The sequence below is a fragment of the Neolamprologus brichardi genome, chromosome 15 (assembly GCF_056152115.1).
Source record: "Neolamprologus brichardi isolate AB-2024 chromosome 15, ASM5615211v1, whole genome shotgun sequence".
Classification (NCBI taxonomy): domain Eukaryota; kingdom Metazoa; phylum Chordata; class Actinopteri; order Cichliformes; family Cichlidae; genus Neolamprologus; species Neolamprologus brichardi.
The window spans coordinates 31,467,396-31,528,343 of NC_142118.1; the positions used below are offsets into that span (position 1 = coordinate 31,467,396).

Here is a 60,948-nt window from a genome sequence, read left to right on the forward strand (position 1 = left end):
TCTGGCGGTATTTGAACCTCATCTTGTATTTGCGCCAAGGCTTCTAAAGCGCGATTAAGCTCGAAAAACTGATCTGATGAATGAGAATTAGCCACGTTTGACTGTTTGGGCCCCAACATGCTCCACTCCAAAACTACTAGAGTTATTTTGCAGGGCACTTTCACTAGGGGCTAATCATGCAAGAGCTAAATTAAGCATTTTCAAAGGGTCGTTATTATTATTGATCACATCAGGTTGCTCATGGTTTTGTGGAGGTGTATTCTGTGAATGATGAGTATTTTCATTTAACCTAGCTAACGCTGTTTCTAAAGCAAGAAATGGGTCTGTAATATCTTGTTCCTGGATATCCATTTTTTATTGTATAACAAGAATATATTTAAAAAAAAAAAAACAGTTTGTTTGAAAAAGCAAATGAGAAAAAATTTTTTATATGATGAGCTGAACTATTTCAGCAACCAGACATACTGCACGAAGAGCATTAGAAGCGAGCTGGTTCCGTCTGCGTTTTTGCCTTGTGCTCCTTATCCTTGCGGTCCTCCTGTTCCTCCTTATGAGATGCCCTTAGTATTTGAGGGTAAGATAAAAAAAATAGTCATGTTAAATACAAAAAAGGGATAGCTTTTATAAAATAAAAAAGTGAGAACCTAGAGAGACTGACCGTGATTGGATCTCTAAAGCCGGCGCTGTGAGTTTCGGCTGTCGGGGGGAGAGACAGCGTTGGCCGGGATGCTTCTCCGGGAGCCAGGAACATGGGGACCCAGCGCTGAGCGCAAATCTTGCCTATCCCTACCGGACAGATGGATATTTTTGGTCGCGGGAGAGAACAACCGCCGGTGGGGATGGAACTGTGGCCGGAAGAAGAAGCCGGCCGACCTAGCATAGAGAGCAGGTCTTGCCTGTCGCGGGTCGAGAGACGGAAGTTCTTGCCTGTAGATCGCTGGAGCACTGGTGGAGAAGAACTCAGTGAGCTCGAAAAAAGAAAGTTGTCCAAATCAGAGATGTCTTAAAAAAAAAGTTTGATAAGTTAAAAGAGTGTTAATGTTTTGTTTTTTCCTGTACAATTAGCTTTTAATAAGGCGAATAAAATTTAAACAAACCTACCAATTCGATCGAGAGAATCAAAAAGAGAAGAGTTGAGCACGCTTATTTCAGAGTCTAAAAAAGAAATAACAAGGAGTATTTAAAAACAGGAAAAATATAAGCATTATATGAACAAGAGTAAGAAAAATGAGGTACCTGATGAGGCCATGATCGCTGCTATAGTATAATGTACTAATGCACTCTTAGCTCTGAGTGTTAAACTCAAGTTTATATACATTTTAAAAAGTGTATTCCAAGTGTTAAACAAATGGTATTTGCATGGTTTTTGAAGATTAAAAGCTTTTTTTTTTGACAGAAAATGGTTAAAAGGAAAGGATGATTAACACTTACCGATTGATATGCACATAAGCAAAGAGACGCCAGTTGTTGAAGTGGTCTGGAGACAGGGGTCTTATGCAAACTCACAAACAGTCTGAGCTGTGCTAGCTGTCCATGCTACCGAAGTCAGACGTTGTTACGTCCCCACATAAAATCTAGGCGATGAGGGTGGGGGACAGTAACAGTTGGATCCGGGTTGAAATGAAAAGAACACCCGGCAGAGGTAGTTAACACAAAATATATCTTTATTATAATCAATTACCTCAATAATCATATCAATAGTAACAACAAAAAGAGACAGCACCGCTGCTTTAATGATAAATCAGACAGGTCAACCCAAAGAGATAGTGACCACTTCAACAAAGAAAACAACTATAAGGCTTCAACAGAAAAAGACAGCAACGCTGCTATTAACAAAACCCGGCAGGCCAAACAAAATAATGGAGGCCGCCGTCACTTAAGGGAAACCACCTCTCAGTTAAGAACTACTCACAAAGAGCCACACACAGTGGGGCTGGTCACGCACAGCAGGCCTTTTCCACACCTAGACCAGACTCACACACTGACCAGCACAGCGCAAATCCACCAGAAGCCTCTCCCCCCCCTCTTCTCCAGCTTATATCACCTCTGAGGGTAATTGGTGGTAAACGAGGGCAGATGAGCAGCAGGTGTGTCCTAAAAGGAGAAGGCAGGGGCAGAGAGAGACAGGGGAGGGGCAATAAAGAAGGAGGGGGAGAGGACAACACCACGCCCACACACTCCCACATCCTCACAGGATGTAACAGACGTCTTGTGGGAGCGCGGTGCTAGTCTTAACCTCAGCGGGGGATCATAAAAATCGGACCTGGATCCGATTGGCTAACCGGGGTGCGAGGGGAGCCGCCCCTTTGTTATGTGATTGGCAGCGGGGCGAAGTTAGGCGGAGTTGGTCAGTTTTCAGTTCATGGAGTTTGTCTTTCAGTCTGCAGTGTTGGGTTTACAGACTGCTTAACAGTCTCATTTGGCTCTTTGTATACCCCACTGTATTACTAAATCATGTATTGTAGATACAACTATACATGCGTTTAAAAAGGCACATGCGTGCTTATCAGGATGGACATCAAAAGCTGAAAATTCGGAACATCTGTAATGATCTAATTCAGATGAGTTTACTGAAATTACAACTCGGTGTTGCAGTATGACTTCATGGGTTGACAGTCTGTTAATCCTACTTACTGGAAAACGGCTCTTGGGATAATTACTCTGCTGTAGAGTTAAATGACTAAGTTTCTCCCATTGAACATACTGTATTATATGCAGCACTTACGCACAACCATACCAGAAAATCAATGCGCAATTATGTGGCTCTAATATTAGAGCCACGTAATTGCGCATTGAAGTTTTGTTGTTGTTGTTGTTTTATTTATTTTTTCAAGATGTACAACAGATGCCAAACAAACTTTGAACTAAAAGACACTCACTTTGTTTGTCAGTTCTCATGGTGTCTTGTCTATTGACAAATGAAAGTTGAGGCTCACCTGTTACTGTCAAATACTGGTATTGGGTTCCATTGACAAGTTTATGGAAATAGTACTATAATACTATTTCCATTGTCAATTGAAAGTTGAGGCTCACCTGTTACTGTCAAATACTGGTATTGGGTTCCATTGACAAGGGCTATGTAGTACAGTTATGTGCTTAAGTCAAGGTAAATGGTTCAATGAATCTACCCTCATCTGTTCTCAAACCAAGAACTCAAGAATCCATCTCAACTCAGACTTAAAAGTTATGAATTCATTTTACTGGTTTCAAGAACAAACCAGTTTTAACAAACTATGACTTTAAACTTTGGCGTTAACTCTGAGATTGGCACCTGACCTTAGACTATAACCTGGTTAAAAATCAATAAATCAATTTGAGGACTGTGAACATGTGTCAGTGCTGACAGTGATATTATTTTTGTTAAACTGTTCGCGGGGGAGTTTTATGGAAACATTTAAGACCTCTGCCTAATTTTACATTTATATATGTTATGGCCCTGTCCATAATCTGTTTTGGTGGCTGTTTTTGTCTGTGTCTTTAAGTCTTTGCAGGCCCCGGATTGGATGAGCTGACGGCTGCCGACGGCAGTTTGTTTGACATTAACTTTGTAGTGATTTATGTAAATGTGGTAGAATTATGTAAGAGATGATGGCTGTAAAGCTAGTGTTTTGTTTTTTGCAAAAATAACGTCAAGATAATGAACACTGGCATTTAAATTATATTTTGTACATAACAGGCACTGACTGTAATTACCAAAGTAAAGAAAATGCTTTGTTAGACTCAGTTTGTTGGTGAACGATGCTTAAAAAGTAATACAAGTCAATACTGTGACAAGCACTGGTACTGAATAGGTATGGCGTTATTTTTGTGCCACTATTCTGAGCGCATGTAAAAAAAATTTGCAGGTGCAAGTGTTGCATTTTGAGGAGAAATTTATTTTGAGCGAAGAAAAACTGAATTTGAGTGAACAGAATTCATTGCTGCGTGCAGAAAATGTATTTCAGTGTTTGCTATTATTCACACACGCACAATAGCAGCCCCTCTCGCTCAGTTTTTGCATTTGCGCTTGCTCGCAATGTGTTGCTTGGGCTCTCAACATTTCTGCCCGTGCGCGCTCAACTCTTTCTCTACACCGTTACATTTGTGCCACAAAACCAGCCAATCACAGACTTGGATGCAAAAAAAAATCTGATTGGCTGTTTTGGTCTCCAATCAGCTCGAAATGCAATGCAATATCCCAGAATCCATTTCGTCCAAAACTCAAACGAGGCAGTTGCGGAGAAACACGGTGTGGTGCAGTTTGAAATATTACTCTTTCTGGGTCACAAAATATATTATGTTTAACCCGAGTGCCCACCCGGTCAGCTGGTGGGTAACAGGCATCTCCGAAAACATTAGAGCACTTATGCAAATATGTGATGTCTTGATAAATCGAGCAGATATTTGAAGTTTACACAGAACCATTCTGGCATGAAAATATCTTAAAAGTTTATTTTGTGACCCAGAAAGAGTAATATTTCAAACTCCGCCACACCGTTGCTGTGTCCCAATTCAGCGTCTGCACGCTTGAAGTACGCATTTTAAGTGCGATTACGTCACCGCCACGCGACGACGGCTGTCCTAATTCGAACTGTACTTCAAATGCATACTCCAAATGCGCCGTCGATTTCCCTAAGTATCAAGCGTGGTCCGGTGCACGCTTCGTGGTCCCATATATCCCACAATTCATAGCGCGGTGGTGGGTGTGGATAATTTTGCTGCAAAATACGGCAGAAGGGAGTGGCCGAAGAGTGAACTGTCAAAAGTAAGTACTGAATATGACGTCACTTATTTATGTGCGAATGTTTAATAACGAAGAACATTAAAACATTGCTGTTGGCCACATGTCGGCAAAGTTATGTGACATTAGTGATGTTTGTACTTTCAGCCTCTATATATATATATATATATATATATATATATATATATATATATATATATATATATCATAATAATCTGACAATACTATAATTGGCCATATTATATTTACCTTACCACAGTGAGATGACTTTAGTATCATGAACAACAAGAGCTAATTGTTATTTACTCACTACTCTTGTAATGTCTGTTCAGTACAGAAATAAAGCCCAACTATCATGTTTTACAGTCCTGTGGTCTCAGCCTCAGATACTCAACTAATCAAAGTGATGTCATGACAAAAATGAATGACCAACAAAACATTTTTTCTCCTTCATTTATGTCACACAATCTCGCGTTTCTCGCGGTTAGTATCATGGTTGCTAGGCAACCTGAACAGCGCGACGAAGGCTAGACCGTCCCATTTCACAAGCCTCTCACTTCCTCACTTATCGTACTTATAGTACGCACCGTACGTAGTGCGCGTACTTCAAGCGTGCAGACCCTGAATTGGGACACAGCCAATTCAATTCAATTTCTCTGCAACTGCCTCATTTGACATTTGGACGAAATGGATTCTGGGATATTGCATTTCGTCATTTCGAGCTGATTGGAGACCAAAACAGCCAATCAGATTTTTTTTTGCATCCAAGTCTGTGATTGGCTGGTTTTGTGGCACAACTATAACGGTGTAGAGAAAGAGTTGAGCGCGCACGGGCAGAAATGTTGAGAGCGCAAGCAACACATTGCGAGCGAGTGCAAATGCAAAAACTGAGCGAGAGGGGCTGTTATTGTGCGTGTGTGTGAATAATAGCAAACACTGATTTACATTTTCTGCACGCAGCAATGAATTCTGTTCACTCAAATTCAGTTTTTCTTCGCTCAAAATAAATTTCTCCTCAAAATGCAACACTTGCACCTGCAATTTTTTTTTACGTGCGCTCAGAATAGTGGCACAAAAATAACGCCATAAATAGGCAATCACTTAGCAGCAAGGTGAATCGGTGATGCATTAGTGTGGTCTGCACTTCCTCTTCTTTGATTGGGTGAAATGAGTTGAAAGTAATTGGATGAGGGAACCATGGGGAGTGCCCTGCATAATTTCAACTAAACGCCATTACAGCTGACACAGAACACCGTAAAAAACGCAGTTTTTATGTGTCTTTGAACGGCGTTTTCTGCCGAGTGACGTAAAAAGCGGCGTTCAAAGACAGACAATAACCCGGGGTATTTTTTTTGTCGGGACAAACGCCGTTTTTTTCGGCGTTTTAAATAATTAAAAGGCCATTTCTTAACCAAATGGGTTAGAAAAGGGGCGATATTTGGCACTAATGGCTTGCCATACAATGCGATCGGGAATTAAAGAGAACAGGCGCTGCCGTAAAGGTGACTGTAGAAGCGCAAGAAATTTGACCGAGGTTTGTCACCCTAGCAATTTGTAGGCTGACTGAAAGCACGAGACTTCTCACGTTATTTGCACATTTTTGTTGAATAATTTCCGTGCCAGGAACGGTTTCAGCCCAGCCTCAGAATTACCATGAGGCGCATGCGGGTGTCGGAGGAAGAGATTACTGGGTGCACTTCCACTCATGGTTAACCCAAAACGGCCTCGTTTACTGGAAGTATGCATATATGACAGCTTTGCTGCTGGAGACTGTCGCGTCTCGAACGTCTTGCTTTTATTCTCCTTTGTCATCTTAGTGAGCTTAACCTGCTCTGATATAAAAAGACCTTTATTAAAAAAATGCGATGCAGAAGTGATTTTGAAGATGGATCCAATCATTTCTAATTTAAAGATGGAATCTAATAAAACAGGTAAGGAGCTTTGGAAATACATGATAGCAAGTAAGGGGCTGTTTCCGTTTCATCTGCAGTGCTGTGTCCTTGTTAAATCCTTTAACATATCGAGTATACGGCACGGTTGGTTCCGTTGTTACCGAGCTAGAAGTCATCCGTGGCTTTTATTATTTAGCACAGACATCTGATGCCACAGCGTAGTCCATTTAGTAATATTCTTCAAATATTTGATCGTATGTTGTAAAATACATGTAAACACACTTTATAGTTTATCGTTAAATGGCCGTTATATTAAACAATTGTCATTGTAAATTTTTGAAGTAGCCTGAATAACAAGCGTTATTACTGTAAATAATTTAGTCATATTGTGAAAACAATAAAAACGAGTTCTTAAGGTATCAGATAAATATAATATACATCACATCGGGGCTCTACTCTGGGCCAAGAGTCAAACTTTTAGAAGTAGTGAAAGAAAATTAAGATTACCCACAAACTGAATATGGACAGGATTTACTACAGTAGCTGAAAAAGGCACAAATGAGACTGTTTCGCCTCTGGTTCGCTCTGTTTGTGCGCACGCTCACGCAGCACTCGGCAGAGATCCCGCCCCCCAGCTAAACACCCAATCAATGTTAGTATGAAAATAAGCCGGTGTCGGGTTACTCAGTAGGCAGGGCAGAGCAAACTGAAGCAGCATATCTCTGTCGTCCAAATCACAGCAACTCGTGAGATAAATAACAAGTAAAAAATATATCTATATTTGTACAGTCAGTGGGAGACACTTCCACTGCTGTTCTTACAGATTCACTCTGGTAGAGAAGTGTTTCTCTCTGTGAGCCTGTCTGCTGCACAGAGCCAACTGCAGGACCCCGACACAAAGCCCCGCCCAGCTTTCAACTGTGCACTCAACAGATTCATATTCTGATGTAATCACAGCGATTTTAGTAAAGCTTATTCACTTTCCACCCCAGCTTTCAGCAGCTCACAAAGGGAAAGTTAATGCTGTGTGATAGGTCCTGTCATCTCACCATGTTACAAAAAAGAAAGAGGAATTTGGTGATCTTGGCGCATGACAAGTTCATAGCAAATAACTTGATTATGGATGAATCTGAGAAAGGACAGTGGAGCTGTGCTGTGCTGTGTGCTCTGTGCACAGCTGTGGTGTGTCTGGATATTTTTGGACATCTCAGCACTGAAGTTTCCAGGTCAGCTCTGAGATCAGTCTTCATTTGGCATCTCAAAGAAGTTGACAAAGATGGAAAATGTCTTACTCTTTTAGCACACGCTCTTAAGTCTCTGCAAACCCTGGAAGATTACGGCGTAGGGTTAAAAGGAGTTTTGGGTTGTGTCGTAAGTTACAAGATAGATTTCCCAAGGAGCATATATGGTAATGATTCTTATATAGCTACTACTCTCCCGGAGCACTCAAAGCGCTCTATACAACATACCACATTCACTGTCTTCAGTGCTTTTCAGTGCTTCCTAACTAACATTCACACACATTTATACTCCGATGGATGCATCGGAGAGCAACTTGGGGTTAGTATCTTGCCCAAGGATACTTGGCGTGCAGACTGGGGGAGCCATAGATTGAATCACTAGCCTTCTGATCAGTAGATGATCTGCTCTACCTCCTGAGCTACAGCCACCCATGCATTATACACAATCTTGTCACTGCGGTCTTTTTGTAAATGCATACAGTACTTTTTTTTTTTTTTTTTTTTAAATGCTAAAACCCTTTCTTGAAGGGATTTTTTTTTTTTTACAGTTCTCAATAAATATAGGTTGGTGTTGTTTTAACAATGATTTCTATTTAGTTGTTATTTGATTCTTCCCATATTTTTTCTTTAACCTTTTATATCTTTCCCTAGATGACTCCAGTTCCAGTACCACCCATCTGTATTCCCAGCCACTCTTTCAGCAGCACTTGGGCCAGGATGATAATGGCATTCCTACTGTCCATGTAAGGCCATTTGTTTCATCCTCACATAAAACCACTTTTAAAATGCCAGCTTCAAGCCACAGCACAAATTACTCGTACTGGTCTTCTCAGCAGCATGTGCCAGCCACATCTCACCTGGACCCACAAAGTTGTCTAGACACAAAGGACCATCAGTCTATCCGGAGGTGCTCCTCGCTTTCCAACTTATCATTAGGAACTGATATGTGCAATACTAGCACAGCAGGATATCGGTACAACCCAAATGCACAAGGATCCCTAGATAGAGTTCTACAGCATAGGCATAGAAGGGTACCTCAAGTTTCAGATGTCGACTTATATTTACCGTTACTTTCTCCCACAGCCTGCAGTAGCTTACGTCAGCACTCGCCAGGTGCCAGCACAGGTTACCAGTACAACAATTGCAGGCTATCCACTGGTTTGGAGGCAGATATGTCCCTTTTCTCACCTCTGTCTTCACCAGTGAAACAATACATGGACTACAGTATTTATCAACCCATCTCATACAACCAAATGGACTCTCCACTGGGTCATCAGACTAATAGAACCTCCCCAGTTCAACTTGAAGCACGCACCCAGATGTGGCTGACTGAGCACATGGAGCACAGGCTCAAAGGAAAGTGTGGAGGTGAACTTGGTCACAACAGTGATACTGGAACAGAGGGCTGCGGTGGAGATGAGCAGTCACTATGGCAACAGCGACATCAATGTGATCCAGGGCTTAAACAGGTGAGTGGGGTTTTACAGCTATCATATAAAAGTGAAAATAAACATAGAAACGAGGAAAGTGAAAAAGTATGGAAATAAAAAGACCACGACTTGATCCTGTGTAGGTACTGTTGTGGAAGTTTTCCACTTAAATAAAGCCTGCAGATGAGCGGTGAGCGGTAGCTAACATTCTTTAATCAACGCACACAAAGAACAGACAACCAAGCTTGATGAAGTCCCTGCATGACCGCGGGACAGACGGTCAGCAGTCTCTCTCTGAGCCTAGCATGGCTCTCAGTTACATACCTTCTTCAGGAACAAAAGGCAGTACACAGCTGTTTCACACCTTAAGGTTCACACTCCCTTGCTACTTCCCAGAGTCCTGAAGAGACAAAAGACTGGTCCTCTGGAGTTCCTGTTTCCCCCAACATCCTTACTACACCCCCTACCATTTGTCTTAAGTATGAGTGTGAGACATGTTAAAATCCAGTGGCACCAAGGCATTACAATAACGTGATTAATACCTAAGTGAAAGAAATTCCTATACAGTCCATATGCTCATAGATTGAGAAAGGATAATTTAGGACACAGCAAATAATACTTGTGGTTTGATCACTGTCTTTCTATGGCTTTCAAATATGTCTTCTCTTTAATCTCACCAACCAGCTGCCATGGAGTTGGCTACCCCTCCCTGAGTCTGGTTTTGACAGAGGTCTTAGGTTGGGGGCAATGAACTTCTCCCTGTTAACATCATCACATGGAGCTCTCTATTTAAAGATAAGGTTGGGTGTTGTTTTAGATGCAATTAGCAATAGTTCACAAATTACAATGTGTTACATTTCAGATGAATCTCATACATTTTGTTATTAGGTTTTTGGTTATATAAAATGGGTTTGCTTGTTAAGTCAACCCAAACCCTGCTGCTAACCTAAAACCTAGATTGGTCACCAATGACCAAATGGAAATTTACTCCCTGTAACTGTAACCTTGGTAATACATTGTGAGACTGCTGGGGCAATCACATAGTCTCTCTAGTTTTTGTTTTACCGTACAATAAAAACTGTTTTGAAATGACTGTTGTGAACTGGCATAAAATAATACCAAATTAAATTCAGATGATTGGATATAAAATTCGCCATGTTTGACAAAAACCGAACTCAAAAACCACAGTCAGCACAAACACCTCATACCAGTAATTATTTTTGCAGGCACTGGACATCTTGCAATCATTGTATTATAGTATTCTAGAGTTACAGTGGTGTGAAAAAGTGTTTGTCCCCTTTCTGATTGTCTATTTTTTTGGAAGGTTTGTGTCCCATTACATCTGGCGTAAAAGTAACATAGTATTTCAGAAAAGTAACATCATACCAACAGTATCAATCAATCATTCAATTTATTTATAAGCACATTTAAAAACAACAGAGGTTGACCAAAGTGCTGTACATAGTAAAAAGGTAAAAACTAGAACAAACACACACAGAGCAAACTGGAGCAAAGTTAACATTATCAATAAGACGAAAAGCAGAACAGGTAAGACAGCTAGATGGCAAGCTACAAACATCGGCGCTATCTTGGGTCTAACAGTAAAATATGGTGGTGGTAGTGTGATGGTCTGGGGTTGTTTTGCTGCCTCAGGACCTGGAACACTTGCTGTGGTAAATGGAACCACAAATTCTCCAGTCTGCCAAAACATCCCGAAGCAGAATGTCCGGCCATCTGTTTGTGACCTCAAGCTGAAGCGTATTTGGGTTCTGTAGCAGGACAATGATAGAAAACACATCAGCAAGCCCACTTCTGAATGGCTTAAAAACCCCCAAAATGAAGTCAAAGTCTGACTGAGATGCTGTGGCATGAGCTTAAATAGGCGATTCGTGTTCAATAACCCTCCATTGTGAATGAATTCCTGCAAAGATGAGTGGGCAAAAATTCCTCCACAGCGCTGTAAAAGACTCATTGCTAGTTATCGAAAAAGTCTTGATTGTAGTTGTTGCTGCTAAGGGTGGCCCAACAAGTTAGGGTTAGTTTAGGGGTGATTTCACTTTTTCACACAGGGCCATGTAGGTTTAGATTTTTTTCCCCATTAATAATAAACTTCTTCATTTAGAAACTGCATTTTGTGCTTATTTGTTTTATCTTTGTCTAATATTTAAATTTGTTTGATGATCTGAAACATTTAAGTGTGACAAACATACAGAAGTTAGGAAATCAGGAAAAGTGTATTTTTTTTTTACATCACTGTAAATATAAGACCATCTGTCCAACATTGAAAAGCAAATCTACACAAGAATGCACAAAAAATAATAAAGATGTTGCAATGACCAAGTCTGGACCTTAACACAACTGAAATGCTGTCAGGACCCTGAGAGAACTACATGCTGCTGAATCATGAGGTGTACTTAGTTTTTCACTGGGCAGTCCTGTGAAAACTTTCTCTACTACATGATTATAACTGACTTCAACTAAGGCTTTTACATTATGTCATGATTTCGCTGTGTGCATAAATTAGATTTTGTCTTCTCTATGTTTGTGTGTTACCACAGAGAGGGACCTCCCTGCCTGTCAACAATCTGGTCAAGGTAAAAGAGGATCTACTGAGACAAAGAGAGCAACAGATAAATAGGTACTGCAAGCCAAACAGACAGATATTTTAGTTGCCCTATATGAATGTGTGTGTGTGTGTGTGTGTGTGTGCGCGCGTGTGTACGTTTGCATGCAGATGCATGCATATATACATTTAGCGTAGGGGTAACACTACCCACTTTTAGGTTGGGGGTCTGACTCCCGACCAGGGCGTCTGTCTCCAGTAAGGATCCCCAGACTAGATCCCCTCATGCCTACCTTGGATAGGGATATGAGCAAGAAAGAGATAATTGAAGCCATACCGGCTCCGACGTTGTCTAGATAACCAAGGTTGGCATGAGGTGTTGAGGAACCAGGACACACTGATGAGAAGTGGGCTACTAGAACAAAAAGGCATAAATTGTAAATGGCCTGTATTTGTATAGCGCTTTACTCGTCCCTAAGGACCCCAAAGCGCTTCACACATCCAGTCATCCACCCATTCACACACTAGTGATGGCAAGCTACATTGTAGCCACAGCCACCCTGGGGCGCACTGACAGAGGCATAAGTCAACAAGGGATGAAAACAGGGAGCTGTTGGAATTATACTATGCAAATAACCCCGTCGGAGGAGGTTACATGAAGAGGATGTGGAACCTATGGGATTGTTGATACCCAACATCCAGACTGACAACGAAACAACTCAGTGTTTCGTTATCAGTTTCGTCGTTTCGCTCAGTGTTCCAACATTCGGAAGAAGCAATTGTACCCTCTGAAGGTGTACTCGAAGATGTGAATGCAGCATTACTGACAATCCCTAGTGCAGCCATCACTGAATCTAATCATCTGATCTACACCACGGCAGCAGTGATGCTTGGCTGTAAGGTGAACAGCCTCAAGGAGCACTAGCCTCCATGTAGAAGGACACTAGAGGCCAAACTCAAGGCACTGAAAAGGGAAGTTAGCCAAAAATCAGAGTTGCAGCTAGGTTAAGTGCAGCAACCTGTCCATACCTGAGCCCTTAAAACTGCCAAGAAAAGACCCACAGCCTGTACTCTGTGTACTCTTTGAAACATATAAGAACAGTCCACCAAGACTAGAGAAGGACCAAAACCTATACTTATCTCAAACTAAATATGTGAAAGTTATTGTGGAACAAGCTGCGATCAGTTGCAACTGTGTATATTGTTATTCACCCAGGCTTACACTTGTTGATTTGACTTGTTTTGTTTTGTTTTCCTGCTTTCACTCCATTAGCATTGGAAATATAAAACTTGTGTTAGTTTACAGAGTTTTAAGTAAAAAATGAAGATGATGGTACCAAATAAAGAGTTGCGTATTTGATAGGAGAAGAAAAAAACCCCAACAAATAAAAACACCAGCTACAACTACCGCTTTTTGGCAGAGAATCATGGCCTTAGATGTTGATATTGTGATTCCTGTGCCTGCTGTTTTAGATTTGACTACAAACCACACCAGTGCATCCTGGAGGTTACAAAAGCAAAATTCTAACCTTTTACATGTACAACTTTGATGTTGTTTTTTATTTTTTATTGGAAAAGTCTTGTTACTTTGAAGTATAAAAAGGTTTCCGAAAAACCCTAAAAACACACAACAATACTATGGTACACTGAAGTGTTCCAAACATTGGTGCTTCTCTTTGTCACTACTTTCACTCTTCATCTGGCATGTTTGGTTATCTTTTGCAGATCCAAATTGTTCACCCTGTCAGTTCTCAAATAAACTTTATTTTATTCATTTATTTAATGCATATGAAAAAAACATTACAGATGGGAATCTTTGTAAGTAGGAACGAATTCTGTCTTTCAGACAAAAGCTACAGATCTTGCTACTACATGCGCGGATCAGAGATAACGAACAGAAAATACATCAGGTCTTAAAGAGCCAGAGAAGGTTGTTTGATGACTCTCACACCCGAAACATCCAGGTAATAAATGAACATTCATATCCAAATTTAATAACCACATAAAACATTTTTATAATTAAAGTTATAGCACAAGTTCTGGTCATCTTTAAGGACTCAACAATGAGAACTTCATGCAAGCAGCCACCTGATCAGTTGTCCTGTGATGAAGAACTTGTTAAGAAATTAGCTGTGGCTGAACTTGACACAATCCATTTCAACAAAGTCTTCAAGCAAATTACTCAGAAATATTCAGAGGATATCAGAAAACTGGAGGAAAGGGTACAGTAATAATTAATATATATAACATTTTTTACTCTTTAAAGTATACTTTACTCTTGAAAGTATAGTAACGTAAACATATGTTTGAATATGTATTTTTTTCATCCACAGATAAAAACGAGGGATCGCTACATCAGTAGTCTAAAAAAGAAGTTTCAGCGAGAGAACAACCAAAACCAAGAAAACCAGCAACGCATAGAGACACTGGAGAAATACCTTTCTGACCTGCCAACATTAGATGAAGTACAGGTCCAGGCCAACAGGGTAAACACATATATATGAGCATACATACACACTGAGGTGAGTCAGGTTGATCAGTCAGAGACATTTTTCATCCTAGAGACTTGGAAACTAAGCAAGTGGCGTTTCATATGGGACAGGGACTCCTCTGTTCTCTGAGCGTAGTGCAAATAGGTTTCTGCAGGACAGTTTTACAATATAATCCCTGAGTTTGTTTTATCCTGTTTGTTTTCACCATATACTCCTCTTTCCTTCTGCTCTCGACCCCTAGACTGGGTACAGTCTAAATATGTTCCTAAAACAAGGTAAAATTTGTTGAGGTAGGCTAAGCCTACATTTAAGCTCTGTTTTTATTCAACATTACCTTCTCTGGGCAGTAATCAATTAATGTGCTGCATCACTTTTAAAGGAACAAGCAATGTGTAAAATTGTGTACACATTGCTTGTGTAACCCAGACTACTCCTAAAGATGGTCCACCAGCAGTGGACCTTTTGAACACGATAACTCGAGAAAAATGTCACCTAGGATTTTCAAATTAAAACCCAGGTGTATCTACTAAAACTCTTGGATGAGTTTGAATATAAGTGAAGGTCAATTTCCAAAAATGTATTTTCATACAGTCTTTCCATTTCAACCTTGTTTATCATTGACTTTATTTTTTATTTGCCTGTTGATATTAGATACTTTGTTTGCTATCATTTAAATTAAACAATTTCTTGGAATTCCAATTCCACTATATTTAGAAGCCATTCCAGACTTTTCCCAAAACAATATAAGGTGATGTCATCAAGAAATAAATTATATTTTAACAAGAGATTAGATATTTGTATGTTATTTATATAGAGTATAAACAGATTAAGGTCCAGGATTTAAAATTGTGAGACCCCATTTAGTCAGTCAGAGAGAGGATTAGGTTTTGTTCATACTGCTCTACTATCTCACTGTGCATATTTCTATTTTCAGCAGGAGGAGGCACAGCAGAAATGCAAGAAACTGGAGAAAATAGTGTCTCACCTAAAAAAGAGCCTAGAGGAAGGATGTACTTTGATGAAGGACAAAGACATCGAGATGAAGATGCAGGCAAAGAGAGAGAAAGAATTGATTGCATCTGTACATAGGTATATTTATGTGTATATGATACGTTTGTGTGCAAATAAGGTATGTCGTTTCTCACAGATTTGTGAGGACTGTACTAAAATCAGAAAATATACAGTGCCTGATTTAAAATTGGTTCTTCAAGGTCATTTTCTCACTGCTGATATTTTTAGACAGCTCTCTGGATGTCGTCTTATTATTAGCTGTACTTGTAAATGTCTAAAGGATGATAGATATCTCCTGATTCATCACCATAGTGCAAAAATAATTCGTCTTTAATTTAGGAAAGACTCATATCTTAGCCAACGTCATCAACAGTTGAAATGAGTTAAACAATTATTAAATTCAATTTTCCTTGCCTCTTTAAAGCGCTTCTTCAACAGAGCAAGGCATGTCCAAAATAGCATTACTAAACGTACGAGTTTTCTTTAGAGAGCATTATTAGATCAGAAGGGTTTGAGCTTACACTTTGGTTTAGACTTGAAGAAAAGATTTGTTGAATTTTGGGGCATTGAAAATAAAACTTTGGATCAAAAGAAAAGAATCCAAAGTTGGATTCCCTGTTCTTTTTAATAGTTTAAAAAATATGTTTTCATGGGGGGGGTTAATGGTCTGTCCTTATCTGTACTTTGACACAGAAGTTGATATTTGTTGTTTTACACTAATATTTGTAATAAGGTTGCAGCATATATGCAAGCAGTCACAGTGGATAGTCTAAGGAGCATTCTAGAAGTATTCATTTGCTCAAAAGACAATGTTGTAGAAGACAGAGTCAAATCGAAATTGGGTACACATTTTTACCCCTTAGTCGTAAAGCGCTGTTAGAGTATCGCTGTCACCCTATCAAGGTCAGAAGTCAAGTTTTCTGAAAATCTTGTGAATGCCATATCTCACGAAGGAACTCACATAGGAATTTTACATTCAGCCTCTAGTGATGCATCTAGTAAAAATTTCAGAAGAGTTTAAATCCCAGTGAGCTTGAACTGAAAGTAAAGGTCAGATGGCAAATTTTCAGAAAACTGCCTGGGGCTTTCAAATTTATACCATAGGTGAATCTGCTAGAAGGTCAGGGCGGTACCACTTGGAGCCACCTGTATTTGTAATTTTTATGGGTACAGTTCCAGAAAATTATGATCACATATGGTACATGCGCACTGACAGATCTGAAGTATTTCCTGTCGTTAACTACACAGTTCACGTGCATTAACTGTAAACACACATCTTCATTCACTGTAAAGATGACACAAGTGATACTAAATGATCTATTTATGATATTCTTTTCATTTCATTCATGTCTCTGTTTTGTTCATGTCTTATTCTGGTACAGTCTACAGCAAAAGGTGCAGCAGTGTTTGGATGACGGGGTGAGGCTACCTATGCAAGACTTGAAGCGGCTTGAGGTGGAAAACCATCAGCTTATTAAGCAGCAAGATCACAGCAGCAAGGTAGCATTCTAAACACATGTATGCACATACACAAAACCCATGAAGAAGCCATTCACGTGTTGTGTCTGATCACCTCCAGCTGTTTAAGCATCAACGAGAACAGATTGAGAGACTGACCTCACAACTCATGGTAGGTTCTACACCCTCACTGTACAATTATTGTATATGCTGTATTTCTTTACATCTGATAATCAGGAGGACCACAGATGATCAGCAACACATGAGAATGAATTAAAATCACTCAGCAAAAGAGCTACTTCATTGTTTGAAAAATGTCACCTGAAGAAACTTGTAATGAAGACAATTTGTGTGTTGTTTTTTTTTTTTTTAAATCCTCAGCCGTGAAAGGCTGATGCAGTGTTGTGGTCATCCTGCAAAACAGACACTGACCTCGACCTCACCCTACCAAAGCATTATCTGTAAACTTAGAAAACTGTATTGAGAAAATATTTTTATTTTTCATTAAAGAAAACAATAATAATAATACCAGGCTAACTTCCTGCTGTTATTATTTGAGAACAGTTCCAAGCTTCAGTATAAGTGAGATTACATAACAGAAAGTTGTTTTCCTGCTCAGTCATCAGTCATAAAATTTGAGATCCTAGTCTTTACTTTTTGATTTATTGCCAAAATCAGCTATGGTACCTCTCAACCTGAAATTCACTTAATAATCGAGGGATGTGATAAATGGTTAGAGAGGCAAAGTTGAAATCATTTGGACATGTACAGTGGATGGATAGTGGATATACTGGACAGTTGTGAATGAAGGCATCAGACAGGAGAAGACCTCATAGGCTCTTGGATCTAGTGAGATGGAGCTCATCCACTGTGACATTGAAAGAAGAAGACAATCAATGACTGTACATTATTTTTCTGTAGAAAACATAAGCTCATCTGTCACATTCTTTGTTTTGTTAGTCTACCAGCACAACACTGCAGAAGAAAAGAGGCCTTTCTCGTCAGCAATATTCTTACCTTCCAGAAAAGGGAAAAAGCCTGAATATACCCAGTACAGCCTTCCTTCAGGTATCTGTGGTGGAAGTATTAGCTTAATTCTTCTGCCTGTCTAATTGATTTTTCATTAGTCATTGATAGGTGCTGAATTTCCTCTGCCCTAAACCTTTAGCCACAACTCAGATCATCACATGAGAGGAAAATTAAGCATATCATTTACTGAAATTACTTTAATTTTAGTCTTCAGATCATTTACTTATTAAACTTGATTCTCTATCAACAGCTTTATTTTTGAGAGTAAGTTCTTTCCAACTATCAATGATATATGAACAGCGGTGGTGTTGTTACTCAAAATAATAATCCATTATTATACATTTCTCATTACTGTTTTAAAAAGTGTGGCAGTGTGTTACTTAATTACTCCCTGTAAAAACACTATTCAATTCAATTCAATTTTATTTATATAGCGCCAAATCACAACAAAAGTCGCCTCAAGGCGCTTCATAGATACAGAGAAAAACCCAACAATCATATGACCCCCTATGAGCAAGCACTTTGGCGACAGTGGGAAGGAAAAACTCCCTTTTAACAGGAAGAAACCTCCGGCAGAACCAGGCTCAGGGAGGGGCGGCCATCTGCTGCGACCGGTTGGAGTGAGAGAAGGAAGACAGGATAAAAGACATGCTGTGGAAGAGAGACAGAGATTAATAACAAGTATGATTCAATGCAGAGAGGTCTATTAATACATAGTGAGTGAGAAAGGTGATTGGAAAGGAAAAACTCAATGCATTATGGGAATCCCCGGAAGCCTAGGTCTATTGCAGCACAACTAAGGGAGGATTCAGGGTCACCTGGTCCAGCCCTAACTATATGCTTTAGTAAAAAGGAAAGTTTTAAGCCTAATCTTGAAAGTAGAGATAGTGTCTGTCTCCCGAATCCAAACTGGAAGCTGGTTCCACAGAAGAGGGGCCTGAAAACTGAAGGCTCTGCCTCCCATTCTACTTTTAAATACTCTAGGAACAACAAGTAGGCCTGCAGAGCGAGAGCGAAGTGCTCTAATAGGGTAATATGGTACTACAAGGTCATTAAGATAAGATGGGGCCTGATTATTTAAGACCTTGTATGTGAGGAGCAGAATTTTGAATTGAATTGAATTTGTTTTATTACTTTTGCATTACTCCATAACATGGCCTAAAATGCATTGTAATACAATTACTACTTAAAGTGGACAAGAAGCGCTACATGTGTTAAGGCTTATTTGAACCATGGAAACCTACTAAAGAAAACTGTTGATAGGTTTGTAGCATAAACCTATTTGCTGGAACATTAAGGACAATTCAATTACACAGCAAAGCAAGACACAAGTAGGTAAAGTTCTTCATGTTTCTCGTGCACGGGAGAGAACTGGACAAACGCCGTTCCTTCGCTTGACCCCAGTTGCTCTCATCTGCTCCCCCGTAACACTGCTCTTTTATTGAGGTTACATGAATATACATAGGTTCATTAACATATGACGCCTACATACAAACAAAGAGTACCTTGCCTATGCGATGTGTAAGTATGTGTGTGTGTGTGGTCAGAGTGTGACCCCATAAAGACTTCCCTAACCCTGCTGGTCTGGAAGTCCAGCAGTTCATCTAAACAAAAGGCACTTAGACTAAAACAGATATAGCTACATTTATCCTACCATAAAACAATAAGACAGGGTACGACCTCTCCCATGCTCCCAGAGTGCTCTGGAATGCACACAAAGTTTGCAGACTATTAAGGATCAAACCTCTACCAATCTACAACTAATTATAAAACTCTAAGCATATATAAGTAGATATTTCTAAGCATAAATGACAATCAACAATACAAATCCAACAACTGTCATAGATTTAACTCTGTTGAGCTTTTTTAGTTAAATTCTTCAAATTCTGTTAAACATTCACGGAGGGGATATTCGTCTCCGCCTATGTGCCGAACGACAGTTCAGAGTACCTGGCTGCCTTTGAGTCCCTAGGTGGGGTGCTTGAGGGTGCTGCACCTGGGGACTCTCTCATTACTCGGAGACTTCAACACTCATGTGGGCAGTGACAGTGAGACCTGGACGGCCGTGGCTGGAAGAAGCGGCCTGCCAGATCTGAAATCAAGCAGTGTTTTGTTATTGGACTTCTGTGCAAACCACAGTAACAAAAACCTTGTTCAAACATAAGGGTGTCCATAAGTGCACATGGCACCAGGACACTCTAGGCCGCAGTTTATAAGATCAGTTTTGTAATTGTATCATCAGATCTGCAGAAGTATGTTCTGGATCCCACCTGTGGGATTGTCAACAGGAGACTGCAGACATTGAGTTCGAATGGACCCTGTTCAGCACCTCCATTGCTGAAGCTGCTGCACTGAGCTGCGGCCGCAAGGTGGTTGGTGCCTGTCGTGGTGGCTTGGTTAGCCTGTGGGACTTCAGAGGCAGCCTATAGGTACAGACAGGTCAAGTGGAAGACAGCTCGGGCATTAATTGAAGCAAAAATTCAGTTGTGGGAGGAGTTCGGAGAGGACGTGGAGGAAGACTTTCTTCTTCAAAGACCTCCTTAATCCCACTAGGACATCTTCTGTAGAGGAAGCAGAGTCTGGGGACGAGGGGGATGACTCATCCATCACCGGTGTAAGGTCACTGAAGTTAAACAACTCCTTGTTGCTGTAGCTCAGGTGGTTGAGCAGGTCACTTTCTAATCGGAAGGTTTGTGGTTAAATCCCCTTCTACTCTCATCTGCATGTCAAATATCCTTGGGCAAGATACTTAACCCCAAGTTGCTCTCCAGTGCATCCATCGGAGTATGAGTACGAGTGAATGTTAGATAGAAAGCTCTTGGAGCATAGAAAAAATAGCTTGTACGAATGGGTGTGAATGGGCGAATGAGGCAAGTTGTGTAAAACACTTTGAGTGCTCAGAGTAGAAAAGCGCTATATAAGAACTAGTCCATTTACCATTCCTTGGTAGCAGGGCCCCTTGGGTGTTGTAGGGCTGTCAGGGGCGGTACCTCTGGATTGGCAGACCAGGTGGTGGTTCCCATCATCAAGAAGGGGGACCAGAGGGTCTGTTCCAACTATAGGGGGATCCCACTCTTCAGCCTCCCTAGCAAAATCTATGCCAGGGTGCTGGAAAAGAGAGTCTATCCGTTAGTCGTTAGTTAGATCCCACAGCATGCAGTTAGTTTGCATGAATGTAATTTCTTTGATATGCTGCTTAAAGATTGTGGTTACTTTCAAAGTGAGCCAGTGAGAACCCAATGAGAATCGCTATTGAAATCAGAATCGCTAAATTGGCATTAATTCCCATCCATAGCTGTCAGTGTATGTTAAATAGGAAAAAAAATAGCACTCATGCTAGACTGATTATAGAAAAAGTTGCAGTGATCCCTGAGAGGTGGGTTTTTTGATACATGGGAACATGTTGTTCCAAGATATTTAAAAAATATTTTCTCTTTTCTTTTTTTTCACTGACAAGCAGCAGGTGAAGGACGAAGGGTTGCTGGTGTCTTCTTTAGCCCATGTGGAAATTCCAGAAGTGGACCAGCTGCTGAAAGAGATGTCCCTTTGTCTACTGGACCTCCAGGGTCTCTGCAGCATCTTGGCTCAGAGAGCGCAGGGGAAAGAGCCCAACCTGTCTTTGCTTCTAGGAATGACATGTATGTAGGCATACATTTTATACTTATTTATACTTATTCTTTATGTATCACTTGTAACCTCCTGTAGTTAGAGGGTGAACACAAATATAGATATTTATGATTTTTTTGATACAAATAAGATTTGTAGCATTTGTAAAAAAAAAAATATATATATATATTTTTATTTTAGTCACCTAGTAATCAATTAGCGGTTTTCTTTGTGTGCATGTCAAATTCCAGGAATAGGGCTCTCAAAATCCTTTTTGGAGCTGTTGATTTAATTTTAAATCCCATTCCAAGATTTCAGTTGTCAGCTGTCTGGAGCCAACAACAACAATAGCAGCTGATTATAAGCTAACGTTATACCCACTAATGTCCTAAAAATCACAAGAGTTTATTCGATAACTGTCAGAGTTCAATAATGTCAGCTCAAATTCAAAGAAAGCTTTGGTAATGCCGGCAAGGAAGAGGTAACAACTACAAAAACAGCGCTTAGCGATACTGAGGCGATACTGTTGGTGTCATCTGACAGAAGTGAGTTTCACTGACTCATGGATCTGAATCAGACTCAAAATTTTACAGCCTCTTCCAGAGTAAAATACATGTGGATGGTTCTTACTTAACGTATTGACAGCTGAGGTAAAGTGAGGTTGTTAAAGTGTATCACTTTAATGTTTACTAACTTAAAATAAATAAATGGTAATAAACAGCTGCAAAAACTATTTTATAATTATCTGATTAATTACACAGGTTTGCAACCAAAAATCTGCATAGGGTTTTTTGACTGTTTCTTGTAGATTTTTACTCACTGAAACCAGGAAAAATGTTTTTAAAATTCCATCACGTCAGGTTTAATTAAGCATACAATTTCCCTTTTTAAACTGAAATCTGGTATCCTATATTTCAGTTAAAAAAAAAACATATCCAATAATGATTTCTTACATGAATTTAACATTTCTAAGAGTGAAAGCGTGTTCAGAGAAGCATCAAAGAGAAGAAGAGTAATGTAGTGTTAAATATATATCATGAAGGAATATTTGTGTTCAGAGAAGCATCAAAGAGAAGAAGAGTAAACATGTAGTGTTAAATATATATCACGAAGGAATTTTTTTTCTTTGTTCTGTTATATGAAAAATTATGCATAGTTAATTGTAATAAATATTTTTTTTTCATCGTTGCTGTGCTTTTTTAATATAAACTCCTCATGTTTTGCAAAAGAAAACTCCATCACAGTTTTTTGCAAAACATGAGGAGATGGAGATCATTTTTGGATTCAACACCCTAAAAACATAAAATTTACCAAAAGTATCCCATTCTACGGAAGTACGGAAGAGGATTAAGAAGAAAGTGAGTATGTCTTTTTTTTTTCTTCTTTTCCAGAATTCTTAGAAAAAAGTCAGAATTATTTTTTCTCATGATTCTCAGAATTCTGGAAAAGAAGAAAAAAAAAGACGTGCTCACTTTTTTTTCCAGTGGCCTTAATCCTCTTCTGTACTACGCAGCTGATTTTCTTTCTGTTTTTCTTTTTTCTGGAGATCTGTGTTATCAGAATCTTTGAACTTCAACAACATATTTCAGGGCACTGAAATATCTTTTTTTTCTATCAAACACAAAATAATTATTTATAACTTGGATGAACAAAACTAGCTGTGACCCAACTTTTTTTTCTTAGTGTTCCCCACACACAGATTTTTAAGATTTACGTATATAAACAGATGCTAGCCCCAGACTACAACATCATCCTTCTGAACTTTTTAGGTTATTTACGAAAGATTGTGTTCCTCACATAACAATGGATCCGTATACATCTGACCTACCCCACAAAAAGATTATAAGTCTGTGGAAACCACTCAGAGCTGTGTTTGACTCATCATGAAATCAAACTTCTTCACCTTCTGTTTGCATAAGTGGTTTTCTTGCAGTAGACCTAAATTCACATATGATGTCCATATGTTTAATATTTTGTGCCTGATTTCCAAATCCACAGATATTCCAGCTAACAAATGTATTTGTTAACATGACTAATAGGAAAGATAGAAATGATTATGCATAAAAGTGGATAGTCATTTCTAACTTTCCTTTCCCCCAATAGAGAAGAAATGTAACAATAAACATGTTTAAACATATAAAAAAAAATCCACATGTGAAGATAACACAAGCACAGCTGTACAGTGTACTCTTAAAACAGAGACTATAGTGTAAATGTACACTACTGTCTTGAGCCACACCTAATTTTTTATCATTTAGCTGTATTATTATTGTAGGATGTACATTTTGATAATAACTTTTCATTTTTAAGTATTATGGGATTTAAATTTATCTTTTAATTTAATATTTTATGGTTAAATTAGTATTTTTCACTTGTTCTCTATCGCATTGAGACTCCACTCCATTACATATTCCATATGTACGTGGTAACTCTTTACAACTGAGGAGGCCTCCAGAACCTCCAAGCACCTGATCTCACCTTTTTTGAGAAGGTAACAAAGGAACACAATTAACCAGACAGGTCAGGCTACCCATTGCCCATGTGCAGTTTTTAGTCAGCAAGCCATCCATACTGTGCAACGCCCGCTAGGGCAGGTGGCAACACAAATCCCCTGCATGGAAAACACCATGGATTAGTTTTATCAGCCCTTTTCCTTAGTCATTGCCATAGCAATGTTTCACCGAGTCCGTGAGCTTGCATCCTATAGAGAATGACAGCCACCATTATTTCCCCCATAAGAGAGTGCCAAGCGTGTAGCATGTTCGGCTGTCTTTGCAGGCTGGAGAGAAACTCACTTGCCAGGCAACCCAGTCTGCATCATAGCAGATCCAGCATGTAAACTCATGACTTGTGAGCAATGCGTAAGTAAAGCATTGCCATCAGCTGTCTGTTGATGCCACTGGATGGGATCTCACTGTGGCAAACTTCAGAGCAACACACCAGTAAGGACCACAGGTAGCTTACAGTTGAATTCATTTCAATATCAATTTTATTTATAAAGCACCAAATCACAACAACAGTCGCCTCAAGGTGCTTTATATTGTAAGGTAGACCCTACAATAATACATACAGAGGAAAACCCAACAATCATATGATTCTTATTTGTCTGCATGCAGCAGGGACCTACCAAGCACAATAACTCGCACTGGTAATATGTTAGTAGGAGTCACAGCCAACTCACATGAAGAAAGCACCAATCGTGTAACTCATGGCTCTGTGAGCAACACGCAAGGCTGTCTGCATTGGCTGGAGAGAGACTCACTCACCATCCTCTTCCATTAGGCGCCATAGGAAGGTTGCATCAAGCATGTGACCTCATGAACCGCGAGCAAGCATCACACCCAACTTACAGCTGAGTTTAATTTTTTTTGTTTTACAAAGCACTGAGTGTTTAACCTGTGACTTTGTGAGCAACACATTGTTCTAAACTCACTCGCCAGGCAGCCAGTGCATCACAAAGTTTGGGCCATTCACTCTAGCTAGCGGTCAGCACAGCCTGGGCGGAGTCCTATTTAAAAGGGCCTTGACACAGCAAGGTCCCACCCAGCACGTAAAACCATGAGCAATACGCAGGCAAGGGGTCACAGCCAGAAAGTCAACATATGCTTCCCATTAAACAGGCAGGTGGACTAAATACTGTAACCCAACTCAGTCGTAATACTGATGCAGACTCCCAACACTCTGCACAGCTGTGGGGCGTGACCAGTCAAGCATAAGTGTCTTAAAGAAGTTTCCATGTGCCCTGATGCCCTAATCATGGATTTATACCCCGAGTGTAGCGACAGTCTCAATGCAATAGAGCACAGTTGCACTGCATGAGAGACATGTGTATGGTGCTGTCTGCCTTAATCATTTTCATTTCAAGGCACTGCTTCACATTTCTTCATGCAGTCATAATCTGGCTCACTAAATATTGTCCTTGACTTTTTCATAACATTTTCTCCTTTGTTTTCTCTGTTCAGCACTGAGCTTTTCAGCAGAGGAGAGTGACTGCAAAGTGGTGGCAGTGGAAGACAAGTTAAGGTTAAAGCTACTGGAAGTTGGCCAGCTGAGGAAAGACATCGATGCGCTGAGGAAAAGCATCTCAGACTGCTACAATCAGTTTATGGGTGACTGCATTTCTCAGTGACTTCCTTTCACATTCTGTACTTCGCAGAGAAAGAATGCAAAATGATACTTGTATGATCGCTGTGTACAAGTAACTGACATCTCCCTTTGGAGCTGAGTGGACAGCACGTTCACATATATATGGGACAACCCCAAACTTCCTGTCAAAAAGTATCCAGGTGGAGCGTGTGAATGAATAAGGACAATGTTTGTTAATGTTTTCCTGAACTGTTTAATAAGCTTTTAAAAAATCAGTTTTGAGGATCTGCCAATTTGGAAAAACAGCTGCTTGGAAAGACACTGGAATCCCAAAGGCGCATCTGTATAGTTTCTCCAGCAGTCAGCTAATCGTGTTGCTGCTGCTTGATGTAGCTCGTATTTTAATACATGGCAGGGGCTCTCTGATGTCAGGTTAATAAAGAGAGATCGTACGAAGGAACTGAATGTAATTGAGTTATTATAAACACGTGTTAAAGAGAGTATGTACAAATATAAAGCAAGCTGCACACTGAGATAAAGTAAGGGGACAATATTTCAAGTATAAAACAGTAATTCTTGTATTGCACTTAAATTATGAAAAGAATATTATTGTCCCCCTGAAAGCACTGAGTAGGTGATCGGTTCCATTTGTTTGTCTGTTTGTTAGCAGTCTAGCATCTGATGATAGACACCAACAGCTCGAGCTGATTGAAAGCAAGAACAAAAAGGTGACATCAAATGTCCAAATCAGTAAAACTTTATGTCACTCACAATTTTTAAAGATTGTTTTCAAACTTCACAACAACACACGAGGCCTTTGGGGACATGAGTACCTAAGCTGGCTAAGCATTTGACCTTGATCTTCATTTATAGTCAAAGTTGACCTTGAAGAAACAAATGAGACCGTACTGAGCAGTATATGGTATATATGAGGAGCGAACTGTACAACACACCTCTTGGTTTTTTTTTCAGTGTGATGGCCTACAACATCACGATTCCATAATAGGTCTACATCATTATAATGTAATAAAAACATCATGAAACAGATTTAGTACGTTCTCTCTGAGTGATCTTGTTGAAATATATACTGCACTTGTGAATAAGGCAGATTATGGCAGGAAAGACGCAAATGTGAAAGCTTGTTGTGTGTGTGTGTGTGTGTGTGTGATTAAACTGTCTGTTGATATTTTCGATGTGCGGTCTTTATGAATCTCCATTTTCACAGCAGACAGTGACGCCCATGTGAAAATAGAAAAGTCACTTAGTGTCTCTTTGTTTGTTTTTTAATGAAAATATTAATCTATCACCATGGCTTCACAAAGTACTTACAAACGTGTTTGTTTCCTAGCATTAGCTTTCTTCTGTGTACAGGAAACCTGTTTCAGTCCTAATCTCTGATCTGTGAGTTTCACCTTGTGCCAACGGAGCCAATGCGGGTAAGTGGACTCGCCCAGACTGACTGCTTTGGTGTTCAGGGCCTTGCCTGCCCTGATACAAAAAACCTGAGAAGCCTTGCAGGTGAAATTGTATCAGTCACACCTGTTACACCTGCAGCACTTGTTATCTGGGATGTTTTTAGAGGCCTGGAGCCTGGGCCCCAAGGCTTACTTTAAAAGGCTAGAATAACATGTACGAGCTGTTTGCATTAGAAAGAATAAAAAGTGAAAATGTTTATTAAGGCAGCAGGAGCAAAGAGTAATAATCCCAAACAAAGTAACCGCATCACAACTGGGTCAGAAGATGTACTTGTCCCTGTGTGAAAACCAGCTGGAAGTATGATCTAAATCAATATCCTTCTGAATGAACCATCCAACACTGCAAAAAAAAGCAGATGAAAAGCTAAAAACTACAAAATCTCGACTGTATTTTCCACTACAAACGTCTTAGATCCTGTCGTCTGAACTGTTGATCTCACAGGGGGGTGCGTAGATATGGGGGATAGAAACAACTAGAAAAGCACAATGTATCACCACTTGCTGCACCTGTAGGACACAAAACAACTGAAGACAACAGACACAGCACCCACAACACAAAACTTTATACACAAATACGTGTGCGTGTGTGTGAGGTAGAGAGAGAGAGAGTATGCCTGTGTCTTTGTCACAAATGTCATTGATAATGAGGGAAGCCTGAGGACACACATCCCAACAGGATGACTGGACGTTACATCTTCTCACTCCGGGAACGTCTAATTACCTGATGTTCACCCACACCATTCTCGCTCTATCCTTCTGATTTACATGATTTACCACAAAGTTCAAACTTTGAAATGCCTTCATTACATTTTCTTTGTCATTCTTAACATAGAAAATTCCATCGTGTTTACACATTCAGGACACATGAACATGCATTTGAACTAATTCAGAGGAATACTTTCTTCTACTTCACCATTTATTTAATACAACTTGTTTTTATTAAATCAAACGTCAGTCGGCCATTCAGAGATCAGTGTCTCCAGTGTGTCACCCTCATCGTGCATATCCTGAGGCTGATATTATGATTTATTCTTATCATTGTTATTCTGTTTTCTGAATCATTATACTATATATTACATAAAAAAACAATAATATATAATATATATATATTTATATTTCACGGGTTTAACAGTCACTCAAACATTAGCCGTCTGATCATTTTTAATCACATAAAAAGATCTCAGCTGTGATGACGGGGTGGGCTTCACTCGCGACCTCACGTCAACTGACACAACAAAGGAGACATCCAGTTAGCCTTGGTCCAGGTGCCAGCACTTCTATCTGCCCCTGAGCACTGGAGTGGTTAGACTGTAGGATTGCCTCAGTTAAACGTGAAGTTTGAGTTTCAAACAAGAAAAGAGAGGGGTGGAAATGAAACTTGTATCAAAGTCCACATGAAAGAAACTGCTCGACTTTCCTCCTATTAGTTGATTTCTAACAGAAAACAGTGTGTCTGTGTGTTTAGCTAACCTCTGCACACAAGTATAAATCACTGTTTCCTAAATCTGCCCACATCACGCCTCCGACTCAGGCTGTCCCACTCCCATCTCCTCACACCCACACTCCTGACACCGATGAGCCCTGATATCTGTAGGTGAGTTATTTTATGTCAAAAAACTGTAGCAGGCCGCTCTGGGAAAGGTATTTTCATTCTACACACCGTTTTGTATGCGGCTCGGGATGATCACGTACAGCATATTTATTGATGACTGTGTTATCCTGGATATTAACACAGTTGTGGGTGTCCAAGGGTTGAGTGCAGCCCTGTAACCAGCTGGGAGTTTGGTCACATCCTCACCAACACCTTCAGTGTTAAGTGGTTGTTTTCATATTGTTAGGAAGGAAGAAAGCGAGGAAGTCCAAAATACAGTTGCAGGTAGGATCAGCCAGTCAGAGCCTGACAGTCAGGTTTCCTAGTCTGACTGTATCAAAGGCAGGAGTGTAACCAGGAAGTGGATAGATTTCTGCTGCTGTCTAGATGTTGTATTTTGCAGTGGAGAGCCATTGTACAGCTCTGTTGGAGCTTTAGATGAACTGTAGAGGGTTAAAAGTCTCAGGGACCACAGAGTTTATGTGTGAGAACTTCATGGTCACCGGCTTGAAGTGATTCCCGGATGATGATAAATACTTTGATGTGCGTAGGACTACTGCATGTGTTAAAAACTGAATACTTGTCATCACATATTGCCACTACATTGTTCTGTTTATTGACGTTTGCAGATCTTGGTTTATTTTTTGCACTTCTCTGAGCTTTGAACAGTAAATTTGACACTGTATTGGTTGAGATGTCCACTCATAGGAGGGTTGGCACTTGACTGTTTTGCACTTGTGAATATGCCTTCTCGCTGCCGAACAATGAGCTTCATATTGTTTAGAAATGGGCTTGCAACTGTAGCCAGATTAATGGGCAGTAACACTTACTTTTATTAGATTAATACTGATGTTATTCATAGGGTAAAGCAGGTCATTACGTAATGGCAGGGATTGGTAATTCAATCCCTGGGTGCTACATATCGTTGTTACATACTAACCCCACGCTGCTCTATGATGCATCCACTGGATTGTGAATGTCAGATTAACAGGTTCTTGGGTGAACGAGTGAAGTATTAAGGGCTTTCCCACCATCTTTCCTCTGATTCTTTTATTTACACAACAGTTCTACAGGGGGAATGCATCCTATATATGCAAGTAGTTGAGCTGTACCTCACTAAAAACCACCAAATGAAGTGCAAACACTGCACTGCATTGTCAGTGCAACCAATTCTTCTCTACTGCTCAGTCTGTTTTAAACAGATTCCTGGAACACAGAACACACACTGACAGCGTCCATTTAATCAAGAAAATTATGTTTTTTTGTTTTAGGTCATGGAACAGTAATATTTCATGTTTACATGATTCTAACATTTGTCTCAACATTTGAAGTACAGCTGCAGCAATAAAATCATTTTTATACATTTTCTGCAACATTGATCACTCATCTTATTGGCAAGTGTTAAATTTTATTACGACTCACCATCCTCCTCATTTGATAACATCTCTATAAGAACAGGGATCATTCAGTGCTTTTGATGCGAGCCTGCACTGTAGCAGAGAGCCTTACTTACAGAGCTCAGGGAGTCTGCAGCAGCTGTTTCCTCTTTATAAATACGGATAAATATACTCATTTATGTTTTACTATTTTAAGTATGAATGATCAAACATTTTTGTGATGTCTGCGGTTTTCCCGTTTACAGTTGTTTGAATCTTTACTGCTGAAGAACACTTAATATATTGCATTATTATTTTGTGTACACTGATTGTATTTGATTTGTCTTTTGCACACATTTTGTAAGCCTGTTAACGCGAGATGGGAAAATATGTTTTGGACTTTTTTAAATGCTTTCAATTATATCACAGATAAAAACAAGACTGGAACCAAAACTGTAAAAAATGTAAAAACAAGACAATAAAAATAAAAAAAGACTGACCTGAATGCATAACATAGCATTGAGAGTGTTTAGACAGTGTTGTTCATGGGGGTGGGATTAACTTACTTCTGTTTCTTTGGGCCATAATAATAATATTAACAGTAGTAAGAAATAAGAAGAATGTATTGAACTAAATATCTCTGCACAGTGGTGAGGCCTGTTGGTCAGGGGCTGAGATAAAAACAGTTTGCGAGTTTGTTGTATTTTATTACATTGTGAGGAACACCTCATAAAGTACATGTGGCACAACAGAATCAATAATGAAATATAATGAACAGCGAACAAATCAACAGGGAACCCAAAGAATTGTATTCAATTACAAAGTGTTATTTTTGTAACATAGTCGTGTTAAAATATTTGGGTGGGATAATCATATATAAAATTATTCTTTAACATCTCATTTGGATGAGCATGAACAGATTAGATCTGAGAAGTTGGGTAACAGATTCTTTGATGAGTAACTATACAAAGTAAAGCAAAACAAGTGTCTCCACTAAACACCTCCACGATAACTTGGTGACATCCATCACCTGCATTATTATCCTGTATATCACCAAGTTTATCAGAGTCCAGCATCACTCCCTTTTGCACATACCTCCACTTTAAGAATATGGACTTTAAAACCCAAAAATCATTGTTGCATGACCAGAAAATTACATCACTCCAAGGAGAAAAGGGAAAACAGATGTTCCCCTTTTCACAGGATTGTCACTGAATTTCCTTTCAGTTCTTTTCCTTTCCACATTCCAGCAGTTTCTAGGAAGAGCAGTCAGTTTCTGGTGGCTTTGAAGGGGTTTCCCCTGAAGGTGTCTCACTGGACATCCCAGTATCTCCAGACTCTGCTCCATTGCTCAGTGACAACTTCTCCAGTGCTAAAGGATGGACACAGAGACAATAAGCAAACTCATCCTCATCGTCAATTAAAAGCAACCTGGACAACCAGCAGCAGATCTTCTCCTGTTCTCTATCCTGTTTCCAAACCACTTCAGAAAACCCATCTCTTCACCCTGGCCTTTGACACCTTGTGAGATGTTGCTTTTTAATATAGGGCTGTTTTAATTTGTATGTATTATGTGTAGTATGTGTTTATGTGTATTATGTGTATTATGTGTTTGGCTCTCTGTGCAGTTACATCCCATATCGTAGCTGAAGGGGGATTACAAGTCAAGTGGAAATGTGTTATCAGAATTCTTATATATAAAACAAAAGAAACTAAAACAACAACGATGATTTTTCTGAAAAACAAAACCCGCAAAATCCAATTTTCCAACATGCACCCTCTTCTTATAATTGGCTTCTGCAAAGGTGAAGGTATAAACAGTGCACACCTTCACATATGGACAAAGTCTGTTAAAAGCTCTTTCACTGATCTGCAGATTTCTTCGTACCTTGAAGTGATGCTGAACTGTTGCTAGGTGGTGCTGTGATGCTGTCATCCAGTTCATCTAGGTAGAGTCTGTAGCGATGGCCGCTGTCATCCTCGTACTCCACATTTTCATCATCGCTGTCCACTTCAGGAGCCACATACACCACCTCGAACTCTATCTGTCCTCGCTGATACAGACACAAAGAATTAACCACAAACAGCAATATGCAGGGAGCACGTGTATGTGCGTGCCAGTGTTACCTGCTGAGAGAGAATGGTAACAGCTTCCTTATGTTTGGCATCTCGCAAATTGATGCTGTTGACAGCAAGGATGGCATCTCCAACATGCAGCCCTCCACATCTGTCTGCGGGCTGACTGGGATGGATCTCTGAAATTAAAATGGGAACGCCGTGCTCCTTCCCACCCTGAGGATGTGAGGCCGAAGGAATGAAATGAGTTGAAAGCAGCTTTAATGCACTATGTCATAATGACACAGATGAACAGCACTATCAGACTGTGTTCTAATGGCGCTTCCATTTCTAAAAGTGATATCATGCAATTGGCTCTTTGAACTCTGGCTGTTACACAACAACTTGTTAATGATATGACACATTGCTCACTACAAAGGTGTATTTCAATTAAATTTCATTTACTTATATACTGCCAAATCACAACAAAAATCACATCAATGCTCTTTATATTGTAACCTTCATCCTACAATAATCAAACAACCCTCTGAACAAGCACTTGGTGACAGTGGGAAGTCAAACCTCCGGAGGTGAGAGTTGAAGATCTCCCAGACCGGGGCCTACGCCACACATTCCCAGCTCACGTTTTGGTGCGGCAGGTCTGTCCACCATCCTCCCTCTCCACCTGACCCATCTCACCACTACATGGTGATCAGCTGACCGCCCCCTCTTTATTTGTCCAGAACACCCGGCAGCAGATCCGATGATACAAAATCGATCATCGACCTAGGGTGTCCTGGTGCCACATGCACTTATGTGCATCCTTACATTTGTCTTCATTATGGACAAACTGTGATTTGCACAGAAATCTAGTAACAAAGAACTGGTCGTTTCAGATCACCCAGGCTGTTCCTCCCAAACACACCAGGTCTCACTGTCATTGCCCACATGAGTGTTGAAGTCTCCCAGTAGGAAGTCACTGGATGAAGCACCCACTCAATGACACCAAGACGGCTTGGTACTCTGAACTATCATTCACTGCATAAAAGCAAATGACATTTAGGGCCCATTCCCCAACCCAAAAGCACAATGAAGCGTCCCTATTGTCCACCAGAAAAACCCCAACGTACTGGCAGCAACCGCGTGATTACAAGAACCCACCCCTGCCTGCCGCCACCCACCAGAACCCAAGCCGTGCGTTGAGGTTAGCTTGTCTATATCTAGCTGATATTTCTCAACCTCACACACTAGCTTAAACTCCTTCCTCACCAGAGAGGTCACATTCCATTTAAGTAGCCAGCCTTGTTAGCTGGGGATTAGACAACCACGGCCTCTGCCCCTGAGTGCTGCTCGACACACATTGCACCAAACCCCTACAGCACTAGGTCCTATGGGTTAAGGCCTGGCTACCATATGGTCTCCCTCCTTGTGACTAGCTACAGGGTGGGTCCTCGGTAACCCTATCTCAGGGCAGGGTACACTGGTCCCTTGGTCTTCTTTTATCCATTGGGGTGGACTGAGTGGCTCGTCATCTGGCTCCAGGGCCACTTTGCACTGGACTCAACGCCTCTTTGGATGGGATCTTCCAAAGTCAAGCGTGAGTTGCTCAGAACATTTTTGGCTGAGGTCACAGACATTGTGAATAATCAACCATTGTTACCTGTGTTCAGTGATCCCACAGATACTTGCACTCTCATTGATGCCTCATTGCTTACTCAAAAATTAAGTAGAAAGTAGGTCCATATCTGGCTCCAGTTGGAAAGTTTGGACATACATACTTATTGAAACAGCCTTAGACAAAGTGGGCATCTAACCAACTGAAGCTTAAACAAGGATGATAGTGCTTCTTAAAGACGAAAGAGAATGCAAGGTGCAAGTAAATGTCACCCCGAAAAAATTGGAGGAGATGGTCCTGCTCATTACAACTGATGGAAATGTGATCACTGATCCGAAATATGCTTTGACCGCATCATCTTAGTAGATGAAAACCCCCTAGCTTCAGATGGGGAGTGAACAGAGAACAGAACCTCGATACTTAAGTAAGGTTAGATCCAAACATGACCAGCTGCTGATTAAAAAGATAAAATACTGAGACTTCTTACTGTAATGGAAATTCCTAGACCCTCATGATCCTCTTTGACCAGCACAACCTTTCGGATAGGGCCAACTCCCTGGGTTTTCTTCAGCATGTCTGGATCCTGTAATTACACACAAAAACCACTTTTGGACGCAGAACTAAAGGTACCAACAGCTTTCACTACTTTGGAGTTTTACACTCACATGTCCCACAGGAGAGGGAAGAGGTCTCTTTGGGTCACTTCGACCTCTACATGCTCGGATCACAGTTTTATGGCGGTGAAGGTGAATTTCTGCCTCCAGTTGATTCCAGAGCTTGTCATGTGCTGGCCCTTTCATGTCACGACCCAGTAATTGTATCTGCTGCACCCTGAAAGACAAACCAAGCAAAGATCTAATTACTGTCTGTATGTGCTATTTAATATCTTACTGCAATATGTAAAATATTTGACATCTGTGACATCACTGGTCATAGGTAAGTACAATACATGGATCAAACATTTCAATTCAATATTATTTATATAGCGCCAAATTACAACAGCAGTCGCCTCAAGACACTTTATATTGTAAGGTAAAGACCCTATAATAATACACACAGAGAAAACCCGAACAATCAAATGTTCCCCTCTGAGCAAGTGCTTGGTGAGAGTGGGAAGGAAAAATGCCTTTTGAACAGGGTGACATTTCTGGCAGAACTAGGCTCTTGCTGGGAGGGGCAGCTTGCTGGTTGGGGTTGAGAGGAAGAAAACAGGACAAAAAAAACCCCACACTGTGGAAAAGAACTAGAGATTAATATTGACTAGTGATTAAATGCAGAGTGGTGAGTAAGAACAGTGAGTGAGAAAGGTGACTAAAGAAGAAGCACTCAGTGCATAATGGAAAGCCTCGAGCTGCCTAGCCATATTGCAGCATAACTAAGGGAGGATTCAGGGTCACCTGATTCAGCCCTAATTATCTTTATGAATGAGGAAAGTTTGAAGCCTAAGTCTGTGTCCCAAATCTTGGAGCTGGTTCCACAGATGACGGGCCTGGAAACTGAAGGCTCTGCCTCTTATCATTGGTTTAGATACCATGTTTTTAAGTTTTTTTGGGGTCAAGTACAAAATCTCAGTTTTATCTGAAATTAGAAGCAGGAAATTCATTCAGGTCTTTATGTCTTTAAGAGATTCTTCCAATAAAGGCTCTGCCTTCCAACGATACTGCCTAAGGAAGGCATATCAAATGTAAACTTTATAGTTAAGCTTTGTGTCCCCATTTACACGAACAAATTGACTTAATAGAAAGATATGATTCAAACCACTGCAGCAGAGTACCTTAATTCCTAGACTTCAAATAAACGAATCCTCTGCAGATGATTTGTTAGCTGTTTCACAATTACTCTTTTAAGAATTTTTGGTGAATGGGAGTTTAAGATTGGCTCGGCAAACGGTGCAAGTACTGCCACCTTAAAGGCCTGTCGTATGTAGCCCATTAACGGGGATAAACAGAGAGCAATACTCATCTAGCCTTTGATGTTGCCTATTAATGAGACGTGATTACTGTGCTACTGAAACAAGGTCCCCCAGAAGAGACCATTTCTCATTCAAATTTATTTTACACTAGATACTTCACTTTGGTTTTCAGCAACATAGGCACAAAGACTGATAGACATACGTATAATAATTTCTTGTATTTGTTTATTATACATGTTATAGTGTGTGCTTTCCTCTTGCACAGGTCCAAACTGATATTTTAATCTCAACAAAACCTTCACCATTATCATGTTCTCAACATGATTACAGACTACACTGAACCCGATTATTTCACTCTTCTCACATTAGTCGTCACTTCCATTGCATGTAGTCTGTGCCACGAGCCTTCTTGTGCATAATAATTAGTAATTATTATACTAATTGCTTATTAGAATCATCATCATCATCATTATTATCATCATTATTATTATTAGAAGTTACCATAATAGTCTTAGCAAACCTAAACTTTGCACTAAAAATAGTTTGAACTTTAACGTCTTACCTGCCAGCCAGTTCCTTGTCCAAATATTTAGCAGCCAGTCTGGCTCCGTAGACTTCGGCCTGCAGTACTGCCATGTGCCTGCGAAGGGCCTCGTTTTCTTTCTTATATAGTCTGGTTTCTGCCTCCATTTTTGCCTCTGCTAATTTCTCCTTCTTACTGGCCTCGAGCTCCTGTTCCTAGAACAAACACATACATTGTAAGTACAAAATGTTAACCTATTTTTTTAAATGAATATTATGAAAATGTAATGTTAAATTTGCAAAAATTAATCATGGTTAATTACAAATGTTATATGAAATGGTTAAACTCTGATTTACATTCACATTAGTCTATGTAATTTTATGTAATTTGCAGAAAAATAACCATGAGAAAACTAGGTACACGAGGATAAACCACAGCTGACAGGTTGATCCCAATCTCACTAATAAATAGAAGACTCTTTATGTGGCATTATATCGTTTCTTTGCATTTTTCAACAATTGTAAATTGAATCTATATCAAACTTTGGACTTGAGGGAGTATAGCACAGTGTTTGATAAGGGATTGTCTTATTGTTGAGGTTTTCAAACCTGTTGCTCATTGACAACTACTGTCCTCTGTTACCTTCCAGTTCAGGCACCATGCAGGCTGCGCTCTTTTGGGTTTTTATTCCTCGAATGTGCTGGACCTGCTCGCCCAGTTTGAGGCTCACTGCAATGAGTTCTCCAGTTATCACTTGGTATCTATCACTACAGCCCACTTCCCCTGCTTATCCACCACTACTATGTCTGGCAGGATTTCTCAATATTATCCACTTCTTATATCCGCCAGTGGTACATACCATGGAGGAGCCACACTATCAGTTGTGGCTTGCTGATGAACTCATGGACCATTGTGTTTTCATCCTGGACATTGGTTCTGGCACTCACTAGTCCTCAGCCACCTTCCTTCCACTTAGTATACAGTCTCGGGGTGCTGGACTTGGGGTAAGGCATCCTCCAAGTCTAGGTCACTAACGCATGAAAAGACGCTTTCTTGTCTTGATGTCAGTGGCTTCTCTCTCTCTCAGGCCAGCTGATTATCCCAGCAGGGTATCTGATGACTGGCAGGTGCTGACTGCCTGAATCTTGATCTTGTACTCTCTGCATGTATTTGATGACTGCAGCTTTCCTAGCAGCCTCTTCATGGTTCCCATTTGTCTGTGGAATTCCCAGGCACTTGTAGCTGTCCTTGATGTCTGCGATGTTGCCTTCTGGTAGTGGAATTTCCTCAGTTCTGACTACCTTCCCTCTCTTTGTTGCCATCCGACTACACTTCTCCAGTTCAAATAACACTCTGATGATGCTGTAGATTCTAGTGATGTGGATCAGTGAATCGATGTCTCGTTCACTCCTGGCACACACTTCCATGTAGAGGAGGTGGCTGACAATTGCTCCATTCCGTAGTTTGTCTGGTCTGGCTAAAGGAGTTCAGGCCTATGCAGAATAGCAGTAGTGACAGAGCATCTCCTTGTTTAATCTTGTACTTGATAATGACTTTTGCTATTGGCTTGAAGTTGGCCTCTAGTGTTGTTCGCCACATCCCCATTGAGTTCCTGACAAAGGCTCCTAGGGTCCTATTGATCTTGTACAATTCTAGGCATTCCAGGACCCATGTGTGAGGCACTGAGTAGTAGGCTTTCTTGTAGTCAATCCAGGCAGTGCACAGGTTGGTCAGTCTGGTCTTACAGTCTATCTACCAGGAGCTAGTGTTTTGCCCATCTGTCCTTTCTTTTCCCTGCTTCATGTGGTGCTGAGGCAGGTTACTGACCAGCAGTTGAACGGGATTGGTCCGTTTTCAGTTAGCCATTCTGGGTTTGTTTGGTCCATTAGCAGCTGACTCATTTGTTAGTTTGCTAGATGCTCATGGAACACAGTTAGCTTCTGTATGTTAGACTCCTCGTCCCCTCCCCAGTCGGACCAGGAGTGATATGTTCTCGTTAAATTTCTGGCTGTCTAAGTGGTGTCCAAAAAGTTATTAAACTTAGAACAAGACCTTCCACTCCAGCTTATTAATGAGACAAAGACCCAGACATAGTCTTAATTCATTTGAAAGTCTGATGCTTAGCCTTGTCCATGCAAGCTGGAAACCTCAAAAACAGTGTTATTTGTTGTTATCTCTGGGTCTTACTCAGAGTTTCTATCTGACTTCTCAGATGTTTTGATTTGGTACTCAGCTCAGCTAAAATAATTAATGGGGGTGATTTTTGCATTTATGTAGATGACATTGATGTAAATGACAGCCTCAACAAGGCCAATTATTAGAATTAAGTGGCTTCTTTCAAAAAATAAAAGAACGCACTCAACACTTAATCTTACTCTAGATCTTATTATGATATATGGCAAAGAAAATGAACATTAACAGTATACCCTGAACACCATTTTTTGTCTGATCATTTCTTAAATTTACAACAGTGGATTACACAGCAGTAATGAATTGATTTCATGACACTTGTTTATAGTGTCACAGCCTCACTGCATAAAATGCTGGATACTGTAGCTGCTCTGAAAAAGAAAGCCTCAAATCAGAAGTACTTGACTCCCTGGTATAACTCTCAAACATGCACCTTAAAGTAGATAACTCATGGTCGGGAGAAGAAATGGCATCTCACTCATTTAGAAGATCATCATTTAGCCTGTAAAAACTGGTCTTTACACTATTAAAAACAGTAGTTAAACCATTTTAACTACTTTAAAGTAGTTAAAATGGCCCATCACAGTACAGAAACAGCTTTAGTGAAGGTTACAAATGATCTTCTTATGGCCTCTGACAGTGGACTCATCTCTGTGCTCGTCCTGCTAGACCTCAGTGCAGCGTACAATACTGTTGTCCATAATGTTTTATTACCGCTATTAGAACATGCTGCAGGTATTAAAGGTACTATGCTGCAGTATTGTGAATCTCATCTGTCTAATACACTCCAATTTCTTCATGTAAATGGAGAGTCCTCTTCAAACACTAAGGTTAATTATGGAGTTCCACAGGGTTCAGTGCTAGGACCAATTCTTTTTATGTTTTACATGCTTTCCTTAGGCAGTATCATCAGAAGGCATAGCATATATTTTCACTGCTATGCAGATATCCAACTTTATCTATCCCTTAAGCCAGATAACACACACCAATTAGTTAAACTGTGGGAATGTCTTAGAGACAAAGACGTGGATGATATTAGACTCCATCAGAGTATTATTGTGTGCGAATGTTAGATAGAAAGCAGAAAAAAAAGGCTATATAAAAACAGTTCATTTACCATTCCATTTGTGCAATATTAATTAAAAACATACTGTCTCAGAGTGACACTGAGAAACTAGTTCATGGACAACTATAATTCATTATTATCAGGATGTAGGGATGGGTACCGGGTTCTGACATAAACGGTAGTAAGCCTACTGATCTCCACAGTAGGCTAACCACGTTATTAAATTAATGCACGTAAGGTGAACTAGCAAACAGCGTTGTAGTTACATGCGGCTGTCTTCTTGTTTGATGGCAAATACTCCCTTCACCCTGGCCAAAAAGGCTAAAATGACCAAAGAAAAAGTGGAAAACAGCTAAACATGAGAGGTTTTTGGACAAAGTTTGTGTTCTCCATTCTTTAAGCACCGGTTCGAGCACTGTTTAAGCACCGGCACCGTTTCAAAAGTACCGGTTTGGCACCGGTATCGGATAAAACCTAAACGATACCCATCCCTATCAGGATGTCCTAAAAACTCGCTGGAAAGCTTTCAGCTCATCCAAAATGCTGCAGCAAGAGTACTGACAGGTACTAAACAGACGGAGCATATTTCTCTTACGCTGGCTTTTCTTCAATCCAGGATCAAATTTAAAATCCTTCTCATCACATTAAAGGTCTTGAATAATCAGGCACCATCTTATAGTACTAACCTGATAGTACCACATGACCCCATTACAGCACTTCACTCTTAGACTGCAGGATTACTTGTGTCTCATAGGGTATTTAAAATTAGAACGTGAGACAAAACCTTCAGCTCCCACGCCTCTCGACTCGGCACCGTTTGCCATGGCTTTTTGGGTTTTCCATTAGGTCACAGTACCTGGTACCAGGTACTTTCTAAGTAGGTACTAAAATGTTATCATTGTCACACTGCATGCCACTGATTGGTTGGTCAGTAGCATCACTCGATGAGTCATGAAAGCATCTTGTTCACGAAAATTAAAACCACTATTTTTGAAACCCGGCAACGGGGGAAATGGCTATAAAAAAAACAATGCCGTGGTCCCCAAGTCTGATGAAAAGCCACACACTGAGCAGCAGGTATGTTCTTGCCTCGATGTCCACCTTTGTTGTCCACGCCCAGATGCGTTGCTATGACAACAAGCACGCACACTGGGTTGTAATGGAAAACCAGGTGATCCAAGTTAGCTCGTGGTGATCTGTGGCAAGTCGATTAGTAGGTACTAATAGAAAAGGGGCTTTAAACTGAACAGGTTTGAACTGGTTTAGTCTCCTGGCTTCTATCTCTGGGTTACCACGCCAAGCAGCTGCCCAAGGCTCTGAGTCTTTGCTTGACAGTTTCTAAGGCCTCAGGACAAGGACAACTTGCAGCATTTCTTAGGTACCCCTTTTTGCAGTTCCAATAGTTGCCAAGTTTCCTCTGTGCTGCCTTGAGCTTGCCTTTCTCAGTGAAGAATACTGCTCCTTGTGGTTGTTCATCATGTAGCCAAGCATTTCAGTGATCTCTGCTGCTGCTGCGGTGTAGATCAGCTGGCTGCTTTCAATAACCGTCACATTAGGAATTGTCCATAATGCTGCTTTCACATCTTTTAGGAGAACTTCAGAGTTTATTTCAGGTAGTTGTAGTAATTGGACATAGAGGGTCCTGGTTTCCAGCGTAGCCATGATCCTCCATCTCCTCAGGTCAGCTGCTCTCACCTCCAACGCATTCAACACACCAGCTGTTCCTGGGGCTTGGTCGGTGGGAATACCACAGGGACATACCACTTTAGGTGTCTACCGATGAGTGTCTATGATCAGTCATGACAGTCTATGATTTCTACAATGTATGTGAGACAAATCCTACTGTGAAAGTGACTAAAGGTCAAGCTGCAGGCCTGATAACGTCCCTGTCTGTGTACTAAAAATGTGCCAATCGGCTAGTTGATGCTTTTACTTTATACGAGCAACTTCCACAAGAATGTGTTCCCACCTGTCTTAATACAGCCACTATTGTTACTATGCCACTAGATAACAATGCTGCTTATTGACTTCAGTATTTAGCACATCTCCTAGCTAGAAGGGCACCTACACATAAAGTAGTTTGTTTACAGCTTTGAAACTCAGTTGATCACTGATCGCAGACTTTGGTTCTTTGGCTAACTCCGATTTAGTTAACACCCTATCATATGTAAATCAACAAAAGCTTGCATTTTTCATTGGTAGTTAAGAACAGTTTAACTCGAGCCACTTTGCTTGCATTGTCAGCAGTTATTTTAAGCATTGTCTCTGACCCTGATTCCCACACTCTGCAAATGGATACTGAACTTCCTCATAAACAAATGTTGAAAACGGCACAGTCACACCACTTCTTTGACAAGTCCAACAACTGCATTTGCATTTTGAAGTATCCTTGGGCACATGATGCATGTAAAGAGTACTGTGTGTATATATATATATATAAGTGTAAATGGTTGAAATGAGGCATGTAGCTACATTTTCTGGGAAAGACACCATTACACCGACTTACCAGCTCTTCTAAGGTTGGTGTAGGCTTTAAAGGAAAATATACAGAAAAAGAAAAGAAAAAAGTCTTTGATTAGAGAAATTGGTACAAAAAGCATTAGAAAGGTTACAAAGCATCAGATATACAGCAGCAGACACCAACCTTGTACAATTTCAACCAAAAATTTTGATTCATCCCTCCATAAAATCTGTTTTATTTTTAGTCTAATTCTTGTATAATTTATCAGCATTTTCTCCAGCCAGCCTGCCTGAGATCATTTCTGAAAAGGCTTCAGTAAATAGTAGATGTATAAACTTAAGGATATGCATTTCTCACAGGTTAGTTTTAATCTGTTTAATTACTACTGTATGGGGGGCATGTGCAGTTTTCATTTAAGTTAAATATAATGTTTCTTTTACATCTAGTTTTAGTTTTTAATTGACTAATAACCTTGCTCTGAACCAGGTCAACATCCGATCTGTGATCCCTTCAGCCCTGCATTACTACAGTCCTAAACTATTTATACTTTGTGTAAATTGTTTTAACATAAAGGGGCTAAAATAAGTATTGAACAATTTTATAAGTTAATATATTTTTGATGGTGCCACTCACATGAAACTCTCACCAGATGTTGGTAAAAACCCATCCAGTCATCATATGCAAAGAAATCAAACCATAAATGACATTATGTGTAATAATGAGAAATGACAGAGGGAAATAGTATTGAACACACTTACTGAAATGTATTTAATACTTGGTCCAAAAAGCTTTGTTGGTGACAGCTTCAAGACACCTCCCGTATGGAGAAATTGCATTTCTGTGATTTTGGCTCCGTGGGCCACTTCCATTAACTCTGAGCTTTAGGGTTTTTTTTCCTTATAGATTTTCAATTGGATTCAGGTGAGGTGATTGGACCAGACCATTCTAACAGATTTATTTTCTTTCACTGAAACCACTTGACAGTTTCCTTTGGGGTGTGTTTTGGATAATTGACTTGCCTCCACCCTTAAATGGCAGCAGATTTTTTCAATCAGGAATGTCTACATTTTTCCACTCATCCTTCCTTCAATTATATGAAGCATGCCAGTGTTTTATGCTGATAAACAGCCCTACATCATGATGTTTCCACCTCCAAACTTCACTCTGGCTATGGTGTTTTTGCGGCAGTGCCTTTTGACCTCCAAACATGGTGCATATTACTTTTAAGACTAAGCAACATGGCTGCTCCAGCCTGCATGCCAAATACCCTTGGGCAAGATACTAACCCCAAGTTGCTTGCCGATGCATCCATAAAAAGTACTTAGAAAAAAGCATAGAACAAAGTGTTTATATGAACGGTCAAATGAGGCAAGTCGTATAGACCACTTTGAGTGCTCAGATAAAGTAGAAAAGTGTTATTAGAAACAGTCCGACTGCTCTGTCCTCTGTAGTCATTTAGACATTTGAGCATCTGGTACTATCCCATCTCCTGGATCCCTGCAGTTTGCCTAAAGAGTCAATAGGTCTGTAGTCAATGCAGTTAACATGGCACTGCACTTCATTCTCCAGCATCTGGACTCTGCAGAAACTTATATCAGGCTAGTTTGTGGACTTGAGTTCCACTTTTAATGCCGTCCTCCCAGCTCTACTACAAGACAACTCTCACAGCCAAATGTGCCCGCTTACACCTGCAGAAGGATCACCAAATTACTGTCTAGGCAGGCATGTCTCACTTTCAACGCATCAGCACCTGTTCTCCTGAGGGCTCTGTACTTTTTCCTCGGCTCTTCTCCCTGTACACCAACATTTGAACCTCTTATTGCCAATCTGTCAAACTCCTTGAGTTTGCAAGTGACACCATACTCATCTGGCTCATCTCGGGTGGAGATGAATCTGCCTATAGGAGGGAGATGTCTACTGACCTGGTGCAGTGACAACTTCCTTAGAACCATCACCTCCCAGGACCTAAAGTTTGTAGCTAAACATCAGCTCACTAACCAAGAAGGCACAGCAGAGGATGTACTTCCTGCATCGGTGGAAAAAAATACAAGCTGCCAAAGTCAATGGCGATGCAGTTTTACTCCTCCATCATTTAATCTATCCTCACTTCCTCCATCACCATCTGGTATGCTACTGCCACTACCAAGCACAAAGGCAGACTGCAGCGTATCATCCGCTGCACTGAAGAGGTAACTGGCTGCAATCTCCCTTCCCTACAAGACCTGTACATCCTCCAGGACACTGAATCAGGCAAAGAAGATTGCTGTAGGATGCTGTGGTCAATCACAACCAACACCTCACGCCACAAGGACAGTTTCTTTCCCCTGCTATGTTGGATTACTTAACAACACCCCTTCAATCCGCGTACTGCTCAGTTAACATGCTGCAGTAACAAATTTACTTACTCAGGTTTTATTACACACATGTTTTGTCTACATTGCACCCTTTAGATCTAGAGCATATTCTATTTCTGTACAATTAGTTTTGCACCATGACACCATTTTTGCTCTCTTTAGTGTCACTTGGGAAATAGTTTTTAAATTGCCAAATTTTCGCAGGGGGGTTAATAATTCTAGCCTTGGCATGTCCCAACAGGAGGAGGCCCTGGGGCAGACCCAGGACAGGCTGGAGAGATTATATCTCTCAGCTGGCTAACGTTAGCCTCTGTGATAACTGATACTTGTTGAGGGTTGTTATAGTCTAGCGTCACTTAGCAGACGTTAGGTGTCTCAGAGCCCAAAGACAAATGTTAGAAGGCTCAAGTCATCTAAGAGACCTCCATCAGCTTTCAAAGCAGATGTGTGGACTTATTTTGGATTCAGGACAAAAGAAGGCAGTAAAGACTATGACAAGAGCTATGCAGTCTGTAAAATCTGTAAAATAGCAGTGGGACGGAAAATAGTTGGGCATTTTAAACATTCCGCCTTAGCCTACTCCCACCTCGAGGACATTCAGGGACAGCTCAACCAGCCAATAAAGAGACTGCAGCAGGACGTACAGACGTGCTGGAACGGCACGTATTACATGCTCCAGTCCCTCATTGAGCAAAAGCGAGTGCTGGGCGTGTATGTGTCCGAGCACGAACTCCCTGACTATCTCACCGCTCACCAATGGGCTCTTATGGAGACAACTGTTGCCATCCTCGCCCCCTTTGAGGAACTAACTAAAAAAGTGAGCAGCTCCGACGCACTAGCCTCTGATGTCATCCCAGCTGTGACTGTGCTAGTGAGACTTCTAAACAGAGAAACAGACGAGGACCACAGCATCAAGACAATGAAAGCAACCTTACTGGCAGCTGTCAAGAAGCGCTTCGGTGACATCGAGACCAACCCACTGTACTTCATCTCCACCATACTCGACCCAAGGTAAAGTCTTTAAATTCAATGATAAACTGCAGTACTAAATGTAAGATTATTTTACATCTGAAATATTATACAGTGGGGCAAAAAAGTATTTAGTCAGCCACCGATTGTGCAAGTTCCCCCACTTAAAATGATGACAGAGGTCAGTAATTTGCACCAGAGGTACACTTCAACTGTGAGAGACAGAATGTGAAAAAAAAATCCATGAATTCACATGGTAGGATTTGTAAAGAATTTATTCGTAAATCAGGGTGGAAAATAAGTATTTGGTCAATAACAAAAATACAACTCAATACTTTGTAACATAACCTTTGTTGGCAATAACAGAGGTCAAACGTTTACTATAGGTCTTTACCAGGTTTGCACACACAGTAGCTGGTATTTTGGCCCATTCCTCCATGCAGATCTTCTCAAGAGCAGTGATGTTTTGGGGCTGTCGCCGAGCAACACGGACTTTCAACTCCCGCCACAGATTTTCTATGGGGTTGAGGTCTGGAGACTGGCTAGGCCACTCCAGGACTTTCAAATGCTTCTTACGGAGCCACTCCTTTGTTGCCCGGGCGGTGTGTTTTGGATCATTGTCATGTTGGAAGACCTAGCCTCGTTTCATCTTCAAAGTTCTCACTGATGGAAGGAGGTTTTGGCTCAAAATCTCACGATACTTGGCCCCATTCATTCTGTCCTTAACACGGATCAGTCGTCCTGTCCCCTTGGAAGAAAAACAGCCCCATAGCATGATGTTTCCACCCCCATGCTTCACAGTAGGTATGGTGTTCTTGGGATGCAACTCAGTATTCTTCTTCCTCCAAACACGACGAGTTAAGTTTATACCAAAAAGTTCTACTTTGGTTTCATCTGACCACATGACATTCTCCCAATCCTCTGCTGTATCATCCATGTGCTCTCTGGCAAACTTCAGACGGGCCTGGACATGCACTGGCTTCAGCAGCGGAACACGTCTGGCACTGCGGGATTTGATTCCCTGCCGTTGTAGTGTGTTACTGATGGTGACCTTTGTTACTTTGGTCCCAGCTCTCTGCAGGTCATTCACCAGGTCCCCCCGTGTGGTTCTGGGATCTTTGCTCACCGTTCTCATGATCATTTTGACCCCACGGGATGAGATCTTGCGTGGAGCCCCAGATCGAGGGAGATTATCAGTGGTCTTGTATGTCTTCCATTTTCTGATGATTGCTCCCACAGTTGATTTTTTCACACCAAGCTGCTTGCCTATTGTAGATTCACTCTTCCCAGTCTGGTGCAGGTCTACAATTCTTTTCCTGGTGTCCTTCGAAAGCTCTTTGGTCTTGGCCATGGCGGAGTTTGGAGTCTGACTGGTTGAGGCTGTGGACAGGTGTCTTTTATACAGATGATGAGGTCAAACAGGTGCCATTCATACAGGTAACGAGTGGGGGACAGAAAAGCTTCTTACAGAAGACGTTACAGGTCTGTGAGAGCCAGGGATTTTCCTTGTTTGAGGTGACCAAATACTTATTTTCCACCCTGATTTACGAATAAATTCTTTACAAATCCTACCATGTGAATTCATGGATTTTTTTTTCACATTCTGTCTCTCACAGTTGAAGTGTACCTCTGGTGCAAATTACTGACCTCTGTCATCATTTTAAGTGGGGGAACTTGGACAATCGGTGGCTGACTAAATACTTTTTTGCCCCACTGTATATTTGTAACTAAAATACACAAATACAAATGTATGCAATATATATAATATGAAATACATTTCCCTTATTATTACCAGAAAGTCAAATGGCTGGCATTTGTCACAGTGGTTTAGGGGAAACTAAAATCAGTCCTATTTTTCGACATATTAATACATTTATCAATTTTGTGCAGGTATAAAGATCGCTTCTTCTCCAACAACACTGTTCCAGAGGCCAAGCTGCACCTGAAGCAGGAGCTGCAGATGATGTCCAGAGCTGAGGCAGAGGGGAGTCGGGCAGAAGCTGCAGAACCTCCTGCTAAACTGTTCCTCAAGGCCCAGGCCAGCACTAGCAGCAGTCTGGACACTGTATTTGACGAAATTGCTAAGGAGAAGCCCCAGGCAGCACAGCTGCTGGCAGCAGGTGCTGCCATTGAGCTCGACACATACCTCGGAGAGGCCCCAAGCCCTCGTGAAGACAGTCCTCTGAAGTACTGGGGTGTCAACAAAATCAGGTTCCCCACTTTGGCTAAAATAGCCCGTAAATACCTCTCAGCCCCATGTAGCAGTGTGGAAAGTGAAAGGCTTTTTAGCTCAGTGTCACACATTATAGATGAAAACAGAAACAGTCTGACTGCTGATAATGCAGAAAAGCTACTTTTCTTTAAAAAAAAAACAAAAAAACCCCTGCCACTCACTTTTTCTCTCCATTAAGTGAGTCATCTTAGACTTGATGTTAATACCTACCTCAGTTGCACTGACTGCCACAGTTCTGTCGGCTGATGTTGTTAGTTTATTCAAATATTGTGCACTAAATAGCAAAGATGTTTATTAATGCCCCTTGTGTTGTCCAAAGCGGCAGACTTTACAATAAACTGAAAAAAAATACTTGAGTTGCACTGTCACTGTTTAAATTTTTGTTTTTCATAATTATTTATTCTGTAATATGTTGCATACAACATGCTTTTCATTTTAAATAAATGTTCTTAATTCCAAACCAGTCCCTTGTTGTTGTTTTTTTGTTAAATTATAGGACTAAAGCTGTTACCTGTAAATTTAAATCATGTTTTTATTAAGTACTCGGTATCGGTGAGTACTGAAATGCAAGTACTCGTACTCGTACTCTTTTCCAAAAAAGTGGTATCGGTGCACCCCTACCCTCTGTTTTAGTAGATATAGCTCATGTCAAGCATTTAACAGTTTGGACTAGGGCTGGGCGATATATCGAGTTTTTTAAAAATATCGATATATTTTTATACGAGATATAAGATGTGACAATATCTTTTATATTGATATAGTCTATGTTACGTTATAATTATAGTTGTGGAGCCACAAGTTTGCCTCTCTTTCGTCCACTTTTGTCTTTACGCAATGTTACTCGGCCTCGCCTCTCCTTCACTGAACACAACTCCCCCTCCTCCCCCATCGCTTCACCTGCAGGCAGCGACAAGATGGACACGGCAAATCTCCGTTAACGAGTTACTGCGCATCGCCCCGTGCGTGGGGCTGGACGGCGTCAACGTGTTAACGAGCTAACCGCGCTAACGCCATGCACGGCCTGAAATCCTTTCATTTTCTCAAAAATCGACAGTGCGCCTTATGTATGAATTCTGGTTGTGCTTGATGACCGCGAACCGATTTTATGTGGAACACGGCGCTCAGCAATCTGTCAAAAAATGTTTTAGTACGACTTTGGTAAGCTACGGAGCTGCACCGGCTTGATGGATTGTCGGAGCATTACGGCTACCGAGGAGCCTCGCGGAGTGATACGTACTGTGCTTCAACGTAATATTACCGTATTGTGTGTGTATAAGGACCATAAATGGCACATGTTAAGAGACACGGTTATGAAGCGGATTTCAAACTCCAGGCTGTCAGTCACGAACTTGGGAACAGAGCAGCTGTGAAATCTGCCCTTGTTATTATGCTCAGCGTCTTTTAGTTTACATTTTGACTGCACAATTGTGAGCTCTTTGTTATGCACAAAAACAACATAGTTTTCTTTTATTTATGGAGCATTATTATTTAATAAATGCTCATAATTTATTTTTGAGTAGTTTTTTTCATGTACATCTATGCTGTATGTTAATAAAAGTGCCCGTGTGACATCTGGGACACAGCTTTGATGAAGAACTCTCTTTTTGTTCTTACCTTATGGCTTTAAAAAAATATCGAGATATATATCTTATATTGCCATCCAGCTAAAAAATATCGAGATATGAATTTTGGGTCATATCGCCCAGCCCTAGTTTGGACTGTTTACTGTGAATTTTCCTACACTTAAATTCAGTCTTAATAAACACAAGTAGTGTCTGGCTTTTAGTATCGCAATCTATCGTATGGTCTCCCCTGTATTGTGATACATATTGTATCGCTAGATTCTTGCCAATACACACCCCTAATGGAGATGTTTATTTCTGTTTTCCAGCAGGACTTGGCACCTGTCCACAGCACTGAAACTACTACAGTATGCTTACAGTGTTGTTATTCTGCTTGCCGGGGAGTGTTATTGTTGATTAAGACATTAGAAAGACAGAAAAACAGTAAGAAAACCTGGAGTAGAAAGACAAAAGGAGTAAACAAGAATGAAATTTCTCTTAAAATTGTAATGTTACCTCAAAGGAACATACGTGTCTTGGTCCGAGTACAAGAATGACATTGACTTTTTTAATTACAGGCGCATCACTAAGCTCTACATTGTAATGCTATGTCAGCGAGCATGTCTGATACACGTACCTAACGTCTTAGACTGAAAACAGAAGACTAGGTTGTCAGTGACAATATATTACTCAATGATTGTATAATAAATATGTCATCTTCACTCACTGCAGCCAATCAGTAACTCTGTTACTATTGTTAAATGATTACAAAGGCTGATTGACTGTATTACAGCCGTTCTCCCTACCAGTTTATCTTTGATGCTATCCGACTCCTCGGTTTGGCCTTGCTTGACATGAAGCTGCAGTTGGAGAGCATGAAGCTGCAGGAGCAAGTCGTGGACCTCCCTTTCTGCCACCACCCGTGCAGCTTTAGCTTCGGTCAACTCTGAGCGCAGGTCCACCAGCTGAGCCTAGAGTGGAGTGAAACAACAGAGGGATGGGGCACAGGAAGCAGATGTGTTAGGTGGTTTAAAGGGGCATGGGTCTCAGATCACAGCATCACTGTTTTCGTAGTTTGCAAAACCCAAATCTTACAGTACATACTTTTTTTCTTTGTAAATTTATGAGTATTCATTATTAGTTACTGTGCGGAAACATTACGATCCCATAAATTTAGCACAACAATGTATTCATGTGATATTCTAAAGGCTCTAGAGTGCAACCAATTTGGTCGCAAATGCAGGCTAATTTCTCAATGGTGAGACTAAAAGAATCCCTGCGACAAGCTGTTCGAGTAAAAAAAAAAAAAAAAAAAAACCTCTGAAAGTCTCTGTGGCCAACAGCAGACAACATTATGCCCATATCATAAAGGTGCTGCTTAGAGTAGTTGAATGTGCTGCTGAAGCACCGCAGCACCGACTCTGTGTTGCTGCTACCTTTTGCACTGGTGCACCTAAGAAAAGAAGTTAGGTGCACCAGTGCAACCATGGCAAAAAGTTAGTCTAGAGCCCTGATGTATTTGTTTGTTAAAAGCTCTTTATCAAAAGATCTGCAGTTTGTCATTTAGTACTTGAATTAAAGAGGCGGAAAAGATGAAACACTGTTACACAAGCCAAGTCTGACCTTCAGGACATTAATTCATGGACAGACATTCTGCAGCAAAAACAGGGAGAACATGCCAACTCCAGACAGAAAAGGCAGTGTATTCAGAACTGGGACCTTCCTGTGCCTTCTGCTGTAATACAGTAGGGGTGAGTTTCAATAATCGATTTTCCGATTAAAATCGATTTTGGCTTGAATAAAGCAATTCATGAAAATCCTGAATTGCTTTTTAAATATAAATGTATTTTGCCAGAAACGCCAGAATCTCAGGTTAAAGCTCACAAAACTATTTCAACAACCTCCAAACAGCTAAAACAGTAAATGAGTGCAGGTAAACGGAGTCCGCACAAACATGTAAACATAAAGCGCAGACCTGACGCATCAAAATCAGTGAGATGTCAACTTTCTCACCTGAAAGCCAACACCTCACAGATTCTGCTGCGTCTGGTCGATGCTCTGTGTTTACGTCTTTTTTTGTGCTGGGTTCTGAAGCTGCTGTTTCATCACTCTCCAAATGAAACTGACTGAATCAGCAGCAAAAGAAGATCAAAACTAAGCTTTACATTCCGCTTCACTTAAACATAGTCATGAATTCCTCTTACTTTTGCTGTTTTTCTTCCACCACAATAAAAAAAAAAAAAAAAAAAAAAAAAAAAAAAAAATCACACTTCATGCACAGCTCTCTCTCTCTCTCAGTGTACTTCAAGAAAGGTTTCCCATCTAAAAATCTCAATTTTCTGCATTATTCACTTGCTTATTATCCACCAGTCTACTGTTATGTACAGCGCTGTCGGAAAGATGCAAGAAAGCCTCATTTCTGCTGTTCAATACCAAAGAAATGTTTAAAAATGCTTTTTAAAATTATGACAAATTGCAAAATGCTTAGCTTTGCCTCTGTAACTTTGCTCTGCTTCACGAGCAGGTTTTCTTCCGTTTTTGTTCTACTGCTGAATATTTTTAAGGTTAACTGATATAAAAAGCCAGGCCAGGAAAATCTCCTTCATGTTTTTCTGTGTTTTATCCTCAGTTACTTTGCCACAAAGGCATCTGCTGTGATGCTTACACCTCTGATGATGTCTCAAAAGTGTCAGTACTGATAAATGATCAGAATTATAATATTTCTGAGGAAACATTTCCCCAATTCAAATCGAATTGAAATCGTGGATCGAATCGAATCGAATCGGGACCTTGTGAATCAGAATCGAATCAATTCTAGAAATCAGTGATGATACCCAGCCCTAACGCTGAGCTAACAAAACTGTACAATCACAATATTTTTGACAAAACATAAGTTATGCTCAGTCATTTTTCTCAGTGCATCTGTCCTGACCCCTCCATGATCCACTTCTGTTCCACCACTGGAAAACATTTAGAAACAAGGTTCAAAGTCTAGGACAGAGGGTTGCTCCATCTGATAGATGGATGGTACAGTGTATATGCATTGTTTAACAGGTTTAACAGCTGGCAGGGTGAATCACCATGATAACAAGCTAAGCTGGAAGAAGCAGGGTTATCTCTAAGCAGGAAATACCACTGGTTCATCCGGATGTCACGTGCACCTGTATCACCTATTTAGACATTGTTACACACCGATATAGCACATAATGACAATATTCACAGATGGCAAAGCTTCTTTGGACATGACAACACACCCTAATTACACAGCAAACACTGCTGAGGAAATGCCAAGGAGTTCAGGTGCTGACTTAGTCTTTAAAGCCCCCCCTCATTCAAAAGAAGCCTGGGGCCTGCCGACTTACAGACCGAGTCTGACAACTTTGTGGAAATGGAAGCTTTGAACGGCCTAAACAATAATATGTGTTGGAGCGGATTAGCCTGTTGCTCTTATGGTTTCGATTAGCTGAAAGCAACACAATTTTTAATGAACATTTAGGTTTGTATTGTTCAAAAATGCCTCAGGCTTTTAATAATGTCTATATAGTGAGAGCCTTTTTGATTTGTCAAATTAGTAATGACAGGTCGTGTTCTTGAAACAAAAACACACAAATTATTATAATAATATTAATAAGAGAGACACAATACGGATAAGTGAATGACAGTGATACTGTTTTTAGTTTTATGTTAACATTTACAGAAAAAAAATGAAGGGCACTCCAGAAAACAAACGAGACATTACACAACATAATCCTGATTACATCTAAAGAAAAGATAATCGTTGTCATCCTAAGGCCATGACGTAATAATCGAAAAATACTGAAATTCATTTATTTATTTTAAAAAACGTCAGCGTTACATAATTATAAAGGATATTTAATAAAGCGATCAAAGACACCTGAGAACATGTTCTGTATCTAGAAGACAAATGAATGTGAAGTATGCTAACACCTATGTTGGTTTCAATGACCAAACGAAGGCTGCTGTGGATACCATAACCCATGTGATCACAGTTTACAGGTCGGTGCCACAGATGGATATAAACCCTCAGAAGCACAGGGAGGACACCAAAACACAGGAGTGACTGAAGCCCTGAAAACACCAGTGCTGCTCTGTGGCATTAGTCACTCTGTTGAATCTTGAGTGGAGTCGGCGTGATCATTCCATTAACAGGAAACCCGATTCCTAACATTAACCGCTCTTCTTAGAAGAAATACTAACCTCTAGTTTATGGTTGAGCTGGAAGACAGTCTGAGTTTTATGACAGAGCTGAGCGAAACAAGAGCTGAGGCTGGTCATCTTCTGCCGACCCTCATACGTTATATCCACTTGATCTGGATCTATTTCTCCAAGCAACAGATCCACATCCACGAAAGCCTTATCAAATTCCTTTTCCAGCACTTCTAGCCATCGAAACATGGACATACTGGGGACAAGGCCCGAGTGCTGGCCCGATGGGGAGCATCCAGTCGAAGCAGACATGGTTAGAGCAAGGTAACGCTGATGTTAGCTTTGTGCTAACTTAAAAAATGATGACAAATTAATCTCTGCCAACACCGTTAAAATATCGCTGTATTGTGATGAACACTGTGTTGGTCCGTAGACTTAAAATTCCCGAAAGAAGCAACGTCTAACCAGAAAGTCCCACATCAGATTCACGATTTCATCCAAGCAACCACTACGCAGAAAGCGGCATACAAGAGACCTACGACTACTCCTTCCGCTACTGTGGAACTGTTCCCTGTGGGTGTTCTAGGAACTGCTAATGGGTCTGTCGACGTCGTACCGGAAATACGACATGTTAACGCAAAGCTTGTTCCTGTTCTTACTTTCACAATTAAAGTCTTCTAATGCGAGGAATTTTGTATAAATAATTAAATGACATTATTTATGAATAATATAATTTTAGTAATCTCGGGGCTTTCGTGATATTTGCAAGTTTAATGACTTACTGTGTAGTGTTCCAGTAACACGTATTGTGTAGTTCTGGCTCACTAAATAACTGATGAGGATGTGCAGTTGTGCACTGAACAGGCTCTATCCATGAATGCAGTGCACAAAAAGCATTATGGTGTATTGCTCGTAGGGATGGGAAGCTTCTGAAGCGCAGGTGTTAGAAAAACCAAGGCCACGGATCAATGTTCCCTCTAATTTTTCATGTGTCTGAGCGAACACACAAACTCCCTGAGCGGTCCCTTGGACGTGTGCACTGTGGTCACGCCAGCATCGAATCCATCCAAGTTACATGGCTTATTAAAATAATCAAATTACAGTATTTACATTTATGTTAGACTACTTTTAATTAACTGCTTTATCCCACTTACAATGTAAATTTAAAAAAAATCTTGTTCATGACCTGTGTAGTATGTTAACACTATTGGAAGTAACTTAACTTGAAGTAAAAATAACTTGAACTCCAATTTTGAAAACACAACTTTCTTTATATATATATAAAGCCCTGACTTGTATTATGAGTACGAGTCTGGCCTGGGAGAGAGTCCTGTAACTCTCTGTTTGCAAAATACAGTATATAATGACCAATGTTGGGCAATTAATTATAAAGTTACTTCTCCAAAAAAGTAACTGAGTTATGCAAGTTTCTTGCAACTGTTTACCTAAAAATGCAGCCAAGGCGTTTTAAAAAAAAAAAAAAACATTTCAAACTATTTACAGAACAATCAGGTGTTCTGCATCAAATTGCCACACAAATTATTTGTGCCACTCCAAAAATTATTTCTGTCCACTATGAGATAAAAGAGAAAAACAGTCTGATACCTGCAAGCCTGACAACAGGAGATGTTTCACTCCTGTAACACCTGTAACATTCAGTAGTCGCCTCATTGTTCTGACACACACAACAAAACTATTGACTACACTACACACTAACTACACAAGATTTGCGATAAACGTTGCAAATCTCTCACATCTTAAAACACCGCTGTTACTCCTTAAACTTCCCCCCTTCCTAAATGCCATTTGGGGGGGTGGTTTTGTTTTTGCTCACAGGCGGAGAGTGCTTTAGAGCGTTTTCCTTATAAACACTGGAATCTAAAGTGGAATCTGTGGCGTAAACTCACAGCTGAATATCTCAACAAAAACCTCCTCTCTGCTTTCAATGAGAAAATAAAACAGCAGGAATTTTCAGCTCTGACTCCCTTTCAACAGAAAACTTTATTTGCTGCAATAAGTTACTTTATTATCACTATAACACATTACTCATATAACAGCATAAAAATACATTTATACTGTTAAAAGAAATGTTAGAAAAACATCCATTAAATACAGGTAATCCCTTTTTTTCATTCCCACTGACGCTTCTGCTGTAATCATCTCATAAAGAGCAGGAGTAATGCAGTTTCACTATGACCCAGTAAAACATCATGCCAGAGTTATAAGATACAGCATCCACAGCAGTATAAAGTAAAGTTTCTTCATGGTTCAGAGGTTGCTCAGCACAGATAATTTAAAAATGTTCTGGTCAACCTGTGTGAAATGGTCTGTTATGATTGGTCAGAATTAGCCTATGAAAATCTGATAAATTTGACCTTTTTATAAATAAGGAATTCTGTCTTTTTTATTTAAATATTATAGATTTTAATTAATTGAAATTAATGCTGTGCCAGTTTCTAGCACGAAGCTGACACGAACACCTGGAAAGCTTCAAAATCAACTGAAAACAAAGCAGACTGATCTCACAACAGCTGGAAACATGTTTGGTTATTCCAATGAATACAGCAGACTTTTCTCAGAATGATTTACTTTGTAAATTAAGTTACTGAAAGCAACAGGAATATTAAAAGAGAGAGAATTTTGCTTAAGTACACTGATCACTATAGTCACAGACTGCTTTCTTTAACAGTTCCAATATGTTTCTGGCCTCCTAAATAAGTGTTGATCATAATTATTAACAGTCTGGTATAATAAGTAGCTTTGTTCGTAACTGTGCAGAGCTTGTCTGTGTCACTGTAGTGTATTGGTGTAGTGAAATTGGCCAGCAGATGTCACCATGGACACAGGTTGACTCTAGTTGAAACTAAGAAGTCATTCAACTTGTGCAGTTAGCTTCAAAGCATAACCGTACTTGAAAATAGGAAAACAAATGGAAATGTGCCAAGGATGATGTGTGCTCACAGTCAGCTGTTCTCATGTGTGGTGATTTCACTGATCCACTCAGTGGCGGTCCTAGCTTGTTTGGTGCCCCGGGCGAACACTCCCTCTGCCCCCCCCCCCCCCCCCCCCCCCCCCACACACACACACACACACACATACACACGCACATAAAACATATTAAGGATTGTACATTGACATAAAACTGTTGTCGGAACCAAACTGAATTTCACCAGAGAAACACACACACACACACATATGAAGAGAGAGAGAGTATGCATTGTATGCAAACAGCTACCAAACAGCCATCATAATTCCTCATACAATGAGAACAGGACAAATCAACCATTGACAATGACTAATTAATATTAAAATCTGTAACATAATGTATTGTTTGGAGTTTAGTCTGTTACTGTTACTGTTTTTACCATTTCTTTTTGGAGCAACTGAAATCCACATAATTTCTTTAGGGATTAATAAAGTATTCTGACTCTGATCGTTTCAGGATGACCTGCCATTATCCAATCACACATCTGCTTACCTGTATCTTTTGCTCGTTTCTCCTCCTCTTCTTTTCTATTTTTTCTAAACTGAGCACCTGATGGCTTTGAACGTTTCTTGTCCATCTTCCATTAGTTTTAATTTTGCACTCCAGTATGAACACCCATCCTTCAACCCGAGGATCGCCACAACATAACCTAATAGACCTACACCTTAGTTCACAGATTCACTTTGTCTAAGGTGTATTTCTGGGATTTCACACAACCCAGGATTCAGATCGTGAATACATAATGGGCTTGGATTTACAACATTATGAATGAAATGTGCTCTACTTGGAAGCAGTCGGCCCCTCCCCTTTCGACGGGTTGTGTGTGAAATTTTAAATCATCAAACTGTAAATTATAAATGTTAAATTGTGTTGATCCCTTTACCTCGAGTCCTAAAGTGTGTATTTATTTTCTTACTCTTCTTATATTTATTGTTTGTTTTCGTGCACTGCTGTAACTGGAGCCTCGTCGTCTCATCTCTCTATATACTGGACTGTATGTAGCGGAGATGACAATAAAGTTTACTTTGACTTCAGCAGCAAGCAGGCGCACCGAGGGCTCTCACGCTCACTTTTCGCGTATAGAATTTCGAAAAAAACATCGGTGCAAATTATAAGTCTGTATTATAATGTCTGGTGTTTCGTGTTTGTTGTTTTGTTTTTATTTTATTTTATTTTGCGAGTTGGTTATTAGATGCTGCTCCAGCCAGCCAGAGAATCCCCCGCCGCCCCGCCCTCTCCTCCCTGTGCAGCAAACAGCAGGCGTACCTCGCAAACGGAGGGCGCCCTTACTCCCAGCAAATGGGCGATAGAAAACCGATCGGTGCCTGTGCCATTCCGAATATGCGCTGGCATGATGTCGGGGCAGCATGAGTACGAGCAATTTTTATTTTTTTGGCCAATGCCCGTGATGCCGCCCCGGGCAACCGCCCGTGTCGCCCGTATCAAAAACCGCTACTGGATCCACTTCTGCATCTAGTGAAAATATCCTTTCATGGGATATAAAACTCTGACCATTGAGCAGATGTGCGCCAGTGACGTGCATCCTGCCCAGAATGCCAAGTGGTGAACCGCAAGACAATATCACGAAGCATTGCTACTGGCCAGCATTTCTGCAACTAAAACTGTGGCACAGGCACCATTTCAGGTCATCTCCCAAGTCAGAATTCCGAAAGAGATACTGACTGATTGGGGCACCTTGTTCATCCGTATGCAGTACCTACAAAAATTAGTCCAAGAAATGGCACCTGGTGAAGAGGCAACAGAATCATGAGCACCCAGGACTCACTCGTAGTGATGTAGTCCTCTGGAAGAGCATCTGCAGTGGAAACTGGATACAACCTTAATGTGGCAGGTTGCAATATAGTTGAAGTAAACAGATTTATTGTCTGAAGGCCAAACAAAATGCACATTTATTTTCCCAATTGGTCCATTGCAGCTTTTGCTATACTGGTCCATTTGAAAGTCATATTTTATTAGATTTGTATTAGGATTTTGATATATATTACAATCAGAATGGACAAGAAGAAAGAGAAGACGGGAAGAAAGTTAACAGAAGAAGAGAGAGAGGGCACTAAAAATCTTCACCACCTGCTGAAATAAAATGTAAAAAAAAAAAACATGCAAAAAACTACACAGCAGGGAAACCTCAACAACAACCATCATATGCATAAGTAGCAGTAAATATGAAATATTTAATGTTACTGAGCACACACAGTGTTAATGACACATCACATGTTTAGAGGCAGCAGCCAACCAAGATTGTGTGCATTCGTTTGGACACCTGTGTGTGAGTCCACACAGCCTGACCCCCCCAGAACATGAAGCAGGCATGGAGGAGACCTGGGCCCAAGACATCTATAGGCACCCCAGAGCATGAGAGCCCCAGGAGGACCACCGTAGGGGCAGTCACACCACCCACCAAGAAAAGACCTGAGGAGAGCCCCAGATGGGGTTCACCCAGCAGCTATGGTGCAAAAGCCCCCGCCGAAAGATGGTGAACAGAGAACGTGGGTGTGAGAAAACCCCATGCCTCAATCGGCCCTCTCATATGTTGTGTTGATGCATGCTGTTCTAAAGTGCATTTAAAACAGGGGAGGAGCATGGCGCCAACAATCTTCAGCCAGATAACAGCTGGTGACAGCTCGGCCCCTCCCAACACCCTAAATGTCTACATGCAATTTAAAATTGAAGTGGGCACAGGCACCAGAGGTGAGGCTAAATAAACAGACCGTTCTCTGCACGCCATTCAGTGTGCCTGCCCCCAAGGACCTATATGAATGTGTCATGAGAGTGTAAATAATGTGTCTAAGTTATGGAATAAAATTGAGGCACAGGTGACCAGGAGGGGAGGGCAATACCTCCCCTGCACCTCAGTGACATACCTGTACCTCAAGGCCCTGCATATGTATGTGTGTGTGTGTGTGTGGGGGGGGGGGGGGGGGGGGGGGGGTGATGGAGCAGAGGAGGGAGGTAATTAGAGAATAATATAAATCCCATCTCAATGAGAATGACACTGGATGAAAGAGGACATTGATAGCTACATTTTGATGTATATATTATACATGTAGGGCAAAGGTCTGGGTGTGAGAGAAGTAACTAATTTTTTTTCAGATTATTCTCCAGCCTCAGTTTTTACAGCTGATGATATCATCATGCAGTGTTGGGAAAATTCCATGAAAAATCAAATTCTTCATGAAACCTAAACTGTTCCTGTGGAAGAAAAGAGAAAAAAAAAAGATATCAAAAACACAGAATTACCGGATAAAAGTCTTGTGACTCATTTAAAGTGTGATGAAAGTTTGACCAAGTGCTATGGCTCCAGAGTGGCCTTGGTTGGTGCAATTTTTTGGAATTTCATAAAATCTATGCAATGAATTGCTGGAAAAAATACAAGCACATATGTTCAAAAGAAGAAGAATCTAATGGTCCCTGAATGGTTTTCTTAAGTTGAACGATGTTGAAGGACTACACTGGAACAGAGGGAACACACAGGCAGGGATGACTAGACATGGAAACAGTGGGAGCAGAGAATACCATGAGGGGCAAAGAGATCAAAACCTAGGACCTAGAAGTAGCAAAACTAAAACACAGACAGCAGCAGTAGTTTTAAAGAATAAAAAAAACAGGTATGAACTTGTAACTAACTTACTAGGCACTAAGGAAGAAAGACGCAGGGAAGTAAAGACTGAGACAATTTATTTTTGGGCTGATCACCATTTCTCATGAACATCCTAACCTCATGAGGCATTTCTGAATATCTCACCAAGCTTGTACCACAATGATTGTACAATATACAGTTTTAAAAAGATACAAATTTCAAGAATTGTGAGAACAACTAAATTTGACAAAAATGTGGCGCTGAGATGATTCCGACAGTAGGGGGCAGCAAAGGCTAAACCTGTGTATAAAGTGCAAATGTCACATTGAGAGTCAAAGTCTACCAGCTGTGTGTGTCTGTGTATGTGCACAGTGTGTCTAGGGGGTGGGGGGTTTGAGGACTTCAAAAAGATTACATTTTGTGAGCAAAACATTTTAGATGTCACATTATTTTATTTTTAAAAAATATGTTGTGTTCAAGTCTAGAGCACTGTGCTATAAAAAAATCTGCTGCATTGAACACTAATGAACTGCCTGCCAGTATTTCTTAAAACCTGACAGATTTGCCCACGCCACTCTCTCTCTGTCTCTCTCACACACACATGCATACACGCCAACACATAAACACAAGCAGAATTAATCTAGATTTAGCGGGTGGAAGATTGCTGTGCTTGATGGCGAGCCAATCTCATGACATTACATAATGCTTTCCCCCATCTGTTTTCATTAGAAGTTAATCTATACAGACCAACTGTCATTTTCTCCTATGATCCTGACATGTCAAAATCACACACCATTCATTTTAAAACTGTTTAGTTAAAGTGCAAACTCATTATCCCAGATAGTTGTTTATCTTCAGAGTTGCACATGTGACAGATTTTTCTTTTTTTAATGAATAAATGAAGAGCTGGCAGCAGAGCTATAGGCAGAATAGTCTCTGCTATATCTGAAACCTGAAAGTCAGGAATAACCCATTAAAAACAAGTTGGATTAACTGTAACACGTTGTAGTGTTATTGCCCTTTATAACTGATCAAAGTGTTTGTGCAAAGTAAGTACAACAAAAATATGCTTCCAATAACGTGTGTCATAGCCTCCCCTTGTTTGTTATTGCCTTGGAGTCTCTATGAGGAGCTGAGCAGAGGTTAGCTTTTTTACTTCCACACATCAACCTGATCACTTGGTTCTAATCATTCTCATTACTGACCTGCATTTAAAGACCAGCTCAAGCACTCAATCTCTACCAGATTGTCTGGCTCCTTAGTGAGGTAATGAGACGCATCTATGCT

The 60,948-nt window shown here is 40.5% G+C and overlaps 3 protein-coding genes across 7 annotated transcripts; 2 read left to right on the plus strand and 1 right to left on the minus strand.

Moving 5' to 3' along the window:
- The first annotated feature begins 6,552 nt into the window (after positions 1 to 6,552).
- Positions 6,553 to 26,697, plus strand: cep85l (centrosomal protein 85L). 4 transcript variants are annotated; one of them, XM_087852239.1, is made up of 12 exons: positions 6,553 to 6,651; positions 8,505 to 9,322; positions 11,842 to 11,921; positions 13,693 to 13,810; positions 13,901 to 14,068; positions 14,180 to 14,332; positions 15,273 to 15,427; positions 16,732 to 16,849; positions 16,929 to 16,979; positions 17,768 to 17,875; positions 21,294 to 21,474; positions 25,405 to 26,697. In XM_087852239.1, the coding sequence occupies exons 1-12, from the start codon at positions 6,606 to 6,608 to the stop codon at positions 25,569 to 25,571; spliced, it is 2,163 nt and encodes a 720-aa protein (XP_087708365.1). In that variant the 5' UTR covers positions 6,553 to 6,605; the 3' UTR covers positions 25,572 to 26,697. The 4 variants fall into 4 exon arrangements, with proteins under 4 accessions (XP_087708365.1, XP_087708362.1, XP_087708363.1 ...); XM_087852236.1 differs by lacking the exon at positions 17,768 to 17,875; XM_087852237.1 differs by lacking the exon at positions 17,768 to 17,875 and having other exon boundaries at positions 21,297 to 21,474.
- A 3,959-nt stretch (positions 26,698 to 30,656) lies between these two features.
- Positions 30,657 to 53,655, minus strand: gopc (golgi-associated PDZ and coiled-coil motif containing). Of its 2 annotated transcripts, XM_006796285.3 has the most exons (9): positions 53,129 to 53,655; positions 49,717 to 49,881; positions 41,838 to 41,861; positions 36,115 to 36,290; positions 34,306 to 34,471; positions 34,128 to 34,223; positions 32,098 to 32,262; positions 31,859 to 32,024; positions 30,657 to 31,342 (listed from the first exon to the last, which is right to left on the minus strand). In XM_006796285.3, exons 1-9 carry the CDS (start codon positions 53,387 to 53,389, stop codon positions 31,227 to 31,229), a joined length of 1,335 nt encoding a protein of 444 aa, XP_006796348.1. In that variant the 5' UTR covers positions 53,390 to 53,655; the 3' UTR covers positions 30,657 to 31,226. The 2 variants fall into 2 exon arrangements, with proteins under 2 accessions (XP_006796348.1, XP_006796349.1); XM_006796286.3 differs by lacking the exon at positions 41,838 to 41,861.
- Positions 44,817 to 47,525, plus strand: LOC148098583 (zinc finger BED domain-containing protein 4-like). Its single transcript, XM_087852440.1, has 2 exons — positions 44,817 to 45,157; positions 47,006 to 47,525. Exons 1-2 carry the CDS (start codon positions 44,817 to 44,819, stop codon positions 47,523 to 47,525), a joined length of 861 nt encoding a protein of 286 aa, XP_087708566.1.
- Positions 53,656 to 60,948: the final 7,293 nt, after the last annotated feature.

Excerpts from the sequence above, each read along its gene's own strand:
- cep85l (XM_087852239.1), top strand. The coding sequence starts at position 6,606 with ATGGATCCAATCATTTCTAATTTAAAGATGGAATCTAATAAAACAG. Across the intron at positions 6,652-8,504 it reads GATGGAATCTAATAAAACAG|ATGACTCCAGTTCCAGTACC; the intron begins GTAAGGAGCTTT and ends ATCTTTCCCTAG. Across the intron at positions 15,428-16,731 it reads TTGATTGCATCTGTACATAG|TCTACAGCAAAAGGTGCAGC; the intron begins GTATATTTATGT and ends ATTCTGGTACAG.
- LOC148098583 (XM_087852440.1), top strand. The coding sequence starts at position 44,817 with ATGCTCCAGTCCCTCATTGAGCAAAAGCGAGTGCTGGGCGTGTATGTG. Across the intron at positions 45,158-47,005 it reads TCCACCATACTCGACCCAAG|GTATAAAGATCGCTTCTTCT; the intron begins GTAAAGTCTTTA and ends AATTTTGTGCAG.
- gopc (XM_006796285.3), bottom strand. The coding sequence starts at position 53,389 with ATGTCTGCTTCGACTGGATGCTCCCCATCGGGCCAGCACTCGGGCCTT. Across the intron at positions 32,263-34,127 it reads GTCTAGGAATTTCCATTACA|GGTGGGAAGGAGCACGGCGT; the intron begins GTAAGAAGTCTC and ends TCACATCCTCAG. Across the intron at positions 32,025-32,097 it reads TTACCATTCTCTCTCAGCAG|CGAGGACAGATAGAGTTCGA; the intron begins GTAACACTGGCA and ends TGTCTGTATCAG.